Here is a 72,089-nt window from a genome sequence, read left to right on the forward strand (position 1 = left end):
CCCATCGTCATCAGCCTCCCAAGATCTCCTGACTGGTCCTTGCCAAGATGCACCACAACATAGTGGAACAAAATGCTCCGTCACCTTCTGCCTAGAAGACGTAGGAAGTGGAGAATGTGACTAGAGTGTGCCCAGCCTGCTCTCTTCAACAAAATGGGCGCAATGGTGTTCAATCCTGTATTAACATCCTATCACAGTAGAGCAAGTAAAGTAACGCCCTATCATAGTAGAACAAGTAAAGATCCCAGGAAAGGGATTGATGAAACTTTCAAAGGATACTAAGATAAGCTTTTAGACACTAGTAGCCTAGAGCCAGTGAGGGTGTGGATAATGAGCAGTGCTAGTAGGTCAGGATGACTTTGCTGACAATGTTAATGGTGCAAGAGTTGCAGGAATGCAGGAAATTGACAGAGCTGAAGACAGATCAGCCCTATAACTACTGGCCAGTAAAGAGGTGGGGCCACAAGCAAAAAGGCTGTTGGTTGGGAATTTGTCTTAGGGAAATTGGCAAATACACCTTCTATGGTGCAGTTGTACTTGGAAAAGTCACTATGAAAAATGGAAAAGGAGTACTTGTGGCACCTTAGAGACTAACCAATTTATTTGAGCATAAGCTTTCCTGAGCTACAGCTCACTTCATCGGATGCATACTGTGGAAAGTGTACAAGATCTTTTATACACACAAAGTATGAAAAAATACCTCCCCCCACCCCACTCTCCTGCTGGCAATAGCTTATCTAAAGTGATCACTCTCCTTACAAAGTGTATGATAATCAAGTTGGGCCATTTCCAGCACAAATCCAGGTTTTCTCACACCCCCTCCCCCCCCCGCCCACAAACCCACTCTCCTGCTGGTAATAGCTTATCTAAAGTGACCACTCTCCTTACAATGTGTATGATAATCAAGGTGGGCCATTTCCAGCACAAATCCAGGGTTTAACAAGAACGGGGGGGGGGGGGGGGGGTTAGGAAAAAACAAGGGGAAATAGGTTACCTTGCATAATGACTTAGCCACTCCCAGTCTCTATTCAAGCCTAAGTTAATTGTATGCAATTTGCAAATTAATTCCAATTCAACAGTTTCTCACTGGAGTCTGGATTTGAAGTTTTTTTGTTGAAGAATTGCAACTTTCATGTCTGTAATCACGTGACCAGACAGATTGAAGTGTTCTCCGACTGGTTTATGAATGTTATAATTCTTGACATCTGATTTGTGTCCATTTATTCTTTTACGTAGAGACTGTCCAGTCTGACCAATGTACATGGCAGAGGGGCATTGCTGGCACATGATGGCATATATCACATTGGTGGATGTGCAGGTGAATGAGCCTCTGATAGTGTGGCTGATGTTATTAGGCCCTGTGATGGTGTCCCCTGAATAGATATGTGGACACAGTTGGCAACGGGCTTTGTTGCAAGGATAGGTTCCTGGGTTAGTGGTTCTGTTGTGTGGTATGTGGTTGCTGGTGAGTATTTGTGCGTATAAAAGATCTTCTACACTTTCCACAGTATGCATCCAATGAAGTGAGCTGTAGCTCATGAAAGCTTATGCTCAAATAAATTGGTTAGTCTCTAAGGTGCCACAAGTCCTCCTTTTCTTTTTGCGAATACAGACTAACACGGCTGTTACTCTGAAACCTATGAAAAATGGCACGTTCTTATTTATCTGCTCTTGTTCCTTAGAATAATTTCTGCATGCACAATAGACTAAAATAAATCTTGTCTCCTTTCGGTTAGTCTCTAAGGTGCCACAAGTCCTCCTTTTCTTTTTGTGAATACAGACTAACACAGCTGCAACTCTGAAACCATTTTACTCCTGTTAGCCCTGCAGAAATAGCTGGTTTCCATTGAGACTCACGCATCAACTGCTTTTAACTAAGCTCCGAGTGCATTATCTTTTACTGCTGCTGCTGCACCACCCATGAAGAACCCAGCAGCCTGACTTTCAGATCCCAAACTGAGTTGGCAGGGGCTGGTAGGTGAAGAAAAAGCATCGTTTTACATATAAGCTGAGCGAATGTGAAGAGGAATGAGTGAAAAGCAACAGCCCAGGAACTTCAAGCTGCTCCTTTCCCAAATTGCGTGTGTAAGAGTGTACTAGCGCCTGCCTCCTAAGGCACCAGAGCAAGTCAGGGGGCTGACGTCCCTCCAGTTACGAAGGCGTGGAGGAGCCAGGACCGAGCCCTTTCCATCCACGCAGAGGGGCTTGCAGCGGCGGGGCGCTCTCTGCAGGGCAGCGCCCCCCACCCCGCGCTGAGCACGGTCCTTTGCCCGGCACCGAGCAGGCTCCCAGCCCGCAGGGAGCTCCCCTCGCTCAGCCGGCCGGGGGCGGGGGCGGTGGCGGTGCGATCTCCGGGCCGCCGCTCCCCACCGCGGCGGCTGGGCGGGAGGCGGCGGCGCGTTACACAGCCATTACATAATAAATGAGCCGGTGGAGGGGCGGGGGCAGGCGCCCGCGACAGGGGGAGGCAGCGAGCGAGGCAGGCAAGCAGGCAGGGCCGCCCCCCGGGCCGGAGCCTGCCAGGAAGGAGGCGCGGGCCGGCGGCATGGAGTAGGCGCCGGCGAGCGGAGCGGGCGGCATGGAGCCGAGCCCGAGCCCGGGGCCCTGCGCCGAGATGCTGCAGGTGGCCGAGGAGGCCTTTCGCGGCGGCAACTTCGAGCTGGCGGCCGAGATCTACGGCTCGCAGCTGGCCGAGCTGCCGCAGCCCGAGCGGGGCCTCTGCCTGCGCCGGGGGGACGCGCTGGCCCGCGCCGGCCGCATGGCCGAGGCCCTGGAGGCCTACAGCGCCGCCGCCCGGCTGGGCCGCCTGCGGCCCGAGGAGCTGCGGGAGCTGGCGGAGAGCCTGGCCCTCAGCCTCCGCGAGAAGGCGCTGCGCCTGCCGCCCTGGCCCGGCGGCGGCGGCGGCCCCGAGGGGGCGGGCGAGGCGCTGGGCGACCCCGCCTGCTGCCGCCCGCCCGAGCTGCTCGGCTGCCCCCTGTGCCGGCGGCTGCTCTGCGAGCCGGTGACCCTGCACTGCGGCCACACCCGCTGCCGGCGCTGCGCCGAGCCCGGCGACTGCTGCCACCGGCCCCGCCGCGCCGCCGACGGCCCCGCCAGCGCCCGGGTCAACGTGGTGCTGGGCAACCTGCTGGAGAAGTGGCTGGAGGGGGAGAGCCGGGCGCGGCGGCTCCGCGCCGAGGGGGACGAGCTGCGGGACAGGCAGGAGCTGCCGGCCGCGCTGGAGAAATACAACCAGGCCCTGGAGACCGGTGAGTGTCCGGCTGGGCCCTGCGGCCGAGCCCTGCCCCGCTCCCTGCCCTCGGCTAGGCTGCAGCAGCAGCCGCCGCCGCCCCCGGCCCGGCCTCCCCCAGCGTGTCCTTTGTCTCCGGGCGCTGCCTCCCGCACTGCCCTGTGCTGAGTCCACGTGGGTCAGTGTGTTCGGGCGCCGCGTGCTGCTGACTGGTTCTAAGTTTAGCCTCTAGTTCGTACTGCCGCTGTCCTAAACCATTTCCCTTGTAGTGCCCTCTGGCTCCCTTTCCACCGGCCGGGCACGAAGCCGTGGATTCTGGGAGATTAGTGAAGACCACCCGTGTACTCCAGGGAGAGGCGTGGTTGAGCCGCTTTAGCTAGCCTAGGTGCACTCTGTCAATAAAAGGGGGTGCAATGACCCCTTATAGACCCGCATGCACGCAAACCTGTTGGAACAGGTTCTTTATGTAGACACAAGGGGTATGTGTTAAGGGGCTAGAATGGTTCTTTGACTGTTAAATTATTTAGCACCTTTGTAGCACCACATGCTGCTGTTGTCACGGTATATTTTGGGGGGCACCTAGACAGCAGCCAAAGAAGGAGGTGGGTGCTTTCTGCTTTGCCAAATTCTGCCACACTGTAAATATATAGAGGAAACCAATCTGAAATCCTAGTCATAGTAAATGAGTTACACAATTTTGGATGCTACATCTGGCCTTGAGTTGTCCTGCCGGTTTCTATGGCTTTACCATCACATTTTTCTTTAAAAATAAAACAACAACAACAACAAAAACTTTCTCCTGTTGGCGTGTAAAAGATCCATGCAAACAGTATATATGGGGAAACTCAAGGTGCTGTCAAATGAAGTGAAATAAGAGACTAACTTCTTTTTAGTTAGTCTAGATACAGTCTAGTCTACTTTAATATTGTGATTATTCACCTCTTAAAATTGACTGTGTTCCTTAATAGCGTGTGTGTGTTGGGGGGGGGGATTCTCGCCCCTTTGTAGTAACTAATAGCGAAAGTGAAGCAATATAATTCATTGGGTATTTGTACTATTTGTTACATTTTTTTTACATGGGACAATAGAGACAGAGTAGTCAGGTTTGCAATTTGTGTCCAGTTAACCCTGGTTCTCATTGCTTGCTCAACACTGCAGTTGATTGACTTGTAAACATAGAGGGGGACTGTTTTGTTCTTTGGGGTAAATAGTGGAATAGCAAAACAGAGATGGAAATATATCCAGTACTGTCCTGTTATTGAAATGTAGTAGTAATGGAATATTTCTGCTGGCCTTGACTTGTGAAAACTTTATTTTGAAAACCTGTGTCGGAAAAATGCCCTATTTGATATAGCTTAAATAGTTTAATTTGCATAAGCAAAATTGAAACAGGGCACTCTTGAATCAAAATAAGTGTCCACACGCAGACTTGCACTGAAATATCAAAAAGTGTGAATTACCAGTTTAATTATTTTGGTGCAACTTTGTGTAGACAAGCCCCTAGAGTACTTCTTCATTCTCTCTCTGAAATGGTTTTGTGAGCCTTTATGCCTCAAAAGTTATAGTAAAATATACCCAATATCTTAAAAAAAAATTTTGTTCAAAGAAGGGGCTGGTATTTGGAATTTGCAGGGATATAAACACAAACCTGGCACTGTATTTGGAAATGCACTGCCAGGTAACACTGTCACTAGTATGACAAATTTCAAATGAAGGATTAATTCTGGCCTTGTAAAATTGTGCAAATAGCTTACTTACTGCAGACCACTCCTTGATGATTTGTGGAGAGTTGGCAGGTCACACTGTCCTAAGAGCACTTTTTTTATAGATGCATGTGCTTTTAAAAAACAAACCAAAAACTGCCTTTGAAAGAGCCAGTGTTTTACAGGAAGAGGAAAGGAAACAGGAGCCATCTTGATCTTTCTTGAGTGGTAACAGCTAATTTACACTCCATCATTTTATATGTATAGTTGGGATTATGCTTTCCAGTGTGCATTACTTTGCATTGATCAACATTAAATTTCATCTGCCATTTTGTTGCCCAGTCACCCAGTTTTGAGAGATCCTTTTGTAGCTCTTCGCAGTCTGCCTGGGTCTTAACTATCTTTAGTAATTTTGTAGTATCTGCAAATTTTGCCACCTCACTGTTTACTCCTATTTCCAGATCATTTATTAGTATGTTGAATAAAACTGGTCCCAGAACAGACCCCTAGGGGACTCCACTATTTTCCTCTCTGTCAGTTCTGAAAACTGACCGTTTATACCTACCGTTTGTTTCCTATCTTTTAACCAGTTACCAATCCATGAGCGCACCTTCCCTCTTATCCCGTGGCAGCTTACTTTGCATAAGAGCCTTTGGTGAGGGATCATGTCAAAGGCTTTCTGAAAATCTAAATATACTATATCCACTGGATCCCCTTGGTCCACATGCTTGTTGACCCCCTCAAAGAATTCTAGTAGATTGGTGAGGCATGATTTCCCTTTACTAAAACCATGTTGACTCTTCTTCAACAAATTATGTTCATCTATATGTCTGACAATATTGTTCTTTAATATAATTTCAACCAGTTTGCCCGGTACTGAAGTCAGGCTTACAGGCCTGTAATTGCTGGGACCACCTCTGGAGCCCTTTTTAAAAATTGGCATCATGTTAGCTATTCTCTAGTCATCTGGTACAAAAGCTGATTTAAATGACTACAGTTAGTAGTTCTGCAGGTTCACATTTGAGTTTCTTCAGAACTCTTGGGTGAATACCATATGATCCTGGTGATGTATTGCTGTTTAACTTAGCAATATGTTCCAAAACCACCTCTAATGATACCTCAATTTGGGACAGTTCCTCAGATCTGTTTCCTAAAAAGAATGATCCATCAATGGCTATTAATGGGATGGGCAGGAATGGTATCCCTGACCTCTGTTTGCCAGAAGCTGAGAATGAGCGACGGGATGGATCACTTGATGATTAACTGTTCTGTTCATACCCTCTGGGGCACCTGGCACTGGCCATTGTGGGAAGACGGGCTACTGAGCTAGATGGATCCTTGGTCTGACCCAGTAGGGCCATTCTTAGGTTCTTATCTTCTGTGGCTGGAGCTGCCAGTGGTAGAGAAATCCCTAGGGGAGAAGGGAATCAATTGGTAGGGTAGCATGTGGAGGTAGGAGAAAAGGACCGGGGGAATGGAGGACCAAGCAGTACAGTAGTAATGTGCAATGGAGAGAAGAGGCAAATAGGTGGGAGGTAGAGATAGAATGATCCCCCCCCCCCTTTTTTTTAAAAGGACAAAATACTGCTTCTTGTATCCTTGTGACAGACTAGATGTTTTTCCAGAACTGTACACAAGCAATGGCTGTTTCCGTCACTGCAGCGAGGTCCTCCTTTGTACAGGTCTCCCCAAGGAGTCTGCAAACAAGCAGGTGATCCCTGGTCTGCACTTCAGCACACTTGCATGTATTAGTGTTTAGAGTAGCCCCATTTCATCATGCTAGTTTTTGATCTACCAGTTGGTGTACGTGGGCGGTTCAGACCTCGCCACATTAAACAGACTTTAGCCCCTCCAGGAAGGCCCTCCTGGGTTCCAAATCTATTTCAGTGCATCCAACTGCATGCAGTCTTTCATTCCATAACCTCAGTAGTGCTTTGCCAGCTGTCGTATCGAAAGGCAAAACACTGGTCATAAAACTTTTGTGATTTAAGGCATTTGGTTACTCCTGAGTGACCATATAATATATGCCATCTGCTGTGATCTTTCTCTTTGGCTTGCTACCTTCCTCTTAGAATCATAGAATATCAGGGTTGGAAGGGACCTCAGGAGGTCATCTAGCCCAACCCCCTGCTCAAAGCAGGACCAATCCCCAATTTTTGCCCCAGATCCCTAAATGGCCCCCTCAAGGATTGAACTCGCAACCCTGGGTTTAGCAGGCCAATGCTCAAACCACTGAGCTATCCCACATAGTGCAACGCCAGCCAATAAGTACAGGCTATTCTTTGATCTTGGCTTTAGACATCCTGTTTTTACATGACAGCTGTCATTTAGGACAGGATTTAGTTTTTTAGCGTGGATTGATCGTTCCCACACTGGACATACATACTCTGCTATGGAGTAGCACACAGCAATAGCAGTGGTTTGCAAAGTAGCTGGATTATCTCCCCACTCTGAGGTGACCAACTTTCGAAGAATGTTGTTGCAGATGCTAACTTTCCCTTTCACCTTCTCTTCATGTGCTTTGAAGGAAAGCATTTGGTCCAAGGTCATCTCCAGGTAGATCGCGTTCAGGTGATTAGTCAGTGGTATTCCATTCTAGTTGGTGATTAGTTTCCACTTTGATTCTTGATGGCATAAGTGAAGAACCATCACCTGTATCTTGGTTTGAAGCGATTCTTGATGTAGTAAGTTGAGATGTTGCTCATAGTCTGTTCTAGACGGTTGCAAAGTCCTTCTCCTGTGATGCGATGCATAGATCATCTGCCTATGGGTACAGGAGTCTGGTAGAAAGCGGATATACTTGCCACTGGATGAACAGTTTTCTGTTCCCTGAGTTCCCAGAGCAGGGGCTGTACTAGAGCAATCAAGAACCTGCTAGAACCAATTAAGACAGGCAAGCTAATTAAGACACCTGGAGCCAATTAAGAACATTCTAGAATCAGTTATGGCATGCAGACTAATCAGGACACCTGGTTTAAAAAGGACCTCCCATCAGTTACGGGCGGATGTGCAAGGAGCAGGGAGTGAGAGGATGTGCTGCTGGAGGACTGAGGAGTACAAGCGTGATCAGGCTTCAGGAGGAAGATCCTGTGGTGAGGGTAAAGAAGGTGTTGGGAGGAGGCCATGGGGAAGTAGCCCAGGGAGTTGTAGCTGTCATGCAGCTGTTACAAGAGACTCTGCAGACAGTTGCAATCCACAGGGCCCTGGGCTGGAACCTGGAGTAGAGGGTGGGCCCGGGTTCCCCCCATACCCCTCAACTCCCTACTTGATATTGGAGGAGTTGACTTGGACTGTGGGTTCCACCAGAGGGGAAGGTCTCTGGCCTGTTCCCCGATCCACTAGGTGGATCAGCAGAGACTTCAGGGATTGTTCGTCTTCCTTTCCCTATGCTGGCCAGTGATGAGGCTAACTGAGTGAATGGCAGGTTTGAGCCACTACCAAAAGTGGCCAAACTGAGGGCTGCCGTGAATCTCTGAGGCAAGCAAATCCACCAATAAGCGCAGGACCCACCAAGGCAGAGGAGGAACTTTGTCACACTGGTGTCAGGAGTGGGATCAGGCGCACAGCGGAGCAGAAGTAGGGTGTTTTTAAAAAAAAAAAAAAAAAGAGGGAGAGGGGTGTGGGGTTTTTTTGTTGGTTTGTTCCCCCCAACCCCCCGCACCACAATGGAGGATGTAGTGTGGGCACTTATACAAGCCACAGCTGCCCAGCAGGAGGCTATCTGTGTTCAGGCAGCCGCCCAACAGGAGGCAGTACTGCTGCATCAAGAGACCAATCACCCGTTGATAGACCAGGCTGCTCAAGACCATGCTATGTTGCGGGAACTGGTAAACCAGGTGAAGGCCCTTACAGAGCTGAATAGCAGCCATGATGGGACGCAGATCATACGGGCCAGCAATTGTCTGCAGAATATGACGCGGGAGGATGACATAGAGGCATACCTCCTGGCCTTTGAGAGGACAGCCCTACGGGAGGCTTGGCCTCAAGAACACTGGTCTGGCATCCTCACTCCATTCCTGTGTCCAGAAGGCATATTATGATCTGTCTGAAGAGGCTGCAGCACACTACCCCTGGCTGAAAGCAGAGATCCTGGCCAGATCTGGGGTAACGATCGCAGTGTGGGCCCAGTGGTATTGTGAGTGGAGGTACCAGGAAAACAAAAGCCCATGGTCCCAATTATATGACCTCCTCCATCTTGCACAAAAGTGGTTACGAACCGAGTCTTGGAGTCCAGAAGAGATACTAGAGGTTCTGGTCATTGACCAGTACATGCAAGGACATCCGCCAGACCTTCGCGCCTGGGTAAGCCAGAACGACCCCTCCACCTACAACGAGGTTGTGCCCTGGTAGAGAGGCGTAGGAGGACAAGGGAACTGACCCAACCAGCTAAGCAAGAGGCGCCCTGAGTTAAACTAGTGGCACCAACCCCCAGAGCTCAGGCAGCTGAGCCCCCAAGAAGGCCCAGGTGGAAAAACAGAGGGGCTGAAGGCCCACCAGAGGCCATTAAAAGTCAGAGCACTGAGGGTGAAGAGGATCGTGATGTTAGACTGCCTAAACCAAGAGACTGGGGAATGCCTAGGGCCCCATACAGATGTTACGCCTGCGGGGAGTGAGGAAACATAGTTGCACAGTGTCCCAATGCCCAGGAGTCTATGCAACGTAGCCTAGGCAACTGGCAAAACTCCCTAATTTACATTGTGGGGGTTGCACTAACCCCACACAAATATACCAGGCCACTGAGGTTAAATGGAGTAGAGACCACAGCACTGATAGATTCAGGGAGCGCCATCACGCTCATCTCAGGAAAGCTCGTGAAACATAGTCAGTTATCTACAGGTGAAACGCACAGGGGTGACATGCATCCATGGGACGGTTAGCTATTACCCCACCATCCTGGTAAAAATTGAAATCCAGAGGAAGCAGCAGGTATAGTGCCTAAACTCCCTTACCCGGCACTCATAGGGAGCGACTTCCCAGGATTTGATGACTTACTCCCAGTAGGGGGACTGGAGAAAGGGGAGGACCCTGAAGCTAGTGAGGCATCCATGGTAAACTATCAACCCCCAATTTTCTCTGAAATTTCCCCAGATGTTTTCTCCACTCAAGGCAGGGCAGAAAAAGAAAAAAGGAAAGAAGGGCAGCTAAGGCCTTGGGAACCCGAATACTGACCCAAAGCCAGAGGGTCTCTCTCGTAGGTAGGTGGACCTGGGCAGCTGGAAAGGAGGCCGTCCAGGAGGGAGAAGCACCTGAGCCAGACCCCAACCTTAATGCCTCTGAACCAGCAGAAGCAATAGAGACTCGTCCTCTAGAACTTGGGCAGACCAGCCCCGTGAGGGAAAATTTCGAACGGGACCAAGCCGAAGATCCAAGGTACAACAACATTAGGAAGAAGGTGGGGTCCCTGTGGAAGGGAAAACCCAGGGACCCAACCCCTACTTAATCATAAAAAAGGACCTCCCATAAGTTAGGGGAGGGTGTGCAAGGAGCAGGGAGTAAGAAAGGAGGACTTAAGAGTACAAGCATGATCAGGCTTCAGGAGGAAGATCCTGTGGTGAGGGTAAAGAAGGTGTTGGGAGGAGGCCATGGGGAAGTAGTCCAGGGAGTTGTAGCTGTCGCGCTGTTACAAGAGACACTGCAGACCGTTGCAATCCACAGGGCCGTGGGCTGGAACCCAGAGTAGAGGGCAGGCCCAGGTTCCCCCCATACTCCTCAACTCCCTATTTGATACCGGAGGAGTTGACCTGGATTGTGGGTTCCACCAGAGAGGAAGGTCCCTGGCCTATCTCCCGACCCACTAGGTTGGTCAGCAGAGACTGCGGGGATTGTTCTCCTCCCTTTCCCCATGCTGGCCAGTGATGCAGTTAGCTGAGTGAACGGCAGCTTTGAGCCACTAGCAAAAGTGGCCAGACTGAGGCCACTGCCATGAATCTCTGAGGCAAGCAAATCTGCCAATAAGTGCAGGACCCACTAAGGCAGAGGGGGATCTTTGTCACAAAATATATAAGTATAAAAATAAAATGTTGAAGAGAGTTGATGCTAGCACACTGTCCTGTGGGAGACAATTTTGTTGTCTCAAGCGGCTCCACTTCTTACAAAGTTCTATGTAAAAATGTCTCTTCTCCGGAAGAGATCGGATGAGCTGCACTAGGTGGGGGTCGTGCATCATATCTTAGACTTTGGCAAGCAGGTTTTGTTGGCTGACTGTATCATATGCAACTGAAAGGTCTAAGAACACCACGTCTGTCATCATCCCTCTCTTGATTCCCTCTTCTGCATGCTGGGGGATGTTTAGTATTTGGCCAGTGCAGGTCTTACCGAAATTTGGAAGTATTAGATCTTGTTAAATATGAAGTGAGAGGCAATTATAAAGGTGGTATAGAAGTGGTATTGGCCTGAAATTCTTTGGGTCGGAGGCATTCTTTCCTGAATTCAATAGAGCTGTTACACAGGCTTGTCGCCATAATTTGGGTAATCTAAAGGTTGATGAGCAATTGTTAAAAAGGCATAATACCCATACATGGTTGCATGGCCAAAGTGCTTAATTTGCTCCATGCATATGTCGTCAAGTCCAGCTGCTTTTCCATTCTTCAAGTGACTTGTTCCGGCATTGAGTTCATTTATTGTGTACAGCTGGCTGAAATGATTTTCTTCCAGATTAGTTTGCAGTTAGTACAAATACTACAATTAGTACTGTAAGCTGCTTGTTCAGAGCTTTCCAGTTGAGCAGAAGCTGGTGTGCCACCTGATTAACTGTGATTTTTGTGGTGGTGCTCTACTTTCTTCGGGTTATTATTCAGCTTGTGAAAGGTCAATGATGCTTTCCTGTTACTGTGGGTCATGTCTATTCCTTCAGTCAATTCTTCCATTTCTGTTGCCTTTCTTCTAGAAGCTTGTTAGTCAGGGCTGTCCCTGCCGTGATAGTATCTTCTGAGAGGATCTCTTTGGAACATTTGTGGGTATTTTTTGTGTTCGGCTGCTAGTGTGGGAATAAATCCTGGTATGTGCTCAGTTCTGCATCCGTGACTTATTGCACTGAAGCCCATTACAATTGCTGTAGTTACTATAGAGGGCTCATGCAAATAGAAGAGGCAGTCTTTGATTCCTAATAGTATGAAAAGTGTTTTGAGAGAGACCGTTATGATTCACAGTGTGAAAGCTAGAGAATGAATGCTGGTAAATGCAATAAAAATTGGTAGTTCTTATTTTTAGTCTCACTATTGATTTTGTACCCAGTGCATCAGACTTCAAAATGAAACGCTTATCTGCCTGTGGTTGATGACTCAGTATGCAGCATGTCTAGAAAATCCTTTCAGACTGGTGGTGAAAAGGTCCATCATGTAAAATATATACTGGAACTCCTGCTTCACTCTTTCATAGTTGCATGGGAGAAACTTGTTTGTGGTCAGATTTGTGAGCCTTTGGCCATACGCAGTTACACTTTCAACAAGAATTAATTGCTAGAAATAACTTAATGTTTACATTATTGTCTTAGGAAAAGTTGACATGGCTGTAAATAAAGCAAAGAGCTCCATGTCTTGCACTGTTAAATATGAAACCAGGTTTTGATCCATAAAGAGGAGCTATGTATCTATTGTTGGTTATCTGAGTCTGCATACCATTCCATCCAAACAGGTGCATAATTTTATTTAGGCAAAAAGTATACGTGCAAGGCATTCTCTGTGGAACATCTTCCACAGGGAAATTAAACAAAAATTGTGGGTATCCTGCATTTTTCTTTCTGCTCCACCTTTACAATCACTTTGTAGGACAATCTTGAATTGTCTCTCAGAACAAAATAATTGATTTCAATCTCTCTAATGGGCAGTATGTGGACTCTGCTCACTTTGTTGTGGCAGCATAGTATAATTTCTTTTAAAATGAGTTAGTGAAATGAGGACCAAAAACTCAAAGGGAGTGGAGCTGGAGATGCAAAAATGAAATGTTTAGATGAGGTATAAGGGGGGGGAGGAGAAGGGATGGGACCAAACAATCTCGATTAGCAGGCAAAAGGAAGGTAAATTAAATCTGTTGCACCACACCAACTGACAGTATGCCAGTGAATGTATCTCCTACTGTACAAAAAAAAAAATAAAGTAAAACAGTGATACTTCATCACCAATGGAGAATCTGATCTATCTTGAGTAAGATTGCTTCCCCCTCCACTGTGTCTTTGATCTAGGGAGGACACTTGTCTATGGAAAACATGTTCCCTTTCTTCTCCTCTTTTCAAAGTGATGGACAAAGCATTAAGACAGGGGAGGTCACTATTTGTACTTCTTCCAGGTGATGCTGTTAGCGGCCAATATGGATCGGGCCAGAGAAGCTGGCTGTTAGTCTCCTTCCCCCTCTTAACTGTGGAGAAGTGACAGGCCGTTCTTCCCGCTTTAAAGTCTCATCTTAAAGCAAACATACAGCTCAACAAAATAATCTATGGTAATGTAGAGGAGGGAAGAACCAGACAGCTGGAGTGGAGCAGGACAAATAACAGACTTGATGTAGGGTAGTATCGGAAGTGGATTTTTGTGTAGAAAAACTTTGATCCTCTGTTGTGAAATCTTGCTTTGATCCACTAATTCCATCATTAATAAAATATTTAGACCACTCTTGGGACCTATTACCTACCAAAATTAATCAGGTGGTGTGTATATATATTGGGACTTAAATAAGGTTGCTATCCCTGTTAAAACAATCAGTATTGTAACTGATGTGTTCTGATTTGGAGGCAGTTGCCTCACTGCACGAGTGTAGCTGGATTACTTAATAGTTATCTTGGACTTTCCTAACTATTTTTTAAAAAGTGATGTATACCCAAACTGTTACAAGAGTTTTTAGTTGCATGTATTCTACTGTTGAACTATAGAACCATAGGCTGGAATGTTATGGATCTTCAGTGAGTTTCACAGCAGCAGATCTAAACTCCAGTGGCTGAAGTGGCAAATAACCCTGTTGATGATTGTCTGATATGTATTTCTCAGAATTCAAGCTGATTGAAGAGCCGATGTTCAATTTAACTTTGCCTCATACTGATCTGCTACTTCATTCTGACTTGTTTCATTTGAAGCAATAGTGAGACGATAGCATAAACAAAGAATAGAGGAATGGAATGGCAGATGTATTGAGTAACATGACCAGAAAACTGTCAAAAGTTAGCATGGACTACTACAAGTTAAGAAGAAAATGTGATCTGGGATATCCGCTTTTCCACTAGCTCCACTATTATGAGTCACAGGCAGAGAGTGAGGGAGACCAAGATACTGCAATGCCCAAGGCCCCTGCCATGGCATCCATACAAATCCATCCTCCTCTTCCCAGAGTCTGAGGTGAAAGTGCTCTGTTGATAGACTAGATTTAGGAATAATGCAGTATTTCTGTATATCTTCCAGAGACTTGGAAGTGTCCTCTGAACACAGGAAACTCTTCTCCTGTAATGAAATAAAAATTTATTTTGAAGCTGAGCTACTGTGTATTTTTAAGAAACTGTGCAATTACTGGATGAAGTAGGTGGCAGTTACTCAGCAAGGAAGTTGACTGAATAGGGGTGTGCAACTGAAAGGTACAAAACCCAGTTGTGATCTTAGATTGCATCCAACTTCCTTGCAGAGAATAAAAATTAGAAGAATTATATTAAAGAATCTTATTATAAAAAAAATAAGAATTAAATATGGCATATAAGCTTTCTTTGTATGCAGGTACATTAAAAAATTATTGGCAATATAGTCCAGCAGTTAAATGTTTTTGCTTGTTTTCCAGGTATATGTGTAGCCTTCTTAAATGTATATATGATGGCCAACAAACTAGAAATGTTTGAGTTGCATGTATGTATCTGAAATATGCTCTGTTTTAGAGATTATAACCTTATCTTGGTTATTTCTTGTTTCATATTGTCATTGTTCTTGTGGGGGCTGAGAGGTAATGTACTTTGTTCCACACCACACTGTTGGCTTTAAGTTTCGTTTGTAGCTAATGGAATCTGGGCTGTGATCAACTCTAGGGTGAGAGCAGACTAGTCACTGGCTGGGGAGAGGGCAGGGGAGGGAAACTGTAAAGGGAATTGGTGCCTTCCGCTGCCAGAAGTTCCTCTGAACCTTTTTTGATAGCAAACATTAAGCTATCAAGCCAAAAGAACAAATTATCATGCCTCTGAGCACCTCCTAAGTAAGGCTAATAGACTCTTCTCAAAGGTAACAAGACAGCAGTAGTTTGTGGCAGTAGTCATATGATCTCCTTCTCCATGCTCAACTGGGCAACTGCAGTTTTTTAATGGTCTCCCAGGATGGAGCTTGTGTACAATACTGCTGTTCAGACCTCCTCTCACTAGGATTGTCAGCATATTCATCCTGTTGCACATACAACTCTGAACAGATTGCCCGTCTTGTAAAATAACACTGCAAAATTCTGCTCACGGGTAAGTGTGGCAAAGCTCCTGTTGAAGTTAATGAGACCTTTTTGTTTACCTGGAGACAGCATATGGCCCTTAGACTTTGTACAATAATTGACATTCTGGAACCCAGACTGTACAATTGCTTTATATCTGAACATGAGCATGAACCTTACCTAACATGAGGCCAACAGAGCTAGATGCTATCTGCGTCTAAAGTGCAGTGACTTGAGGATGTAATAGCAACCATTTCTAGTAAGAGCTTTAACAATAAAGGACACTTAAATTTAATTAAGCAGCATTTTTCTCTCAAAAAGAAAACCAATTTTAAAATCCTGTTTGTGGACCCTGTTAAACACTGTCAGGGTAGTGTACGTGACATTTCTCTCACTTCCACAGTTGCAGGTGACAAAGCTGGCCAAAAGCGATTCTGTAAATTGTCTGGTGCTTTCCTACCTGCTAGCCCTTAATGCTACAAATTGTCTGTAATAGATGTTGTAGCTTATGAATTGTCACATTATGCAGCCACATCTGAGATACTGCTAATATGTTTTTCTTATTTCTTTCATCCTCTTGTTTTCCCCAGCCTTCTGACTCTTCATTGTACAGCACCATGTGGAAGCAGAAAACAATAAAAAAAAGTTTATATTGAATGGTCTCTAATTTTAAAAGGAGGCTTGCCAAAGAAAAAGGAAATGTAGTCCCTGTTCACATTTTCAATACCAGGGTGGATAAACAATTATTAAAAAAACAAATAAAACCTATCTAAAGATTAGTTTTTAATTAAGATACATTATAGCTCAAAGCTATCTCATCATGGAATAGGGATTATAATTCTGTAATATGAGACAATATATTAATGTAATGTTTCAGAAAAGTTTTGTAAATGAGTTCCAATAGTTCATGGATTAGGGACCCAATCTTATGAAGTTCTAGGGGCTTCTGTATAGATCAATCTTTCTGTCTCCCCAATAGGACTCAGTGCTCAGTCTAGGAGATACCATCAGAGATACTTAGTTTTTCAGTTCTCAGACTGGATTTGTGTCTCCAGAAGTAACATGCTTGTTAACAGCAAAAATGTTTTTAAATAAATCTAGAGAGGTGAGAAATAACAGACCTCAGCTCTGTTGTCCCTCTGCAACTTTGTGTACACCGAGTCAATCCCTTACCTCTCTCTAAAAGTGTAAAGTTTCAAGAAGTTCAATGAATAGAAGATTGTTGGGGCAGAATAGATCTGGACAAGGAGAAGAAGTCTGGAGATAAATGTGAGAAGCAAGGGACATATGCTTGTTTTGTTAAAATATTATGTTTGCTGCAGAAGAAAAAAATCGAGAATACTTAAGGTTGTTTTAGTTAAATAAAACAATTTAAGTGTCTGTCTGGTGGTGATCTCCTAATACAGCATGGCAAGAAAATCCTCCAAATATTAATGATTAACCTGTTGAATTGGAGATAGTTCACCTCTCAGTGACTCCATAAATACCTGCTTAGATTACTTTTGGTAAATGAAATAACCAAGCAATCATTCATTTTCTGATATAGCTGTAAAACTAATCTGAAAAGTTTTCAAAATAAATCCCTGTTTAAAAATGTATAGCATGTACCTTCTAAAAATGAAACCTACATCTAACTCTGAATTTTGAAGAATATGTATTAAGGTTATAACAACCAACAAGAATACACTTTTATGTAGAAATCGGTGATTAAATTGAGTCTTCCTGACTAGTGATTTAAATCAAATCCACCCGTTTAATACACTTGACCGGCTGACCTTTTAAATAAAGGGTATGTTTGTAAAAGATGCAGTGCACCTGTCCTTTCAGTGAGGTGAGCATTCACAGGAACCATTCCTGTTATCCCAAATTGGATGATTCTTCTAGGTGGTTGCACACACTATAGCTTGTGTAGACTGAGCTCCCTGCACATACCAGGAGCTCTTTGCATCCCTCCATTACCCCCACAAGCTCCCTGTGTGCCACCTTCCCATCCCTCTCTATTGCAGACACTCCCTGCAAATCGCATGCCTCTCCCTCAAGTCAGATTCTCTGTTCCTCTCCATTATACCCTTGGTCTCCTATGCCAGGGTCTCTGCCCTCATTCTCCCTCCTTTCCTCACAGCAGGGCTTTTGCTTTCTCCTCTCCCCAACCAGGTCCTTGCTTTCCCCTCACCATCTCTTCTCCCACCCCCAGCTATTGTCTTCCTCATCTCCACCATGTTGTCCCTTCATTCCCTCGTGCCTTCTTGCTCCACCCTTCCACTGCCCTCTGGGTCCCTGCTTCTCCCCTGATAAAACCCTCCTGGAAGGCTCCCATTTCTGTAAGAGTCCAGGCTACAGACAGTTGCCCCATGCAGCAAATTAAACTGCTGTTTCTGATATGATTAGGTAGCAGCAGTGGGCCCCCAGAGAGATTACTGGGCATGCAGCACTAGGAAGTCTAGACCCGGCTGCCCCCATTTTTCCACTAACTCAAGCTTTTCTAGTATTCCAATCTGCACCAAATTCACTAGGCTTGTGCCCGTTGATGCTGGCAACATTCCCTAAATTTTTTGAATTGATGAGGGAGCGTTCACAGAGCTTGGGGGCAGGAGGGGAAAGTCCGCTCGGACTACTCCAAGGATGGTGGCAGCGATGCTCTACTCTGACTCCAGGTGTGGAATTTGCAGGAGGGTGATGCGGTGCCCCTAGTTGTCTGGGAGCAGCAGGAGGGGTGGTCACTCTCAAGAGCCATCTGTTTGGTGGAATGGTATTGGTGAGAGCCCTGCATAAGAATTTTCTCAACTAAAGTAAAAAGAAAAGGCGTACTTCTGGCACCTTAAGAGACTAACAAATTTTTTAGAGCATAAGCTTTCGTGAGCTACAGCTCACTTCTTTGGATGCATTCAACTAAAGTGTGAAGCAGGGGACCTGCAACTTATAATCTACTTGAGGTCTTTGGCGTGGGCATGTTTCTTTATTCTGTGTTTGTACAGTGCCTACCACAATGGGGTCCTGGCCTATGATGAGAGCTCATATGTGCTATAGCAGGTTCTCAACCTCTTTATCATTTTGGGCCACAGGTTAAGAACCACAAATCCCCTTCCCAGAGAACCCTCCACAGAGTGGAGTCAGGAGTGGAGCACTTGAGAGTTCCCATTAACTTCAAAGTAAACTTTTACAGTAGAGTTCAGTTATTGGAGCTGGTCTGGACTCAACCAGGTTTTATAGCTCACTGTCAAAACCTGACCTAGAACAGAACCAGCAAGTTTCATATCAGAAACAATTAACTGGAAAGGCTGAGACTTGAAGTCATAAAAGTTGCAGGGTTTTTTACAAACAAGAAATTATGGTTCTATTTGTGAGATATTTAGGTGCTTTTTCTTTGAGTTCACATATCTTTCTTCTCAAATTTGAAGCAACTTTTATAGAGATGGAGTATGAACAGGGAACACATTCACAGCTAATGTAGTCCTGGATTTTACCATGAGAGTCCCAGGTTGGGAAACTGACTCTAGATGAGTATGACAAAGGTAAATTGTTCAGCAGAGCAGTCCTAGAATTGGGCAATCCTACTTCCACTGACAGTTATGTTAGCAGTATTGTATGCCATGTCCAAAGTTTCACATCATAATTGCACTCATCTTTCTTCCTTGGAGTCTGCTCCCCTCCCTGCTTCAGAAAAAGTGTACGTAAACTCTGAATATGAGGCACTACAGTTATCTGTTTTGAAGCTGTCCGCATCCCACCCTGCAGTAGAGGGCTGCAGGGGGTTAGAGAAAGGATCCATGTTGGCTAAAGCCAGAAAGCCGGTTCTAAAAAGTGAAGAAACAACTGAATTCCTGTTCAAAAGTGGGGGCTTCTACATAATTTACCAGAACTCATTACTAGTTAAGGGAAGACTATGACATAAGTGTTTTATAGCATCACACACAGATCAGGACCCCCTTGGGTTAGGGGCTGTACAAAGGCAGAAAAGATTATTCCTGTCATAAAGAGCTTCCAGTCTAAGTACTGACTTACATAATAGCAGATAATAATGGCTGCCCCTTCTGCCCACCTTTCTGAAAGGCCATGCATTTCAACAACCTTCTCTAGCCCAGAAGAACGAGGAGGGACTCTAATAAGTTGGACTTCCTGAGCTGTTCACAAGGGTTATGGTAGTCTTCTCCCTTTTGGAGGTAATAGGGGAAGGAGGTCAGGTTGCCCTCATTTCCCTATGATAGAGAAGAGGACATGGCTATTATTTATTTGACTAGCTCTGAAGCGCTTCCTGGTTTCTGTGCAGAAAGTGTCTGATTTGTCTTTGCTCCAGTTGGAAAATATTTCTGAAAATGGAATGGTCTTTAGCAAAAAAATAAAACTAACTTGATTGTTGGGGAAGAGGATGTTTTACAGCCATTTAAAGAATTAATCAAGGTAATGTTTAATTTGCAGAACACAATATAACCGTTGTCAATTACACATTTTTAGACCTTTTGTGAGATTTCTCACAGAAGAAAACACTCTTATGACTGTAAATTATGTGGGATTTGTTTTTTTGTTTTTTTTTTTAAAAAAACAAAACACAAATGAAGTGCGTGTCTCTCTCTAGCACATGTTTCAAATGAATGATACCCTTTCTGGAAAGGGTTTGAGCTAAAAAGGAAATCTCATGTCCCTCCTTAAGTGCCCTATATCAAATTTGCTTAAAACATGACTCGGAAACCTGATCCTTTTTAGCTGTTGCATTGCACAGAAAAATGAAAGTGGGAGTTATGCTTACCTAGAGATGATCTCATCCACTCATTCTTATGAGGTAGGGATTCTTTACATCTGGATTTTTTTTTTTTTTAATCTTGCAGACTTCTGTTGCTGTTTTAACAATTGAATCTGTTTGGTTGCAGAATAGCATTAATACTATTTCAGGTGTTGGTCTAAAATATACTAGGTACTTTACTGAAAATAACAGATGAGAATTTGCTCTAAAGCGTTTAGTTTAAGGACCTGATCCTGTGTTTGGGCATGTGCAAGCAGATCTGTATGGTTGCAGAGTCCCTCTGAAGCCCATAGTGTTACACCTGGTTGTAGGAGTCTGTATAGATTAGATTGCAGGATCAGGACCTAAATGAATCTTGGTCAGATACAGGAGTGGGTGGCAAAACAGATAACGTCCAAGGAAGATGAAGGCTGAGGAGGAATAAATACAGAATTGGTTGTGCAGTACACTAAATGTTTTTGATTTGTTTTTTTTAAACTAGGCACATGTGAGAGTAATATGTACAATTAAATGATGCATGATGTACTAATAATACAAGAACGTCATTGGTTAAGACCTTTTCATTTTTAGTATGTTAACTGCAATCTCTCTTGCTATAATGGGAAAAGGGACAAAGTAGAGTGGGAGTGCAAAGTTTTGAACTAATTCTAACTTTGTAATTATCTTATATTTTTGTTTAGTTTTGGTACAAAGTTCGTTTCAGGGGACACACTTATTTTTTCACTTCCGTGTTCAAATGTTTTGAGTTTTCACAGAAAACAAGACTCTAATGCTATAAAAATACAGATGAATTCAAATTATAAAAATGAAAATAGCATATTTCACCATTATCTGTGTGCATTACTTAATATTTTATTGGTATGGCTTTTTACAGATGCATAAAGTACTCTTAATACAAAAGAGAATAAAGCAGTACGGCATTATTTCTGGAGAACATGTTCAGTCAGCTGCAGAAAAAGGGAGAGGTTTTTAGAAGTATCTCCACACCCCCCCCACACCCCTGGGAGGAAAGGGGGAATAATCTTAGAACAAAGAAAGCAAAGCTTTAAAACGATAGCCTAAAGATATGTGTAATGATAACATTTTGATTTTTAAAGATTTGTATTGGACTAATCAAGTTAAGTGCTAGCTAGCTAATATAATTTTGACTTGACTGCTGTTACCTTTGTGGGGCACCCGCTTCCCCCCCCCACACACACACACACGTTCCCTGCCTCTTTTTAATTGATTTTTAAATCACTTATGTCTAGTCTTACAACTAGACTGAGAGCTCTTTTGGGGCAGGGATAGCTGCTATTTCTTTACAGTGCTCAGCATGATTAAGCCCCCAGTCTGGATTAAGGCCTCAGGATGTTACAAATAGGGGATCCATTAAGTAAACTTCAAATGGGGGAAGAGGTGGACAGAAATGGTATTAAAACATCCACTTCCTTTCGAGACATCACTGCTACCTTTCTCTGAGGAATGCAGCTCTACCACTGAAATTGCCTCGTAAACAACCACCTTCCTTATGCAAGAGATGCCAGGTGTTCTGTTTGTGGAAGTCAATGAATAAGTAGCTTCCCTTGAAAGATACTGCCAAGCCTGCTTGTATTGTACTCTTTTGAGATAAAGTATGATCTTGGAAACTTCTCTACTCTTCAGTCATGGCATGCTTTGTCCTTTTTTTGTTTAGCAACATTAAAATTCCCTTGCCCTGTTTCATGAGAGCAGGAAAACATGGTGGTTCTTGTTTGCCTCATTTGCTTTCATAGAATATCAGAGTTGGAAGGGACCTCAGGAGGTCATCTAGTCCAACCCCCTGCTCAAAGCAGGACCAATCCCCAGTATTGCCCCAGAGCCCTAAATGGCCCCCTTGAGCTCACAACCCTGGGTTTAGCAGGCCAATGCTCAAACCACTGAGCTATCCCTCCCCCATAAGCATCAGTGATTGTCAACATTTACATAACAGGGTTTGCTAACTTGCTCCCTCTATTGGCTACATAGCCAAAATAGTGTGATCATGTATTAGCAATAAAAGATGTTGTTTAGTAGCTTGTTGGGGGTTTTTTTCTTCTTAATTTTTCACTGACTTATAATTGGCCCAAGGCTATCTGATTCCCCAGTCTGTGTTAGTATCCATTGATACAAATGGAGGTATACTACTGAAGCGTCCCTAAACCAAAGTGTAACACTGACAGATCCACAGAACTCTGAAAATTATGCTGAGCACTCAAGTGTACAAAGCTCTGTACAAACACTGTTCTCCATAGAGAGATAGTTAATATTCTAATAGTACCTAGATGCATCCGATGAAGTGAGCTGTAGCTCATGAAAGTTTATGCTCCAATAAATTTGTTAGTCTCAAAGGTGCCACAAGTACTCCTTTTCTTTTTGAGGATACAGACTAACACGGCTGCTACTCTGAAACCTAGTAGTACCTAGAGGCCACAATGGGAATCAGGGTCCCATCATGGTAGGCACTGTACAAATGTACAAAGAAACCACCCTCCCTGTCCAGAAGTGTAAATTGAGAACTGAAAACATAGGGGGAAACTGGGTTTCCACACGCACAATTCCTAGAGTGAGCAATATACTTCCAATAGAAGTGCTGGGTGATTAGGAATTTGATAGGGGAGGGGGAAATCTAAGCAAATCTAAGTCTACCCCAGAATGCTTTTGAATCTCTCTGATGCTGGCTTTCTTTTTATTTAAAGGGGTGGGGGGAGAAACACTGTTCAAAGTTCATTCTAGAATCTTTGAGGGTAAGACTGCAGACATTATGTGTAAACTATGTAGCTGAGCTAACGCAGGACTACTTCCTTCCTCATTAGATTTATAGGTGTAATCTCAAAGTAAGGGGAGGAAACTAGTCAATCCCTCTTGATATGTCAGATTTTCTTCTGGGCAGAATTTAGAATCTCTTATACTGTTTCTTGGCTAATTATCTCAGTGATTAGCAAGATTTAGTGGTGATGGCAGTGCAGTTTTAAATATACATCATCTGCTACCTGGAAGCAGATTAATTTTCTATTAATTGACGTAGAAAAAGCACGCTGAGTGTCCAAATTATATTGATTAGGAGGTATTTTTAATGTAGGTTGTAAGTCTGAGTTGTATTGTTTTACTTACTTTTCTGTGAAGTTCTAGTTGGAATTCTAAACTGTGATGAGAATGGTGATGCAACATGCATTTATCTTTTGAGGAGAGATTTTTAAAATAAAAACCACTCCACTGGCTCATGGATAAAATGTTTTGTATATTGTTGCCTTTTGCCAACCAACTGCTAAGTATGCTGAACCAGGTATGTGTAATGTATCAGTTCTTCAAGTGTGTGTCTGTGTTCCAATTCTAGTGTGTGTGAGTCCCATGCACTAGAGATCACCATCTTTTGATCAGTAGTAATTCTTTCTGCCAAATCTGTTCATTTGTGCCATCAAGCCTGCATGAAGTGTCAAGCAGATCTGAGATAAAAAGGATCAGGACCCCAGACATTCTTATACAGTTCCAGGTTGTCTTTGACAGCTTGGAGTCCTCAGGCAAACAGTAGGCAATTATGGAGACTTTGAAATAGACCTGTTTCCTAAGCTGAAATTTTGAACATGTGGGTTAATTATGTTGTTTTGATTGGATGTGTAACTCCATTTAGCATTGGGAGGAGGGCTTGAAGAAACTGCTTCTAATATATCAGGGAGAAATGGTAGCTAAGCAGGATTGAGAATTTTAGAAACTTTAAATATTTTTCCTTTCCGAGCAACACATGGCTTGGCTGACACCTAATACATGTCAAGGTTCCTTCCCCACTCTGAACTCTAGGGTACAGATGTGGGGACCTGCATGAAAACCTCCTAAGCTTACTTTTACCAGCTTAGGTTAAAACTTTCTCAAGGTACAAATTAATTTTACCCTTTGCCCTTGGATTTCCACTGCCACCACCAAACTTTATCTGGGTTCCTGAAAAAACTGAGTTTGGACACGTCTTTCCCCCAAAAATCCTCCCAACCCTTGCACCCCACTTCCTGGGGAAGGTTTGGTAAAAATCCTCACCAGTTTGCATAGGTAACCACAGACCCAAACCCTTGGATCTTAGAACAATGAAAAAGTATCCAGTTTCCTTACAAGAAGATTTTTTAATAGAAGTAAAAAGAAAAGAATCACCTCTGTAAAATCAGGATGGTGAATACCTTACAGGGTAATCAGATTCAAAACATAAAGAATCCCTCTAGGCAAAACCTTAAGTTACAAAAAGAGACACACAGACAGGAATATTCATTCTATTCAGCACAGCTATTTTTTCAGCCATTTAAAGAAATCATAATCTAACACATACCTAGCTAGATTACTTACTAAGTTCTAAGACTCCATTCCTGTTCTGTCTCCAGCAAAAGTATCACACAGACAGACACAGACCCTTTGTTTTTCTCCCTCCTCCCAGCTTTTGAAAGTATCTTGTCTCCTCATTGGTCATTTTGGTCAGGTGCCAGCGAGGTTACCTTTAGCTTCTAAACCCTTTACAGGTGAGAGGATTTTTCCTCTGGGCAGGAAAGATTTTAAAGGGGTTTACCCTTCCCTTTATATTTATGACATACCTGGAAAAACTATTTACTGCAAGCATTCTTGGCAGAATAAGTTTAATCATCCTGAATGTACACAATGTGTGTACAGGTCCTATCTTTAGTATTTGCAGTCAGCTGTCTCTATGCCAGGGCACTCTGAGGAATTCTGCATGCTGTGTCAATGTTCTAACCCACGTACAGTGTAACACTTTTTGGTGTGAATGCTGGCACACGTGTACTCAAAACTTGCTTTTTACTCACTTTTTATGTGCGTAAAAATCATTCTGATGAATGCCTGCAAATTGAACTCAAAGGGGATGTGAGCAGAGCTGAAGCTAATTCATTAATAAACTCAGGTGGGCGCTCTCATGGAATACTTTAACTGAACAACTTGATACTATTGTTCAAGCGTGAACAGGATGCCATCAGACCCTTGGGGTAGAAATTTTAGTGATCTCGGAAACGGTGTAAAAGTCAGTTTAAAAATAAACCAGAGAAATATCAAATGTTTAAGTTTAAATATGGCCATTTGGCCAACTGTAGAAAGCGGGGCTGGATAGTTGAGAGCTTTGAAAGAAAGACTCTTATGTTTGCTTGTGTTAAAGTGTGAGTGTGGTGTGGTTTTTAGTTTTGTTTTTTTAAACTTAGATTGAATCATTTACTGTTCAGCATCTTGGAACCCATTAATTCCACATTTGTTGAGCCGAGTGTGTAACTTTGTGTCTAATTTTCCCTTATAAATGAGTGTAGGAGGAGGTTGCAATCACTTGGAGTTAAGGTACTTTATAGATATGTAATAATCCACCTGGATTCTCTAAATTTGAGTTTAAACTCTAGCTCTGAGGAGTGACTCTCTTGTTTTTGTTTCCCTCCTCCCTCCCCTACCCAGAACTGTTATTCTACAACACTAAATTAAAGTGGATAAAGTGAGTTCAGTAGCAGTGTATACCATAATGACACTAAACTGGGAGGAGAGGTAGATACACTGGAGGGTAGAGATAGGATACAGAGGGACCTAGACAAATTAGAGGATTGGGCCAAAAGAAATCTGATGAGGTTCAACAAGGACAAGTGCAGAGTCCTGCACTTCGGACGGAAGAATCCCATGCACCGCTACAGACTAGGGACCGAATGGCTAGGCAGCAGTTCTGCAGAAAAGGACCTAGGGGTTACAGTGGACGAGAAGCTGGATATGAGTCAACAGTGTGCCCTTGTTGCCAAGAAGGCCAATGGCGTTTTGGGATGTATAAGTAGGGGCATTGCCAGCAGATCAAGGGACGTGATCATTCCCCTCTATTCGACATTGGTGAGGCCTCATCTGGAGTACTGTGTCCAGTTTTGGGCCCCACACTTCAAGAAGGATGTGGATAAATTGGAGAGAGTCCAGCGAAGGGCAACAAAAATGATTAGGGGACTGGAACACATGAGTTATGAGGAGAGGCTGAGGGAACTGGGATTGTTTAGTCTGCAGAAGAGAAGAATGAGGGGGGATTTGATAGCTGCTTTCAACTACCTGAAAGGGGGTTCCAAAGAGGATGGATCTAGACTGTTCTCGGTGGTAGCAGATGACAGAACAAGGAGTAATGATCTCAAGTTGCAGTGGGGGAGGTTTAGGTTCGATATTAGGAAAAACTTTTTCGCTAGAAGGGTGGTGAAGCACTGGAATGCATTACCTAGGGAGGTGGTGGAATCTCCTTCCTTTGAAGCTTTTAAGGATGATTTAGTTGGGGATTGGTCCTACTTTGAGCAGGGGGTTGGACTAGATGACCTCCTGGGGTCCCTTCCAACCCTATTATTCTATGATAATATATCTTCCTGGTGACAGTTAGATCTGGATATGATCCAGCATGAATTACTTTAACCTGTCTATTATTCTTGAATTGTATAGTTAGTAAATTTAAACTCTCAATGCAGTATGCTGTGCGAGAATGATAACAGATTACAAATTTAAGTAGTTCAGTCTAAGATTTGTGCACAGGTGAGCTCATTTGGAGTTGTGCATACACAACTCCAATTGCTTAGTCTTGGGTCTTGCTGCTTGACTAATCTTTCTGGAGAAAATTGTTTTTCTTCAATCTATATTCTTGGTAAATTTTGCTTTAGTAGTTTTGGAAAGTCTTATTTCTGATCGACCTAACATTTATAGACCATTACTCATAAGATTGGCCATGCCTCCCATTTCAGAGTAACAGGAAGGTAGGAATCCTGAAGTAGCTTGTCATACTTGTCACGGTCTTCCTTGATCTAACTCTCGACTTTTGTACTACTTCTGGAGGAAAAAGACCAGCCCTTTCTCCTTTCATATATTTTCATGTCCTCGTGTTCTTGGCTGTTTGGGAATTTGCTGTTGAATTCAACCTTCCCTGAACTGCTGTGTTCCAGAATTACTGCTTTCCTTTAATTAAAAGGGGAAAAATGCTCTTGTGATTCTGCAGACAAGCTTATAACTGAACTGTGATGCAGTGTAGTCTACCTGAACCTATAGAGGGTTTGAAACAATAGCTCTGAATTCTTGACTGATACTGAAACTTAGAGATAATTTATGACATTAGCAGAAACATCAAGCCAACTTGCCTAACCCACAATCCCAAACTGCTTTCCACACCTCCCCAAACCCCAACTGCTTGTTCTATCACCAGAACCTCTAGCTTCACCGCTGACCGCTTCTGCCGCATGATTACACTGCTAATATGGAAATCCGCTGCATATGAGCACTGATTTAATATCAAAATACGACAGCAGCTGTTCCGATTGTATTTTTATACTTAATCCTCAGTTTCTAGTGTACTGGTATAGCGTGTGACAGAATTGTAGAAATTTGCTGTAGAACTTAAGTCCAGTTTGTCATGGAAGGAGGTGTACAGGCATTTTGAAAGTTCATATCTGGTATATTATGTGAGTTGTAAAAGTTTATCAACTGCACACCTATATGCTACTTTTGTTGTACAGGGCAATATCTCTATCAAGAACATGCCCTTTGTTTCTGCTAAACATAGATAATTTCTACGTAACTATGCATTAAGGATGCTCTCAAAGAAATGAAACATGAGCACTGAACAGTCTCCATGCTTGGGTTCAAGTGCACTGCAGAGTTATAGGAGCTACATAAGTTGTCTTCCCTGTTTCTTCACACCCCATTTTTCTACAAGGCATTTGAAGTTGGGCAGCCATGGACACGAACCTCCTTACAATCTGTGTGTTTAGATGATCACAGAAATTGAAATGTGCCTGGCTAATTACCTACAGTCTTAAATGGCTATGGAACTTTAAATGGGGAGCCAGGAAACATGTATAAAATAAAGATAAGATTAAAAAAAAGGGTAAGGAAGTGGGATAAGGGCTAAAACAAATACAAGCCATATTGTGAATGGGTATGAAATGGGTATGAAATGGAGTGGTTTTTAAAATTTGAGGTTGAGTAAGGAAAGTGCTGTGCAGAGCTTTAGTGTGAGGGTGAAGAGTTCAAACATTCTGTGGAAGATACAGGTATGTGCTAGCTCAGAGCTGTAGGACTAAGCATCTTAAACCCTATATACCCAAGTCTTTAGGGAACTTGGGGGCGGGGGAGGGGAAGCCATGATGTTGAAGTGGCTTACAATCTATAGTGCATCAGGTTCATGAATGAATTGCCACCAGAGTATACAAGGCTTAAGATGTCAGCGAGCTAAAAGACTTTTATCATAGACTCGTATCTACTTTACGTGGAGGTTACAGAGGATGGGAGGGACATAGCCTGGTGGTAAACAGGATCATAAAGTTTGGGGTGCCTTTACTCTATGCATTTTATACTTTTCAGTGAATGTGTGCAGTGTTTATTTAGATTTAAGTTTTTCCACATATTGCCCCAGAAGTGTGCTTGGCACTTCTGATGTTAGGTCTCTTTCCCCAGGGAACAGGTAATCAAAGCATACAACAGAATTGTGAAAAGTCAGAGGATGTTGTTTGCTACGTATTCATAATTCGGCTTGGCAGGATTCACTTTCAGTCAATAAATGTTGGTAAACGTGGATTTCAGCTGAGCCACTGAAATTGATTGGGGGGCGGCGGAATCAGTGGGAAGCCTGTGGGGTTCGGGTGGCACCAGCCCTGGGGCAGCACAGGGAGCCCTCTCCAGCTCTGCTGTCACAGGAGCAAGCAGGTTCATGACAGTGGGGTTGCAGAGGGTTCCGTCTGCTGCCGCAGGCTTGGTGACACCGGATCCCTGTAGGCACAAGATGCAGGGAAGACTTGCAGTCCTGGCCTGGCATCACAACCCCTTACCTTCCCCAGCCAGGACTGCGAGGAGGAGTCGTCCCAGGCCCTGGAGGAGGCCACCCCACTGCAGAATGGCTGTTGGCTAGGAACAGAGCCATTTGGCAGCGGGGTGGTGGCCTCCAGGGCCAGGACTCATCCTGGGTGGGGGGGAAGAGAAGGTCTCTGCTCCTCTGATGTCAATGGGCCCCACTGTTGGTGCTGGGAACCCCCCCACAGCCCCAACCTGACCCCCCCAGCACCTGTGAAAAATAGAAATAATTAAAAATAGGAGAAAATATCTTAAATAAGAATCAGTATTGATTGTCATAATTAGAAAAAAAAAATCAAATTCTGCCAGCCCTATTCATAAGCTCTCTTAAGAGTCTGGCCGTGAACTTTATATATGTGAGAATAATTGATTAGTGACACGCTGAGAAAGGAATATACATAGCTTACAGGAAGAAAAGAAGGAATTTTCTGTTTCTAATAGGTAAGCATACAAATAAAATGCTTCATTGCAATAGCATTTTTTGGGGATAACTCAAGTTCAGGCTAGGATATTATGTTTTGCACGTGATTATTCTTCACTTCGTGGAGTTCTTAACCTTCTCTTTTTTTGTTTTCCAGCTCCCTGCAAATGTTCGTTAATAGCACAACGAGCAGAACTGTGGATAACCATGAAAAACTATCAACAGGCTCTCCATGATGCAGAGGCACTCTGCCAAAACAAACCCCTCTGGCCCAAGGTACGGTACACTCAAGCTTCAAAGACAGAAATATGTATCAGGGTCTCTCTGTGTGGTGAGGACAGAACTTTTTCAGGTCGCTTTTGGAAGGCTATTTTGGCAACCAATAGGGCTAGAAACTTGAATGAAAGCTTAAATTCTACATAAAACAACGAGGTCTGTGGTGGAAACTTAAATCTGTGCTAGTGCATGGAATTGCTTTGGCATGTACGTCCATTGGTCCTTCATGCTAAGGTCCACTGATCTGTTAAAATGGGTACGTTGGCATGCTTGGGGACAGAACCAGACCTGTCAGTCACTGGCAGTAGGGGAATGCTCCGCCTCCTGAAATTCCCTCCAGTGGCTCAATCAGCCCTCCACGCTGCAGTGCTTTTCTGAGGAAAATGCTGGGTTTATTTCAAATTTTTTAAAACTAAAATTTGGTTCAACAATGTATCTAATTCTCAGACGTGACCCAGGGCTGCACTTTTTTGGGAGGAGGGAGAAGGCGGTTACACACTGTGGAAAGAAATACAAGTTATATGGTAAATTTGAAGCAGTCCATGAAGTACATCAGGGGAAAAACTAATGCCTCTTTGCAAGTGATAGGTAGAACAAGTGCAGCATCAGAAGCCACCCACTCTTGGCTCAGATCTATCTGCAGGTCTCCCAACTATCCCTTTCTGGAGTTGAACCCCCTGACTGGTGCCAGACTCTCTGTCCAGAAGTAAAATGATTACAATTAAAAGGATTATTGGTTTGCTCAAATGCAATCACTTGACATTATCCAGAGGGTCTGTGGAGCTGTGCAAGAATTTCAGGAACAGCTGTGTTCCATTCCTGGTCTCTACAACCCATGGAAAGGCCACAACAGGAATGGAAGCATCCATTTTGTTCTTTTAGATCAGAGCATTGCAACCCACTCCCCATCCTATTTCTAACTTCTGCTCCATTTGAAAGAATGCAGTATGTCTTGAGAAAATAAAAGCAGTGTTCATTGGTCTTGTGTTACAGTCAGTCACTTTGGAAATGTCAGTTTCACATACCTTTTGTTTGCATGCAGGGTCATTATGTGAAAGCACAAGTTCTTTCTGGATTGGGAAGGACTGAGGAAGCACTGAAGGAGTTTCTTTATTGTGTTGCCTTAAATCCTGAATGGAGCTTAATGAAGAAAGAAGCCCAAAAGGTACAGTAACTACATCATGGCACTCTTTTTTTTGTATGCAGGTCTGTTGTGCCCTTCAGCCAAGGAAAATCTTTGGATTCAGATACATTCCATGTTAATAAAAAACCCCACACATTTTGGCACAATATCAAATAAAACCTTAGTGCATCTGCCATGGGAGAGACTTCTGCCTTCTTGATCACCTTCTTGTCCTGCTTGTAGGTGAGTTTTACTAAACTGTGTGCCTTACCACTGTCCTGTGGAAGCAAGCTGCAGAAGTGAGGCTGAGTGAAGTGAGGTCTAACCTCATAGGCTGAGTGAAGTGAGGTCTAACCTCAACTTAATGGTGTCCGTCTAATAGAATAATTACTTCCAGAATTTCAGGAAACAGTCTAGGTTATCAGTGGGCACAGGCCTAATTTTTGTTGGTGCAAATCAGAACACCGGAAAAGCAGGATACACAGGAAAATCAGGGCTCCCAGAGTCACCCATGCCGCAGGCAGAGAAATCAGAAGCGGCAGCATAACTTGCTGTGTGGGGAGAGAGTCTGTAGCCTGGACTCTTATAAGAGAGTTTTATACAGTATATTATAGGGGGTAGCAGGAACCTGAGGGGGAGGGAGTTGAGTTGAGTGAGGAGGAAGGGCACAGACCCTGGCATGGGGAAATGGGGATAGTCATATGGAGGGACCTGTGTGGGACAGAGGGACACAGCCTCTGCCATGAAGGAGAGGTGGGGGTGTTTCAGGGAGTTCCTAAAAGAGAGGGCATTGTGTGGGTGGCAGAGCCAGGGAGAATGAGTGGATGCAACGGCCCTGGTGTGTTCAGTGAGTTCATCTGCAGATTGTGTGATCCCCCTCCCACCCACCATCCCAGCTCTTCAAGTGTCCTCTGCATTTCCCACTCGTGGGAATGCCCCAACTGGTGTCTCCTGAATGGCAGAACTCTAACTAGCGGATTGGAGCACTCATTTGCCTCTCCTGCTGTCCCTCAAACCTCTGTGAACATGGAATTGGGGTGCAGATATAAAAGGGGTGTGGCACTCCAGCCATCTCAGTTCTTTCCAACTGTGGCCTGCTGAATGGATCAGGAAGTGCTCCTGGATTTGCACCTTGCTAGCTAGTTAATAATTTTATAGTTAGAATTAGTTAATTTTAGCATTAGTTTATGTTGTAAATCTTTTGGTTTCAGGATTCTTTGCCAAACAAAAAAATAAAAAGCCCAGTTTTAAAAGATGTCATGCCCGGCAATGTATCTAGCATTCAGTGCACATGCCTGGCATGCTTAGGTGAGGCACATTCACCTTCAGAATGCTCGACTTGCTTGAATTTTACAAATGAGCTGAAAAGGAGAGACAGAACAGACTTAAGATAATTTATGGATAAGGAAGCCTAACCGTCCAGAACCAAGAGAGTACAAGATTTGAACAAGTCTCCTAGACTAGTGTCCACTCTAAGCAAGTCTGGGGGAAAGGACAAAACCTCCACCTCAGTACCTGGTACTAAAGGAGCCAATGAGTTAAAACTACTGTGGTGTTGGCCTCTGTTTCTAGAGCCAATCCATGACAAAAGAACACAGCTGTGTCATGGTGAGCATGAGCTCTGGGTTCTCACTGTTGTCAGTCTCTATGCAAAGAGCCAATCCTCGAGAGAGAGACCATTTGGCCAGAGGGTCTTCCAGGAACCGATCCTGGGTACAAGAGCTCGGGAACCAATGAGGGGGGTAGACTAGGATGATGCAATAACCTGTACTGACATGGCACCTCAACAACTAGTAGTTATGGCACAGATTCATCTATGAAATCCTGCTCTGGTTCCATTACCTGCTTAATTGAGTTATCAGACACTTTGTTGTAACAGATGCAATTAAATACTTGTCTGGGGAAGAGTTGAAGACCAGATCTCTCCTCTGCTCCCACCGTTTAAGACCCTCTTCTAGGCCTCTAAGAAAGGGTTGGTTGGTTTGTGTGTGTGCGCGTGCACTCCCCCATCCTCTCATGCTCTCCTTTATTCAGCCAAGGAGAGTGCTGTCTTCAGTTGCATCTGAAATGAGAAAGGGCTTGGCTAAGAGAAGATATGAATTGGATGGCCGATCTAGAGACAAGTTTTTCCCACCAGAACCGAATGTGGGCCTTTGGCCTGACTGGCAAATTCCTCCTGGGGTTCTGTGCTCTTACTGGCCATCTTCTTAACCTTATCAAGATGTTTCTATGTATAAAAATAGACCTTTGCCAGTTTGGTACCAAGGAAACCTTCTATTATCAGATCCGAAAAGAACAGATCCGAGGGTGGGTCTAAGTCCTGATAGGTGTCCTACAGAGGTAAGAGATTTGTTACCAGAAGAGGAAGAATTAGTGAAGATACAAGAATAGGATCCAGACTCTGAAAGGATACCTTCTCCAGAGGAGAATGTCAGACACTTTAGCATCATCACCATCAGAGGGCGAGGTGGTGCTCTGTGAATTGGTGGATTGCATGTGAGACATCAAAAAGTTTTAGTTTCTGTATGTTATCTCTAATTTCTATAATTCCTCCTCTTTCCCTTCAGGATTGATTTAAAGCTCTGTATTTAAGACACATTTTCATATTTCAGTAAGACCATATCACTGGAAATTTCTTCATTTCATGGTAGGAGAGGACCTACTATGTTTCAGTACATAGTCATCATCTTTGGCTCATCTAGAGGTCCAAGGCTGTTTATGAAATGCCTATCGGTAATGGCAGCATAACTGAGAAAATGGGATTTATGTATATCCTTACCTAGACAGCTGGATAGTTAGTGTCCATTGAGGGAAGAAATCCTGTTACATGTGGATCAAATGTTCGGCAAAAAGTAAATCTAGGATTATGCATAAATTGGGAAAAGCTATTCCTAAATCCAACAACCCAAAAGATGCCTTTCATAGGGGCCATATTAGACTCAAGTGTAACAAAGTCTTTCTTCCAGAAGAAAGGTTTATTAAAATAATGTTGTCTATACATCTTCTGCAGTCCCCACAATGGTCAATCCTATTCTCTTCCCCCAGTTACTGGGTCTCTTAGCATCAATCATGTCAGTTACCCATACTCTCGTCTTCAGATGAGACCTGCAGCACTGGCTAGGAAAAATTACAAACTTGTCTTACACAATGTTTATTGTACATCAGCGTTAACTTCTATGGTAGAATTACTAATGTGGTGGATGTGTTCTAAATGTAATGAAGGTTATACCTTTCAGTCTGTCTTGCCGTCAGTAATACCTACCTCTGATGCATCTATGGTGGATTGGGTGGTGCCCATTTAAACAAAAATCTACTGTTCAGAGTTCACTGGTCACCAATGGAAAAGAATCTACATATCAGTATCTTAAAACTGAGAGCAGTCAGGTTGGCTCTCAAGTCATTTCTGTCTCAGGTCAAACACAGGGTATGCCAGATCATGACAGACAATAGGACAGTGTTTGTATTATCTGAAGAAATGAAGGGAGGCTCATTCCCTACAATTGTGCATACAGGCAAGGTGTCTGGGATTGGTCTAGAATAAGATGATCACCCAATAACAATTCATGTATCGGGGGGAACAAAATACCCATGTAGATCACCTGAGCAGGTCAACTACTCAAATGCATAAGTAGAATCTAGATTTGATGCAAATTTGGTATGGCTGTTCTGTAGTCCTTATTCAATTAGGATTCCATGGTCCCCACCGTCCTTCATCAGAGTACTACCGTCTTGTGTGTGGGAATATGCTGAGGGCACCTGAAGAAGAAATGAAAGTTATTTACCTGTAACCAGCATAGTCACACTCCCTGCCTGTTTTTCCCCACTGCCTCGGAGTCCGCCTTACAAAGGGCTTGGCACATGGGGAAGGAACTGAGGCAGCTGGATTGCCATGTCCCTTTTTCACCCTCTCCCTGGAACATTCAGTGTTCACTGAGGGGTGGTTTGGGGAAGGCATGTGAGTGCTCCAAGAGCTACTGCTAGCTAGCGTTCTAACCGTGCAGGCTACATCTGTGACTATGCAGAGTACATCTTGAAGAACGCTGGTTACATGTAAGTAACCTTCATTTAGACTATACATATGTTTGTTTCTGTAACACCAGCTCAAAAAAATTTTTTTTCTCATTTACTAGATAATGTGTGAGATGTTTTTCCCAGCCTTCGAAAACGTGCATGACAGCCTCACTGCACCTTTCTCTAGTCGGACAAGGTTGAAACCTGCATTTTTAAGCAACTTAAATGCTGTTGAAGATGGTTCTGCTGCTGGGTGCTCTGAGGTAAAGAATAAAATATTCAAAATGTATTAACACCAAAAGTAATTTTGAAGCATCTTGTAATATCTGATCTACCTGACTTGAATTGTTGCATATGTTTCTATACAAGCTTAGTTATTACTAATGCATCTTTTCTCCTCTCAGATTTTAGGGAGGGAATCTGGCTTTAGTGCAATATTATAAAAAGGTGGAAGGAAGTGTGAATTGTATTTAGATCTCTCATTTCTGAGGGTATGTGTACACAATAAAGAAAAATCCGTGGCTGGCCCAGGCCAGCTGACTCAGGCTTGCGGGACATGGGCTGTGGGGCTGTTTCATTGCTGTGTAGACTTCCGAGCTCGGGTCCAAACCTGGAAATAGTCCTACAGTCCGAGCCTGAGTCGAATGGCACAGGCCAGCCGTGGGTTTTTCTTGTCTATGTAGACATACTCTGAGACTACCTAATATAATTAGATTGGGGTACCACTTTCTAAGAGAGCCAAATAGCGGTTTTTGTATGGTGTGATGTTTTAAATAACATTTTATTTTTGTTAGTCTGTGTGCGCTTTGAGAATGCACAATTACAATATGTCAGGAGAGGTGGTTAGAAAAGAATGAGAATTGTAATGAGAGAAATAGCCCTCTATTTCTGAAGCAATTGGAGCAAGTATCTCTTATTAGTATTGGCTCAGATCAGTTACCAGGTTGCCCCCATAACATTACTATCTTATCATTTCTATGGATAGAATTAGTGCAGAAAATGAGGAAACAGAATCTGCCTGACTTTCATGCAGTTTTTCTCTTTTCAGGATACTGTATTCAAATTAACAAAAGCCCTGTCCCAAGAGTCCGATGTTCTTCGAAGCACTAGTTCTTCTCTCTCTCACAATGTACTGGATTTGCATTTTGAAGACCATAAGTCATTGGGAACAATCCTCTCCAGCTTACCTGTTGCACGTTTAAAAAGAAAGCTATCCAGTGACTTGAGGGATTTACAAAGCTTGGATGTCCTAAATAAGATTCCTAAAAAAGGTCTGTCCTGTTGTGGGGTTTTTTGTTTGTTTGTTTGGGGAGGTGCCGGGAGGGTGTTGGGTTATGGCACTATATTTTAAAATAGATGAGAAAATAACAGTTCTTTGTTACTGTTTGTAGGTAAAACTCAGAGGGGGGAGGGGGGTACTCAGACCTGGTCTACACTAGGAATTTACTTCAGTATAGTTATGTCTCTTGGGGTGTGAAAAATCCACACCCTGAGAGACATAGCAATAATGACCTAGCCCCCAGCGTAGACTGTGCTAGGTTGATGGAAGAATTCAACCTAGCCACCGCCTCTCAGGCAGGTGGATTACCTATGCGGACAGAAGAATCCCTCCTGTCAATGTAGGTAGGGTCTACACTGAAGCGGTGCAGCTGTGTTGCTGTTGCATTTTAAGTGTAGACATACCCTCAGTGTCACAGCTAAATACAAGCTAGAATAGATGGTTTAGGGCAAGTCTTCACTTAAAACGCTGCATCGGCACAGCTCTCTCATCTGTGTAGTTAATCCACCTTCTCGAGAGGCCATAGCTATGTCGGCAGGAGAAGCGCTCCCGCTGATACAGCGTTGTCTACACAGGGCGTTAAGTCAGTATAACTTGGTCATTCAGGGCGATGGATTTTTCACACCCCTGAGCAACGTAGTTTTACCGATTATAGGTCTGTAGTCTAGACCAGACCTTAGTACAAGTAGCTAACACACATTCTAAGAGACCATTCAATTTGAAGTGGCCCATTAACACCCCTGCAGTCATAGGACAAAAATGGGGAGATAGTGGGTTACAAATTGTTGTAATAAACTAGAAATCCTGTCTCTTTATTAAGACCATAATTTTTAGTGCCTAGCAAAGTTATGAATTTAAGCTCCCAGGTTCATCTTTGGAGGGTGTTGTGCAGGTTTCTTTTGAGGATGAGTGCTGATAGGTCAGATATAGAGTGATTGCTTTGTGAAAAGTGTTCACCCAGAGGTGATATGGTGGGGATTTTTGAGTTGTTTTTTTCCTTTTGTCTTTTTTTTTTTTTTTTTTTTTTTTTTTGGTGAGAGTTCACTCAAGATCATAGTGGAGAGCTTGCTTCTGGTGATGAGCGTGGTGAGGTGGGGGAGTTCAGGAAAGATTTCTTTCAGGATGTGGTTCTCATTGGCTATGGGTTGCAATTGTTTGATACCCCATGTGGGTTCTAGTGTGGGGTGGTAAGTGACAAGTAGGCGTGTGTGGTCAGAGGGCTACATGGCTACAACACGACTTCAGACAACTCGTCATTCTTGTTTGTTGCTATGAGCAGAGTTGAAAGCCTTGTCTAAACATCAATAATATTGTTCCAGAGAAGTCTTGATTCATCTGAAAAGAAAAGGAGTACTTGTGGCACCTTGGAGACTAACCAATTTATTTGAGCATAAGCTTTCGTGAGCTACAGCTCACTTCATCGGATGCATACTGTGGAAAATACAGAAGATGTTTTTATATACACAAACCATGAAAAAATGGGTGTTTATCACTACAGAAGGTTTTCTCTCCCCCCACCCCACTGTCCTGCTGGTAATAGCTTATGTAAAGTGGGGTGGGGGGAGAGAAAACCTTCTGTAGTGATAAACACCCATTTTTTCATGGTTTGTGTGTATAAAAACATCTTCTGTATTTTCCACAGTATGCATCCGATGAAGTGAGCTGTAGCTCACGAAAGCTCATGCTCAAATAAATTGGTTAGTCTCTAAGGTGCCACAAGTACTCCTTTTCTTTTTGTGAATACAGACTAACACGGCTGTTACTCTGATTCGTCTAAGGAATACATACTTCTCTTCTCCAAATGCTGCCTTTCTGATGCTTCATCCATTAATAGCTTATCTATTGTACTGCTGGTGAAAGGAGTGCTGTAGTAGTTAGGCCTCTGAGGTATAGCTAAACTTCAGCGTCTCTTTACATGAAATAGAGGCACAGTAAGCCCAATGGAGGAAGCTAATTTGCATCAAAATCAGTCATATGTTAATATCTATTTTTCCCAGAAAACAAAGAATCCATTTAAAAGAGAAGTACCCCTATCCATTCTGCCATTTAATACATCTGCTTACATAGATATTTCAAACTTTTTTTAACAAAGATCTCGGGTTTAGCAGTGTGAAGGAATGCTAGAAGGCAGTAATGTACTGTATAATGAAATAATTAATTAATGTTTTTTTTTAAATCTCCACTGTATTACCATTCATTGTTTCACCAAATTTTGAGGGTTAGAAATCTGACTTCTGCCTTGAAATTTACACACAACGTACCACTGTCTGTTTTCCACCTCTCTGCTCAAAACCCATTTCTTCCAGATAATAGAAATGGTCCACCTCCCTGCTGTGATAGGAAAACTCCTACAGAGTGGCCTGTGAACTGCAAACCCACCCAATCACTGGGGTGGGAAATCTAACCTTCCCCTATCTTCACAGTAAGGGATTTAGAGCCATTTCACACTTTTAACTGTCAGTTTAAGGTTTACACAAGATGTGATGCCATGTTATTGTCTGCTGAATAGCCCGTTTAGGGTCCTGCTATTGGTCAGGGACCCCACACTCAAGATATAGGTTAAAGATTAAACATTTTCTATGAAAACCACTAATGTATCATCCACAAGACCTCAACGCCCTTCCCCTGTACTTGATACATGCCAGAAGGTTGTGTACAGGTTGTCCTATAACAAATTGTAGTGTTGTAATTTGCATGCAAGGGGACAAACTTAATTTTTCATGTGACATCTAGTTAGACTCCTCCACCAGAGGGTTAGGAGGCAGAGATGCCAATGGTATGAGAACTTTTGCTTAGTATTTCTAGACTTTCTGCTGCTTAGGCTTTTTGAACTACAGTGTTAAAATCCTCAGACAAAGATGCTGATCCTGCAGTGAGTTGTGCACAGATGAAGGAATCTGCCTGCAGAGATCTTATTGCAGGGTCAGACCTTGTAAGTGCCAGTAACCATTATGGAACTTATACTGCTACAGAGCTTCTAGGTCCAAACTGGTAGAAATCTTGTCTACAGGGAGACAAGACTTGTCCACGCGGTTTTGAGTTATTTGTAAGTTTCTCAAGACCCAAGAATTTAGGAGTCTGCAGATTTGGGGGACTTAGGCTGAACCTGTGAATTTAGTAAGGTCTCTTAGTCCAGCTGTTCTGGCTTCAGCACTTAAAGGCTCAGCCTGCTTGGTTTAGTCAGAGCTTAATGCTCTGGGCTGTGCTTTAAGTTTAAAATTCTTGAAAATCAGGAATTCGGCTATACAGAACTTGCCAACAAAGCAGGCTATGCTAGAAGTTCGTTAACGCTCTTCACTCTTTTATAAACAGTGCCTGCCCTTGAGAACGCTAAACATTACTGCAACAGCAAAGTTCTCCGATTCAAATGTGTTAGCAAATTAATCTCCAGCCTTCCCAAAAAAAACCTTTAAATGCAATAGTCCTGATTTCAGAGGGAGAAGGGGGTGTTAAAAAACAAACCTGGAGTTCTTAAATTTAGCTTGTTTTGGGGGTGGGGTGGTTTGGGTTGGGTTTTTGTGGCTTTTTTGTGGTGGGTTTTTTGTTTGTTTGAAACATGAAAAACTCTTGAAAAATTAAAATCTATTTCAAAGTCTGAAGGGTTTTTTGTCTTGTCTCAAACTTTGGCTCTCCAACAGAAAAAGCTTTTACCCTCTCAGAAAAGTTACCCTCTGGCAGGAGGTCCATGTGTAATATTTTAAGTGGAGAGGAGTTTTTTGGGGGGGGAGTTTGTGTTCATAGAGAACAGATATAAAAACTGGGTTCATCATAGGAAACTAGCATGGGGTCACTACTCTGATTCCATAATATGTGTACATACATAGTGCCTGCTTTACCTGAATGTTTGACATAGAGCTGTCCTTCTCGCTTAGATGGAGATACTGTACTTGAAAACTCAGACACCCCTGCATTACGTGAGATATCAGCAGTCCTTGTGGATGCATCTGACTTCGAGTGTTCCCTCTGCATGAGGTATGACTGCGTAGAGCTGAGAGTCTTCCTAAACTTTAGACCAAATATATTTGGTTTTGAGGAAAGGGTTGTACTGGAAGCTATTCTAACATGAACTAAAGGTTTTGTTTCATCTTTGCAAAAATGTAATAAATGTTAACATCAGTGGAGATGCTGAAATTATTTTTGCAACATGTCAATGTAATGGATTTACTTTAAAAATGAAATCCCTTTTACGTCCTAGGATAGAGACTAAATAATAAAAATGTCTCACAAGATTGACATGCAGGGCAGGAAATAGCTTTTCAAATGATAAGCTTAGTGACACATTGCTATCTGTATTGTTTGTGTGTGGGATGGAAATTCTAAAGAACCAATTTTATTTTGTCCCAACTGTCTGGTTTAGGTTATTCTATGAGCCTGTTACCACTCCCTGTGGACATACATTTTGTCTCAAATGCCTTGAGCGTTGCCTTGACCATAACCCATATTGCCCGCTCTGCAAAGAAAAGCTCTCTGAAGTAAGTTTGTATTTGTGAGGGGGTTTTTTAGAAGCTTTTATTAAGATCTTAGCATATTGTGCAAAATCTCTTTGCATACATACAGCTGAACACTATAGGGCCAACATAGTAGTCTTGTTGTGCTCTGCACAGACATAGTCTGAATACTAACACTAGTATTTATTAAGCTGTATTAATAATCTGGAGCAGGCCGGAGGGAAGGGAAGTACTGACCAAAATTGTTCGTACAGTATTACTTTCTCACATTGAAATGAGGCGTTTTAGTTTTTGCGTGAACAGTCTCTAACAAAGACTGTGAAAATGCTGAAGAGGCCGTACTGTCATTGCAGTCAGTATCTCTACTGATACTGGGTTGGTGAACAAAGCACGCTTCTGGCCATTCTGGTGTAGAGAATGTATGCTCAGCTGCGGGAAATCTGATTCCCAAATATTTAGACTCCTCAGGTGGCAATAACTTGGTAGCTTGAGTCAAAAGGTATTATCTCCTTTACACTAAGTAAAGAGGACTAGAGGTGGGCAAAAATGTTTTGTGTTTGTTTTTTTGATGCGGGCGGGGAGGGGGTGGGAACAGGAACAGAAACAGAAAACAGTTTGCAGAAAAATGCTGATTTGCATTGATCAAAACATTTCACAAACTCCTGTGTGTTTCAGTTAGTTGTTTCAGTCAAAATTGGGGAGGGCAGGAGGGTTAAGGGTCAAAAGAAATTCAGACATGTCAAATCAGCTTTGTTTCACCACTTCTGAAAGCTAAACATTTTGTTTTTGTTTGTTAGATTCACAAAACTGGAAGTGGTGGTGAACCACTTACACCCTTTAGCCCAGTTAAAGCACACACCCCTCCCCCTTCTCTCCTGCTGAAGCTGTAACACTTTGGATACATGATTAAATATTCATTGGAGCAGGGACTGGAACCTGAATGTTGCCTGCCCTCCCAGGTGAGGCCTTAACCACCAGGCAATAGTCATTCTCATTCGCTCACTCTCTCTCTGGTCCGCTGAATACTTAAACACTTTACACAGAGTGGAATAGCTTCAACAGGAGAGACTGAGAATACTCTCTAACCCTGGTGGTTGGGACACTCACCTGGGAGTGGTGGAGACCCCGGCTTCAAGTCCCTGTTCTAGAATGGGGATTTGAACCTGGGTTTTCCACATCCTGGGTCAGTGCTTTCTTTAACAGCTAGGTAATAAGGGACTATCACTATCCAAAATGTTTTTTCTTTAGATGACCTGATACAAGTTTTTCCCAACTCTTTTGATATGCTGAACCAAACCTGAAATATTCTGGAATTTTCGAGTCAAACTGAATTGTTTTCAACACTTTGGAACTACCAGCGAATTGCAAGTCAGTTATTCTCACAGCTCTGAAGAGTACCCTTTTTTTTTATTGTTATGTTGTAGATCCTATGATAAATTTGTCCTTCTGGAAGTTTATGGGCACTGAAGTGAATAGTGTGTCCACTCTTGTATCACAGAGATAATCTCAATTTTTTGAAAGAGTGAGAAAAGAAGGGGGGTTAGAACAACTTTACATCAGGAAGCTGCTGCATTAATTGTTTTGTCACTATTTGCGAACCATCTTGAGCTATCTTGCTCTTGGAATGGAGGCTGGACATAACTGATTAAATATTGGTACTTAAGCTTTAACTCTCTTCTCTATAGTTTTTGGCAAGCAGAACTTATAAAAAGACAGTCCTTACAGAAGAACTAATAGTTCGTTACTTGCCAGAAGAGTTATCAGAAAGAAAGAAAATTTATGAAGAAGAAATGAAGGAATTATCAAAGTAAGTTGTTTTTCTGTTGTATCTAAATGTTGTAAACTTTTATTTTGATGTAGATTACTGAAGAAAACTTTAATTTATTTATGAAAGTAGGTTTCAAAGGCTCACTTAATCTATTCCAGTGTTGGCATGTTTGTAGTCGATAGTAATCAAGGAAAAGTAGGCTTGGATGTGAGAGGTGCACAACATCAGAGGAAAATATTAATTTTATTTGGCAATAAATTTTAGTGGATTTATTTCTGTGAATAAAAAACCCATAATTTAAAACTAATTAAAACATCTTCCCCAACAGTAGGAAGTGGGGGATTGGGAGTAAAAGAAGCGTAAAATGTAAGCAGGTATGCTTCTACACATCCTTATAAGTAGATGTATTGGCTGCTTTATCCATGATTACTTGTACTTGCCATATAGCTGAATTTAAAAAATCACAACAGAAAAATGAAAGTGTGTTACAAAACTAGAGGCTGAAAGTTAACTCTGTCCTTGAGTCCCCATTTCCACTGAATTCCTACAAACACTCCACGTCACTTTGGAATATAAGGATTGCTTTCCAGCTATGTTTAAAGTATATGTAGTATGCAGTAATATATCTTTTTTAAAATTACAGATAAAAGCTGTAAAAGACTCAGTGATGTGCAAATTAGATGCTTTTTTCCATGCACATGCGTGAGAATGCGATTGCATTTTCCAAACTTTTTCTATTAAAACCGAAGAATGGAGGTATTAGTACCTAGAGTGCATTAATAGCAGGGAGAGCCCTTGGTGCTCTGGTGCCTGTGAAAGCAACAAATTTTTGTTGACCAAGACCTTATTTTACGAGAAACAAGTCTGAGAAACCGTTCTAGTCAAACCACAACTATGAGGTTTTGTGCTGAATAAATACAGTATGCGTGAGGAGACTGACTGACTGTTCTCATATTTGCATTTTTGCAGTTTGAATGAAGATGTTCCCATCTTCGTGTGTACCATGGCCTTCCCTACCATCCCTTGCCCACTTCATGTCTTTGAACCTCGGTATCGGCTAATGATAAGAAGATGCATGGAAACTGGTACCAAACAATTCGGCATGTGCTTAGCTGATGAACTAAAAGGGTATGGAATCTTGCTGAGAAAATCCCTGTCGTAAGACTTTTGGAAGCCAGTGGAAAACCATAGTACTCTTGGTCTTGCACAACCAGTTGGATCCTTTTTAGGTTTCATGCTAGCAGATACAAATGTTACTAAGTGTTTTGTTGCCAGGTTTTTATATAATCTGTAAACATCCCGTTTTTACTGAAGTTTCTGATATCTCAATGTTAGACCCAGAAAGTTGACTTATGCTCTAGTTATCCATCCAACCTCCTTTACGTATTCCTGGAAAGTGTTTCATTGTGGATATGCTTTGGAATAGTTATGTTACATTTAACTAGAAAATAGTAACATGTCAAAAGACTGGAGTGCATATGACATCTATTTCCTATTATGTTATGTATGAACGGTTTGGGGTCAGTTGTACCACAGAGAGCCTATTATGACAGTTTCTGATCCACGGTTTGGTTCCCAGTATAGGCTGTTGACTAAGTCAAGGTGAGGGTTGCTCTTCTGTCTGTCTGCTCTGTAAGGGTATGTCTACACAGGGATGATAAACCCATGGCTGGCCTGGGTCAGCTGACTCAGGCTGTGGGGAGTGGGCTCTGGGGCTGAAAAATCGCTCTGTAGATGTTCAGGACTGGGACCATCAGAGAGTGGGGTCCCAGAGCTCAGGCTCCAGCCCCAGCCTGAAGTCTACACAGCAATTTTTAGCCCATGAGCCTGAGTCAGCTGACCTAGACCAGCCACAGCCGTGCCATCGGTCTTTTATCCCTGTGTAGATTTACCCTGAAACATCTTCCTGTCTCCTAAGCTTTGGGTTCAGATCAGACTTTTATGAATACCCTGGGTTAATAAAGCTGGACCATACAGTAGGTGTTTGAAGTGGAAAATTAGGCTTTTTGAATGAGAATTACATGCTTGGTGGATGAGGATGCTGGATCTGAGCTTTCATTTGTAGGAACTGAAGAATCCTAAAGAGGTCATGGATGTCCTAATTCCCTTGATGGCATGGTGTAGCTGCAAACATGTACAGTGGAATCTTACAGTGAAGTGCTGATCCCTTTGAAAGAGGGAGGAAGTGGAGAATAACTGGATTCTCTGCTCTGCCCTTAGAGCATGCAGAACAGAGTTAGTTTCCAAAACCCTCCACCTTTTGGGGGCTTGGCTTTATTAGTAATTCGGAAATAACAGTGTAAACCTCAACTTAAGCTGCTTCTCAAGTGTAGCTGTTCTTAAGGTTTCTCTGTAAGACCACCTCTGGCTTAATTTTTTCTGGCACAGACACTCCCATCACCTTGATATTAGGAAGCTTACTGAAGCACTTACCTCCTGACTTGTGCAGTGCCTGGCACAACGTGGTCTTGATCTTGGTCAGTGTCCCTCGTACTACAAATAATGTATTCACACTGGAGCTACTGGACGCACCTTCCGTCATGACTCAGCAGTAATTACCCTGAATTTTAATGCAGGATTTTAGCTCCAGTTGCCTTCTTCTAAAAGGGTGCAGTGTGTAACCCAGTTACATGGAGTTTCTTTAGAACAGGAGAGGACTTTCCTGACAAAATACCTCTTCCTGGTTGCTCTTCCAGTTGCAGGTGGCCCTGGCAGTTGGTGGGTGGGGAGTCTCTGGTTGGTGTCTCTCTCGCAGCAGAGACCAGCTGTAGTAATATCAGCAGCTAAGGATTCCTCTCCCCTGTTCTCTCTCTGCTTTCCCCTGTAAGTTCCCTGTAAGGCAACTTCTTTCCCCTCTCCTCCTCCTCCTCCTCCACACCCAATCAGAAATAAGGAGAGAGGGAGAGGAGTAGTAATCCCCTCAGAGTGCATCACTTACTATCTACATGGTGGTTGATAACTTACTACTAATCATTTTAGAGTGCATTAGAACTTGCTTACAGTGGTGTGTTAATTAACTTCAACGTCTTGTGCCAAGGTTGTTTTTGCTGAAATGTCCCACCATTGTCTCCACTATTGGAGCTGAACCAGTGGTAGCAGCAATGGGAAAATTTATCAGAGGCCTAAATGGAGTAAAAGCAGTAAAAGACATTCACTTCACTTGCACAGCTTCAGCATATTCTCTAGGCCAGTGGTTCCCAAACTTGTTCCGCCACTTGTGCAGGGAAAGCCCCTGGCACGCCGCAGGTTGCATCCACAGGTTCAGCCAATCGCGGCTCCCAGTGGCTGTGGTTCACTGCTTCTGGCCAATGGGAGCCGCTGGAAGCAGCGGCCAGTACGTCCCTTGGCCCACGCCACTTTCAGCAGCTCCCATTGGCCTGGAGCAGCAAACCGCAGCCACTGGGAGCCGCGATCGGCCGAACCTACGGAAGCAGCAGGTAAACAAACCGTCCCAGCCCGCCAGGGGCTTTCCCTACACAAGCGGCGGAACAAGTTTGGGAACCACTGCTCTAGGTACTTCTCTGCCTTCCTCAGCAGTGTAACAGAGCTATCTCTTTATAAATAGTTGCAAAACCCTGCATAAGTTGCCACCAGCACTCAGGAACTGGTGTTGATGACCAGGAGCTTGAAATCTGCTCAGTTTATTTAAAAACCTGCCCCTCCCTCCTTCCCCACACACAATTCTAATTTTAAAAAGCTGTTGCTTTAATCATGAAGTGTGTGTGTGTGACTGTTACCAGAAACATCGTTGTGTTGGAAAATTATGCAGTTACTTTCGTTTTTCACCAATGTAACGCAGTGGTGAATCAGGTCCAGTAAGTTTATAAATGTCTGAACTTCTATAAATACCTGTTAGTGACTTCCTAGTTTTCTGTGCCCTTTTATTATTTCAGGTTTGCCGATTATGGCTGCATGCTAGAGATCAGGGATGTAAAGTTTTTTCCTGATGGGCGTTCAGTTGTTGATACGGTTGGTGTTCGTCGATTTAAGGTCTTGAACCATGGTCAACGAGATGGGTATAACACCGCGAACATTGAATATCTTGAAGATAAAAAGGTGATCTCTTGGGCATTCATGTTTCTTTGGGTTCGCTTAAATGTTCCGTCCTTGTCGCATCTCAAGTTGAAGTTATTTATTTACATGGTCATAGTGCACATTTTCTTTACTTTGGAAACCATGGAATAAATGATTTTGCCCTTCTGACTACCTCACTAGCGCTCTCTGCAGTTTAATCCTCTCTCTACCAGTGGTACTTCTGTTGTCATCAAATCTCAGGGTAGCTTTCAAACCTTTGATACTTGAAAAGATACAACCTACCATGTCATGTTTAGATTGGGGCTAAAGTAGCAGGTGAAAATGACACTGGTTCAAGACCCTTCTAAAGACACACGTCTAAGTTTTATTCAAGTGCTTAGGATTCCATGCTTTGCATTGATACACAGTATCTGTTCGTAGCTCCCAGAGGTGATCTCTGACCTCACCACACACTGAATAGAAAAGCTGTTTTGTTTTTGTTTTTAAAAAGGTATAACTCATTTTAAAGAAGAGAACTTGGTACTAATACTCAAATGCTTGTGTATGCATGGCATCTAAGGAAATCTACCAATTAAAATAACTTTCTTTTCTAAAATCTGGCGAACACCTCATTTAGTGAATTTGTGGTGGAATTTACTGGCCAAAACAAGAATGGCCTGCATAATGGTCTAGTGTTATGCTGGATATCTCAAATGAGTGCCAGAGTGAGGCGTAGCTCACGAAAGCTTATGCTCAAATAAATTGGTTAGTCTCTAAGGTGCCACAAGTCCTCCTTTTCTTTTTAGTAAAACTCTGATACCACTTCACAGTGCACTCACTGCAGAGTTCAGGCCAGTGGATAGCATTAGAAAAGTCCAGACAGGTCACATGGTTCTCAAACAGACTTTCACAGTTAACTGCAGTTAACTAGGAGGGTTCTCCCCATTTGTGCTGTGCAGGTCAATTGCCAACAAACACACAGAAAAAGAGACAATGGGGATAAAATGCCTCTTCAAGGTTAAAGTGGTCTAATATCCCATGTTATTGCTCAAGGTCCTCACTGTGTGTAGGTGAAGTATATCGTCAGATCAAACATTTGTGTATATTGGCAGAAACCTTTTTAATACCATCCCTGGTACTGGGAAGTCAGTCTCACTTATCTACTTGCTCTGTTTCTCCCTGTCATCTTTCCACTGCTCCCTTGACCTGAGTACCACTTCTACTGTATTTGAAAACAGCACTACTTTGTAGAATTCCCTTAATGCAGAAGCCCTGGCAGGAGGGCTCCTCGTCCTTATTAAGAGGAAATCCTAATCAACTGAAGACTCCAATAGCAATACTTCTGACTTGGTTGCTGAAAGGACCTAAAACTTCTGTAGGAGAGACCAAAAAATGGAACTGGCACGAGTTTGGGATGTATCAGACTTATGCACCACTTCGTTAGCTGGAGACATCCACATTAAGTGGCATAACCATCTCTTAGTAAGGAGTAGTCATTGCTGTTAAGCATAATTGGGTTGAAATTGGCTCTCTGTGAGGCATTTAAATAGTATAGAATATGGAATAAATCTGATTTTTGTATCCTCCTTTTTCTTGATAAGGTGGAGGGAGCAGAGTATGAAGAACTTGTCCGTCTTCATGATTCAGTTTATGATCAAGCTGTTGCCTGGTTTACTTCCCTTAAAGACAACATGAAAGCACAAATTCTCAATCATTTTGGATCAATGCCAGGAAAGGAATCGGAGCCACAGGTAAATATTTCCTAAACCTGCACTACCATCCTAGATCTATGGATCTCCTAGACAAATCTCTGATAGAAAGGTCTCTCGTGTCTCATACATATCAAGCTTATTAATGATTACCCAGTTCTGGTTCACTAGAATCAAGGTTGGAAAAACATTGCCAACTACTCCCTGTGGTTTTGACTCCTGAAGATGTCATTGCTACTTAATTGCACAAAGAGGAAACATTTGAAGTTGGTGTAGCGCTCAAGAAACCCCCACTATATAGATGGGCATTAGTTGTATGTACTCCTAAAATAGAGGGAAAGTGGGAGGGAAGATTGCTAACACTAACCTGTAATCTGTAAGCATGTATCCTTTTATTTCTCTTGCAGAGTAACCCCAGTGGTCCAGCCTGGTACTGGTGGCTATTGGCAGTGTTACCATTAGAAAACAGGGCTCAGCTGGCTATACTTGCTATGACTTCTTTTAAAGATCGTCTTATTGCCATCAGACGTGTATTAATATTTGTAACACGCAAGAGACCCAGATGACATGGACTTACTCGTGAACAGGCACTGACTGTATGTTAGTAGATATGTTTTTTTAAAAGCATCATGCAGAGATGAACAGTTCTTTCTGGTTGTCTGACGTTTGCTATTCTGGATGTTCACCAAACTTTGCACTCTACTCTGTAATTAATAAGCACTCTGTGCCTGTTGTCCTGGTGAAATCTGAGCCCTTATGAAGTTGTGCTACAATTACAATGTCATTGGTAGTTGTGGATAACTACTTTGAAGTACTATTCATAATCAAGAGTTGATGTTTCTAGCCTGTGAGAGACTGAGTTTAAAGTATTAGAACACCACAAATGGCCTATGTGCAGTTTGGATTTACACTTAGAAAGGAAAAGAGTTCTCTGCAATGGATCACAGACTGCAGATAGATTTATTAGAATTTTCCTGAGATGGTCAGCAGAAGGGAAACCAAACTATCCTGCAGATAAAGAATGCACAAAGTACATAGCTGACAGGATATTCTCTTAATGAGTTGGTAGAGTCTCTCTGCACTTTCATCTACTTGTTCAAGAAATATTGGTCTATAAAACAATTTTCAAGATTAAGGTTTTGGAGGTTGTCCAGGAGCGTAGTATTTACATGGTCAAAGCTGTGTGTCGGGAAGAGTAGTAGCTACTGAACAGCAATTTGGTAGCCGTAAGTAACCCCTTGTGTTGTGATTTGCATGTTGTAATGGAATGAATATATCAAATGTCAAAGGTGTGCATTTATTTTTAGAAAATCAAAGTAATCCCAGTTGGTCAGATGTCACTACACACAAATCAAACATATTCCCTAAAACATGAAAGGCTGTTGTGAAATAGCTATTTCACTCCAAATTCCGGGAAAGCATGCTGTGGTACTCGGCCGATGAGTGTTCTTAAAGTAAACTTGGCTAGGATAAGCATTGGGGAAGATTCCATTTCCCTTCTCACCTTCAAATGATGTGCCAAGCTGATGTTACATTGGAACAATATTTGTTAGAACTTTGGGTTTAAAAGTTAGTGTTATGTTTTATATCATAAGTGCTGCACGTGGTTGGAACCTTGGTCTGTGATGACATCATGAAAGGAGGTCTAAACTGAACACTAACAAGGCAAGTCTCAATGCAAGCTTAAGTCAAGTGTCCTCTTCATTTGTTTGTCTTGGTTTTTAATATATTGGTTTTGTTAATATCTTACTTTGATAGCTATTGAATATGTTGCTGGTTAGTCAAACTATTTTAGTGGCTATTTAGAAAATTAATTTAATTGTGTAGCTTCCTAAAAGAAGTAATTTTACCAACTTGAAAAGTTAGCCACAATCTGTGCTCTCAAAGTATAGCAAGATGCTTTTAGAGACACTTGTTCATGTGCAACACTCTGGCATGATGAAAATGGTGTCTTATCTAAATGTTTAAAGTGCCTAGTTTTTAGTTTGCTTTGAATTATTATTTTTTTGTGTGTCCATGAAGATATATATTAAAAATTTGCACATGAGTCCTGGAAGAAAACTGCATAAACAAATGAATTAACACATATTGACTGCTTTCTTGGATACTGTAATTACAACCTTTGTGGTCTGGGAAGCTAAAGTATCTAGTGCAGTGGTTTTCAAACTTTTTCTTTTTTCATTTATAAAACTTCAAATGGAGGTGCGTACCCCTTTGGAAATCTTAGACATAGTCTGTGGACCTGCAGGGGTCCACGTACCACAGGTTGAAAACCCGTGATCTAGTTAACTTTTCTTTCAGCAAATCGTTACCAGAAGTGGTTTCTGTAACTTGCTCTGAATGTACTGTAATTGCCTCTACCTTGAACGCGCCTTTTCTAGTTAAATAGTGATTTGTAATTTATCCTTTGAATTGTGAAGTGCATAACTTACAACCAATGATTTCGTAATCTCCACAGTAGCCTTGCTGGAAGTTCTGCTACTGTCATAAGAGTACTAAAAGTAAAAGCTATATGAGATTCTGAGAGGGTGGAGAAGGCATCAGAGCCCCAAAGCTGCAAACAAAACCGCTTGAAGTCTTTTGGAGCACTTCCCCCTCCATCCATGCATTAGTAACTCTCATACTTCATCCCAGTGTTTTTTCCAGTTAATCCATTTTAGACTACCAGCACTTTAGGTAGTTCAGCTTCAGTTTGGCAACCCAACTCATTTTCAGTTGGGAAAATAAATTCTCTTTTCAGAGTAGCAGCCGTGTTAGTCTGTATTCGCAAAAAGAAAAGGAGTACTTGTGGCACCTTAGACTAAAATAAATTGGTTAGTCTCTAAGGTGCCACAAGTACTCCTTTTCTTTTTGTGAATTCTCTTTGTGAACTTTCACATTGTTTGTTTTTTGTTCTGTATGCCACTCTTGCCATCATTGTCCTTGCTCTCTTTGTTTTACCCTTCCCCTCTTCCATGACTCTTTCCATGTCCATGCATTGAGTTTTAATGTTTTGGCGGCAAAGGGACATTGACAGAATCATACAGTCCTAGGCCTTGCACCTGCAGAATGTTACATATGTGCTTAACCTTACACAGATATATATCCTTTTAGAATTGAAATGTTAGTTGCTGTTTCCTTGATTCTAATTACTGACGACAATGTGAATTTCTCCTCTTTGCAAAAGCCAGTGATTTAAGATGTCTGTCCTTTAAGTACTTTTAAAAGTGACACTACAAAACAAAGTGTTCCCTTTAATACATCATAGGAAAGCAATAATGAAGATGTAAGAGTGTCTTTTTTTTTTTTTAATTAGCTTTTTTGCATTAAATTACATTACTGTCTAAGGATGCCAGGATAACTAATGAAATGTCCTCGCTTGGGTGAAAGCTGAGTGACAGAATTTTTGGTAAGTTTTTAAACTGTTTCTAGTACAATGGGGTCGTGGTCCATGACTGGGGCTCCTGGGTGTTACATTAATACAAATAATAAATATTAGTTTTTAAACACTTAAGTGACTGACATTTTGGATACATAATATGAAATAATCAGTATCTGTATGCAAATGTTAAACTAACAACCCAAACTCACTGTTTCTTCCAAAACATGAAATACTGGATCATACAGCAAAGCTAAAGAGAAATGCTATTCATAGGCACGTACAGAGTCTCTAGGGGTAGAGACTTTATTCCTACCAAGTTCTCCTGTCCTGGTTTGTACAGCAGCAAATAGTAAATAGATGGAGAAACTAGTTGCCTCTCCTCTGGATTAGAGGCAAATGTCCATATTGCAGCTATCTTACATCTTTACTTCGTTCTTGTCCCCATGGTACGGTATTGAAACCATGAGCTAAGCAGCTGGAAAAGACAGGTGTTTTGCTGCCCTTTAACACATTACATTTTTCGTACTTACTTCCTAGCCTGGGCAATGTGATAGGAAAGTCTCCACTTTGGTGAGATCCTTTATACGTCATAAAGAAACAAAAATGTCCAGATCGAATTTTTTTTTCCCTTATGGGTCACCTGTAAGACTTAAAAAAAAATATTTAACGTCACCTTTCAAGAAGCCTGTAAATTATTTGCCATCAAGGCCTTTGTTATCGACTGTATTTTAACATGTCCAGTCTGTGTTTCATTTCATCGATTGCTTTGGACTTCTAACATGCTGATGATCAGTTTCTTACTGCTCCCTTTCTCATGCTCCAGTCCATTTTGAAACTGAAATATAAAGCTACTGTTCAAAAACACTTGGTTCATATTACCTTTCACACTGGTGGAATTGGTATTTGGTAGCGCCTTACATTTACAGTTGTGAAATGATTGTATCAATAACAAAATCTCATCTGGGGCTTGTGACCAGATTAAAACAAGTATGTGTAATGTAGATAAACTTGAAACAATTTTTTACTGTTTTAAAGCTAGTTATGAAACTGTATGTACATATGTATAAATATAAATTAAACTGCGCCATTTTGTATTTAGTAAATTCAGGACAAGTCCATGTTCTAGCCACATTTGGTACTTGTTGCATAAGCAAAGCCAAACTTTTTTAAAAATAGCAATGTTCATTTCATGTATATTTGCAATATTCATGGGAAATGTACTTAATTTATGTGACATTTTGAATAAACAGATCACATTTAGCAGTGTCTGTCTCTTAACAAAAACCCATCATATGTGAAATGTTAAGGTTACTTGGACGTTTTCTTAATTAGAACTTAAATTTAAGTGTGCATGTGTATATCTATTGCTGTTGGTTTGGATTTAGGGCTGTAGGCCCTTGTAATTCGTTTCTGTTAGCACGTCTTGTAATTTTAAATGCCTTAATTTCTGTAAATCTGTTTTGGGGCAGACCACTCAGACAACATGTGTGTGTTTTCCCAAGAATGCTGCTTTAACATGATGTGGAGTAGGGGTTGGAATTTTTATTAATTGGGGTCAACAAACTCTACTGTTAAAGGCTAAAGCTCTTTATAAGAGGTCCTGGTGATTACAGATCACAAGTGAAAGAGGATGGTGGGAGAATGTATTACAGTTCCTGTATCAAAAGGTACACTCAGGTTTCCTTTTTCTCTTCCTCTTTGCAGTCTTTTCTGGCACTTAAGCACCTCTTTTCCCAGTTGATCCCTCATGAGATCTGCTTTACAGCTGTAGGAGTCTATCACACTCTTCAGTAGCTATGACTAAGGCTACGTTTTAGTCATGGGTATTTTTAGTAAAAGTCACAGGCAGTAAACAAAAACTCATGACCCGTGACCTGTGCATGACTTGTACTATATAGCCCTAACTAAAAGTTGGGTGGTCTGGGGAAGGGGCCGGCTCAGGGGTCCCACGGATTGTCGGGAAGGAGAGGTGGGGGACTCCTGCTTCTGTTGGGGAGGGTGGCTGGCAGGCTCCCTGCATGGCTACCTGGAAGAAGCAACATGTCCCTCTGCTCCTAGGCGGAGGCATGGCCAGGCTGCTCCGCGTGCTTCCCACACCCCAAGCGCTGGCTCCTCAGTTCCCAGTGGCCAGGAACCGTGGCCAATAGGAGCTGCGGGGGCGGCACTTGCAGGCAGAGGTAGTGTGCAGAGCTACCTGACCACGCATCCACCTAGGAGCTAAGGAACATGTTGCCGCTTCCAGGGAGCTCCCCTCCGCCCCAAGGCAAGCACTGCCTGGAGCCCTCAGCCCCTCCTTCACTCCAACCCCCTTTCTCAGCCCGGAGCCCCCTCCCACACTCACTCCTGCTGCTGCTTGGGGGGCATGGTGGCCCAAGACTGCCCCAGTAGTAGCTGGCCCAGGGGCTGCCCGAGCAGCTCAGGCCAGCCGCACCAGCTGCTGCAGAAATCACGGAGGTCCCGGAAAGTCACGGAATCCGTGACCTCCGTGACAGACTTGCATCCTTAACTATGCCCACTGTGAAGCTGTCTCTTTACTAAAGAGAGGCTAACCCAGAAGCTTTCTAAGATGCAGGACTATCTACTAAGTATCAGAGGGGTAGCCGCATTAGTCTGCATCCACAAAAATGAGGAGTCCGGTGGCAAGGGGTCTGAGCAGGTTCGTGGCAGAGCCGAGAATAAACTCGGGCCTTCTGCTGCCAGCCCACCCACCATTAACTGTGTTGCCAGTGTGTAGGGAGCTCACTGCAGAGAGCAAGGGGGAGCTCACTGCAGAGAGCAGGTAGTGAATGGGAACAGAAGGCAAGATCCTGTGCCATGAAGTCAATGGGTTTTGCTGTTTACTACAATGGGATTGAGCCAAAAGATAACTGATACAGAGCCTCAGGGAGAGGGCAAGAGTTGTGGCATCTGGGAGAGGATGAGGTTCAGATATGTAGCCAACTATGGAGAAGGAATTAGCAGTGAGAGATTTGTGAATGGGAAGAGGCTGCGCTGATGAGGTGGGAGGATAGTAAAGAACATGAGACCAGAAGGAAATGGGGAGTTAGAGATGGATACATAAAATAAAAAGTGGGAAGCAATGGAGTAGGTATAAGGAAGGAGACTACATAGTTACCGTCTCTTTTTCAGAAGTTCCAGCACTGGGAGCTTGGATTACTGATTTTTAAACCTAACCTGACTGGTTTATAATTAAATACATTTCCGAACTAGTTTTCCCCCCTCAAATATTGAACTGGTTTATTGGCTCTTAACATTCATAGCTACCCACACCTATTCTTTAGTTTGAAATAATCAGTAGATATACCTTACAAAAATGTATTCTCTGCTCAGACTGGCTTTTGTTTTTCTGACTAGGAGCTATGTTAAATTATATAAATGCAATTTTGAGGCTTAGAGGAGGATATTGATTGTAGAATATATCTGTAGCTCTTGCCATGGAGGGTAATGTCTGGCATGATAGTTGACCTAATAATGGAAATATGTATTCTGAAAATAATATTTTTTTTTTAATAAAATGGGCTGATTTCAGCCTGGTTTGTGCTCCCTTTATATAGGTTTTCTGTGAGTACTTGAGCAATTGAGCTTCAGTTGTGGTAGTACTCATGTAGAGTGAAAGTAAAGATCACTTATTCAAGTAATTCCATCTATATGTAAGTATATTAAAACAATGCTACTTTAACACACTAAAGAAGATTTCCAAAATCTCTCTACTGTCCCGGCACAGAGGCAAATAATTGAGCCAGACAAGGATCTGTGACTGCACCTTTCACAGCTAAGACCATACACAAAATTACTTAGTGTGAGTTTAATGGCAGTGGGGAAAAAGCTGTATACAACCAGTAAATCTCGCACCGTAGCAAGAGGTTTTTCTTGCAGTCTTTTCTCTGCTAAGGCTGTTGTGTGGCCTAGAAAGGAAAAGCTAGGAGTCTTCTCCAATTCTGTCAATCTTCCATGATACCTCCCTTGGACTGAAAACTGCAGTGGTGGCTTGTTGCCGTCACTCAGTCAGGAACAGCAATGATGATGTCTTACCAGTGGGCAATTGCGTCTGTCCAGCACAGCTTACACTTTTGAACAGAAGTGCTGAATACTCACTGCTGCTCACTATGAACCCATCGAGTAAAAAACAAGTGAGTAAACTAGAATAACAAATGAGAGAAGATTACAATCTATGCACAGTAAAAAGCGATTTGAGTAGATTAGTTGTGAATAACTTCTCTCAATGGCAGCACTTTTACATTCATGGAACAATTTTTTTGTACAGTATTAACAGCTTGGGTGTGGCTTTTTTATTAGACCTATTCTGTGTGCTGTGGATTGTGTTACCTCTAAATCAAAATTCACTCTCTGACAGCATGGTCTGGCATTTTGCTCTCTGAATGAGCTTGATAAAACTTGAATACATTGTAGAAGGGAAATAACTTCACATTTAAATGTGACTCATTCTTCATTTGTTCAGATGCATAGCAACATCTTCCTATTAGAGCTACGTTGGCTGAGCCCCCGATGAGAGGCTGGGGCCCAAGTTCCAATGCAGTGGAGATGTGTCCTGAGAGAGCTTTGGGTTTTGGAGGCAAACTGTGTCTTCATTCCAGAGAGGAGCAACGTATCACCACCGTAGAATGAGTTGCCGGAAACCAATAAAGGCAAGAGAATCTCAGACCACCTTCTCTCTAGGAGTTTTCCATGGGACTATGCAGCCTATTTCCAGGGGAAGAAATGCCATTTACTATTTACCTGATGCATCTGAGGTTTCTGAAAAGTCTAAATTAGCTAAAAGTGGCTAGCACGCACACAAAGTACCCAGCTTTTCATCTAAATTCTACTCCGGCTTTTTAGTATTTAGCATTAATCTACATTTGCAGATTAATGGTGCTTTAAGAACTGCCACAAGCAGGCAAGCCATTGGTTTATACCATGTCAGTGAACTGTAGGAGTGTCTCTTCATGCAATCCGTGAGGTGGAATAGTTCAAGGAACAGGCATATTGGGGAGTGCAATTTACAAAAAAAAAAAATTGCCAACTGGCTGCCAGAGCTTTTTTGTTTGTTTTTTAGTTACACTACCATTAAGGACACCTAAACATTTTTTTTAAAAGCTTAATATTAAAGTTCACATTAAGCATATACAAGACCAGGCAGTGAGGTGTATAGATGACACATGGGGTATATGTGAGGTCACATGCCCTCCAGATTTCTGCTTGGCCTGCTGGGGGGAGGGGAGGATCTCCATCGTGCTGCTACACCTGCCCCCTGGCAGCCAGGCCTGGGCAGAGAGCGGACGGGGAGGGACCAGCCACTTCTCTCACAGGCCCCTCCAGCTTGCTGTTCTGTGCAGCGTGGCGTCTGCTTGAAAGAGAACCCAACTGGGGAGGTGACGCTGGGAGGCCGCTCCCGGCCTGGGCCCGGTTGCCGGGGACAGGGGCCGAGCGAGCCGGAGTCCACTCTCCACATTTCTGGTTCACTGGGCCCCTGTCCCTGGCAGCCGGGCCCAAGCAGGGGGATGGCCTGCTGCCACTATCTCCCTGGCCGGGCTCTGTCTCTTGGGCAGCTCTTGCACTGCACAGAGCAGTGACCTGGAGCAGGCAGCTTCAGCTGGTGTGAGAAGCAGCTCTCTCCTGGTCCTGCCCACGGCCGCCTGCCAGGGACAGAGGCCCACTGTGTGGGGGACGCAGCAGGAGAAGGACAGAGCCCCTCCCCCTCACATGTAATTCTGATGGGGTGGAGAGAGTGTGGTGGCCCTGGGATGGGCGTGGGGTTCACTGGGCAGAAGAGATGTGGGGGGGTCACGTTTCCTCCTCCTCCCCATCCGCAGTGTCGGGAGACATGAGTCGTCTGTGATGAGGCGTGATTCTGAACAATATCCGTATGAATTGCCATAGAGGTCTGTCTAGTCTACTATCCTGTCTCTGACATTCTGCTTAGTGTTGGAAAGCCTGACTACTGGTGCCAAGGAGTTAAATATTTCTTAATTCTAGCATGAATCATTTGTCCCTGCTTTGGGAGTCAGTCTGCTTGCCCTCACGTATTAGATTGGAGTGGTTCCTGGAATAGGAGCTCCCTGCTCACGTCTGACATGCACAGCTCAGGGAGAAATGAAGAAACAGCTACTGCAAATAAAAACACATAGGGGCCCTTTGCTTGCAAAAAAGAAACAGGGACACAGGCTTACTCATTCAGGATTATTTCAGGACAGCTTGTTCCCTTGCACTTTTTTGAAGGGTGGAGGTGAAGTTCTAGGTACATTGTACCTATGAGTGTTAAAGGTCAGGTATGCTTAGGTACTATATTGACAAGCAATATAGAAAAGGAGAGAGGAGGAGGAGCAGGCAGTCCCTATACAAGTCAATGTGCAAGGTTTTACATTCGTCCTAGTTTGATCTCCCCGTGTGAACTGTGAGGTGTCTTTAAAAACAGAACCATATGGGGAATAGAGCAGAATAAGTGGTGGGAAATGATCTATTTCTAGTCCCTGCTAGGGAGGTGGCTGCAGTACAGACACTGCTCAGACCAAACCTGAGTTAATAGGCAGCAGGTTTTTTAATAGGCAGCAGGTTTAAAACAAAAGGAAGTATTTTTTCACACAACGCACAGTCAACCTGTGGAACTCCTTGCCAAAGGATGTTGTGAAGGCCAACTCTGTAATAGGGTTCAAAAAAGAACTAGATAAATTCATGGAGGATAGCTCCATCAATGGCTAATAGCCAGGATGGGCAGAGATGGTGTCCCTAGCCTCTGTTTGCCAGAAGATGGGAATGGGCGAGGGGGGATGGGTCACTTGATCATTACCTGTTCTGGTCATTCCCTCTGAGGCAGCTGGCATTGGCCACTGTTGGAAGACAGGATACTGGGCTAGATGGACATTTGGTCTGACTCATTATAGCTGTTCTTAGTTCCTTTACTCTTTTAGATCATAATGGAAAGGTGGTAGCTGAGAATTATCAGCTCTCAACCTCTGGAGGTAGGAAATGCATTTACACAAGTAGAGAACTATTTACTGTAGTGATCAATAGTAGCCTTTCCCTCAGTCACTACAGTGATGCATAAGCATTATGTGCCATTTTGTCCAAAGAAACTTTGGAAAGGTGTCTCAAACACACCCAATCCCCCTTCATCACAACCTCCCTAGTTCAAGCTTGGCTCCATGCCCATTCCCACTTACCCACTCCTTCACTCTCTTTCCCCATGGCTTCAAAATCTTTACTGCTGCCAGCTCCAGATTCTTGCCAATTACCTCCTTCTTGGAGTCAAATTCCCAACTGGTCCTACAGATACTGTACTGTTGGTGTGTGCCAGTGAGAAAGATGTTTGTGGACATGGGAGAGAGAACTAACAGAGACACTTAGTATTTATCTGACTTTTTTGGAGTCCATTCTGATACCACAGTCATGAGTGCACTAGAAAAACCTAGATAGAAAGCTTGTCATAACTACAGCTGATCACACTATTCTGTTTGATAACATTTTTCAGAGAAGAACAGTGTTTTATGGAAATGAGAATTTCCACAGAATTTTTCATGAAAATATTGTGGGTGGGTTTTTGGGGTTCTCCTTTATCCTTCTCTCCCACCTCCTCCTCCCCACCCCCTCTTCTCTTCTGTAGGTAAAAGATGGAAAAGGAGAGACGGGGGAGGGAAACAATTTTTTCCCCAAATGTTTTAGCAAAAACATTTTTCCTACCAGCTCAAAACCAAATTAACAGCTGTTCTGCTGGAATGGGGTCACTTTCACTCCTTTCAAGAGAAGGAAGGGGCAGAGATGAAAGAATTAAAATCTTTGGATTCACAGTGGTGTGAAGTGTTTTGAGGGGAATCAGTGAAGCTTCTGTATTGTCTCAATGACATGCATCTAATTTTATTCAAACTTAACCACCTTATACATGTAAGCAGTGTCTGAATGAGCTCTCCCCTGACATCTAGTGATGAGCTGCAGGAGAAGACCTCAGGAATAGACCATGTTTGCATAGACGTGCTACTCTGCCTAGGTGGATAGTATAGTGGAGTTGTTTTTCCGAAATGATCACTTTTGGCTGGTATTGGGTTACAAATCACTATCTAGAGGACATCGGCAATACCAGGAGAAATGAGCTGGAGTGTCGATGTGAAGCGCAGTCAGGAAAGTAACTGAAATACTTCCCTGATGGATTCGCAAAAAGAAAAGGAGTACTTGTGGCACCCTAGAGACTAACAAATTTATTTGAGCGTAAGCTTTCGTGAGCTACAGCTCACTTCATCGGATGCATTCAGTGGAATGAAGTGAGCTGTAGCTCATGAAAGCTTATGCTCAAATAAATTTGTTAGTCTCTAAGGTGCCACAAGTACTCCTTTTCTTTTTGTGAATACAGAGTAACACAGCTGCTACTCTGTTCCCTGATGGATTGTATTTTCTAATGGGCAACCTACCCTAATTTCTCAAATACTGAGGGGAAATCTACACTCATTCCTATATTTGCTTTCTGCTACCAACTCTGTGTAACTTTGCATGAGTGATGTACCTAAGTATCCAGATTCTAATATCTAAACTGTATCATTAAATTTATCTAAATTATTGCTGATTATGCATATGTATCTTATGACTTTTAAAACAAACTTTGTATTTGTAAATCATCTAAATACTATACCCAGATGTACAGACAACTCTCTTCTTAACCTGTGTATTATATAATCTTTTAACATTACCCCTGCATTCAATTTTATTAAAGCTAATGAAATGTTCTCCTTATTATATGAGTAAGCATAGTTCTGCTGCCCTTTAGTTTGCCCTTATTGAAGGGGTCACCCTAAACTGAACTGCACTCACTAAGCAGGAGTGGGGATACCAAATCCCAGTGAAGGAGAGAGAGACTGGGGAGAGATGTTCCTCCCGGATGGTGCGGACTCTGCCTAAGAAATCCTAAACACCATTTGACCCTCCCTCCACTGTTTAAAGACAGAGCTGATTAGACTCAAGTGAGAGTTCTTGTTTTGTTGAAGCTGAAATCACTGATAACCAAGTGCTGAGCCTTAGACATGGTGTGGGACAGTGTTGCAGTGAAAGATGCTGCACAACCTGTATTAACAGCGAGGTTCCCCACTACTTGCTGAAATTGCTGAGAGCTGGTTAAGTGGTGGAACCTCAGAACCTGAGGTCGCAGCAGAGACAGTGGGGGATGGTGGCAGCAGCCGCAGCCAATGGCGCCGGTGGTAGCAGAGTGAACACAGCATGTGTGAGCCAGTTGCGATGGTGCAGTAGTTGAGGTGTTGATCAACGCTCCCTTCGTCCCCCTCCACCCCCGCGTAGGAGGTGAATTCACATGAACACACCTCTGAACTCTGGGTCTTCACTGACCAAGAACAGCAACTGGGAGTGGGGTGCAGTGGAGGGAGAGGGGGAGTGGCGTGTTAGAGGAACATTTGTTGCTTTACACACCACAGACTGAAAGAGTGAGGCAAAGGTGGCTGCCTAGCATACTATGGGGTGGGTGTTTTGCTCACGGTCATATGCTTTTGATTTTTGGCTGTGGTGTTTTCCCCAATTAATTCTGGGGTCCTTCACCCTTTTTGTTAAATCTTTCCTTTGCTATACACAGACTCAGTGCTTGGAAAAGAGGAAGTATTGCCTCTTAGAGGTGTCCGGGGTGGTGGTTAATTTTCCCAAAGTACTGGTTGGGTATTGAGCTGGTTCTGTTTTGTGGTGTTAAGAAGAACCCCTAGATATTGAACTCTGCCCTTGTTTCTGCTGATTCCACCGGGCAGAAGGGTTATGTACAAAACCACCTTAGTAATTAGCTCCAGAGCCAAAACTCCGGTTTTGCTATCTTGTAGGTAATGTCAAAATTCTGTACATCAGTCATTCATTTGTATATAAACAGGAGTACTAACATTTATTCACTCTACTAAGCCTTTGTTTGGGTTACTGTGGGTCACCTATCACCTCTTGCTGAATGTTATTTAACACATCAATGTGCCTGTCTAACCAGAAGATCAGGACAATCTGTGTACAGCTGCTAATACTCCCCTTCCTTCACCTCAGCTTTTAACTAAAGTGCTGGCCAGGTTTCAATCATCTGAGAAAGCACTACACCAAGCCAAACCCAGGCCTAACTCTGGATTTAGATTTAAAAGGCTCCCAATCGTTATCAAAATGAACCACACAATTGCTTTGTAGACAAAAAAGTATATTTAATACAAACCAAGCATTTTAAATAGTGTTTAAAAGACCCAAATAACTTTGTGAGCAAAAGCCTGTAGGCAGAAAGGAAGCCAGTGTCTATCCTACGCTGGTTTATTTAGAGGATTCTCTTTACTGTCTGTAAATAACACCTACATCAATTTAGAGGGGCTTTTGTTTTGTTTTTTGTACACATTCTTCTCTGATCCTCAGGGATTTTAGTTCTGTGTCGCCTAAAGTGAATTCTTTAGAATTTGACTGAAAACTGCAGTGTGCCTCAACCCATATCCAAACACTTTGCAGTAAATAGAAGAGTGTGGTCTCTGAGTACTTCTAGCTAGCCACACTCAGTTAAACTTATTCCTGTGCCTTATTTTTTGGGTGGATAAGATACCTTGCCTGCGGAGAAAATATAATAGGTTTGAGTCATCAGCCTGTGAAACAATGTATTCCTCTCAACGTCTATCGGATTCTAACCATTGTGACTACTGGTTAGCTGAGCAGTGCTGGCAAGAGTGAGCTGTACTGCTCTGTCTTTGCTGCCAAAGGTTCGGAGGGAGGGGGGTATAGCAAGATAATAAATTTATAGTTATCTGAGTGCAAAATCATAATACAGATGGGGCACTATAATTTTTACCTTGAGGTGCCTACGTGAGGTCAACATGGCTGACCTCACCTAGTTTTCCTTGCAGTAAAACTACAGTATCTTGTCTCCATTTGGCTTTTATAGCAGCTTCGCTAATGCATGTTAAACACACCTTTTTTTTTTTTAGCAGTGAAGATAAAGATCAGGGCTAGATTGTCCACCAGGGGTCTTAGCACCAGGTCATCTAACCCTGCTCAGAGCAGCTCTAATCTACACCGTGTGTAAAATGATTCTCTGGATGCTGGTCTCTGCTAGCACTCCCAGCGTCAGCACTGCTGGTGCTTCGGCATGCGTTAACTATGAGGGGAGACTTTTCAAAGGGTTAACTGGTGTAAGTTTGGCTGCACTGTGCTCTTCATTTTTTTTCTAAATAAGGTTGTGTGAGTCACACAAGGGAAGGACATCTCACTGAGGACCAACTGCCTCAGCAGCCCCGAGGCCTGCAGGAGGCACGCTGGCCTGGGGGCAGATCCACAGTAGGCTGTTTAGGGAGGTGCAGCTTCCCCCTTTCCTATGATACCGCCACCAATGAGTGCATTATAACCTTTTCCTAGACATCTGACATGCCACATTTTATGCAAGATTTGTTTCAAATATATAACAGTGGTTGCAACAAGGATTTACATGGTCATATTTTAATCAGATAACATCACACTATCCCATTGGATAGGAAAGATAGGAAGTATGGTAAGAGACCACCCTGTCCTAACCAGGAGATCTTCAATGATCTGAAACTCAAAAAATAGTCATACAAAAAGTGGAAAGTAGGTAAAATTACAAAGGATGAATATAAACAAATACCACAAGTATGTAGGGACAAAATTAGGAAGGCCAAGGCACAAAATGAGATTAAATTAACTAGAAACATAAAGGGTAACAAGGAAACATTCTACAAATACATTAGAAGCAAGAGGAAGACCAAGGTAAGGGTAGGCCCAGTATTCAATGAGGAGGGGAAAAACAATAACAGAAAATGTGGAAACAGCAGAAGTGCTAAATGATTTTTTTGTTTCGGTTTTTACCAAAAAGGTTAGTAGTGATTTGGTGTCTAACTTCATGAATGCTAGTGAAAATGAGGTAGGATCAGAGGCTAAAAAAGGGAAAGAATAAGTTAAAAATTACTTAGACAAATTTTAGGTGTATTCAAGTTACCAGGGCCTGATAAAATACATCCTAGAATACTCAAGGAGCTGACTGAGGAGCTATCTGAGCCATTAACGATTATCTTAGAGAAGTCACGGAAGATGGGAGAGATTCCAGAGGACTGGAAAAGGGCAAATATAGTGCCAATCTATAAAAAAGGAAGTAAGGGCAACCTGGCGAATTGCAGACCCGTCAGCTTAACTTCAGTACCTGGAAAGATAGTGGAGCAAATAATTAAACAATCAATTTGCAAACACCTAGAAGATAATAAGGTAATAAGTAAAAGGCAGCATGGATTTGTCAAGAACAAATCATGTCAAACCAACCTAATTGCTTTCTTTGACTGGGTAACAAGCCTTGTGGATAGAGGGGAAGTGGTAGGTGTGGTATATCTTGACTTGAGTAAGGCTTTTGATACTGCCTCGCATGACTTTCTCCTAAACAAACTAGGGAAATACAACCTAGCTGGAGCTATAAGGTGGGTGCATAAATGGTTGGAAAACCATTCCTACAGAGTAGTTATCAGTGGTTCACAGTCATGCTGCAAGGGCATAATGAGTGGGGTCCTGAAGGAATCAGTCCTTGGTTTGGTTCTATTCAATATCTTCATCAATCGTTTAGATAATGGCATAGAGAGTACACTTATAAAGTTTGTGGACAATACCAAGCTGGGAGAGGTTGCAAGTAGCTTTGGAGGATAGGATTAAAATTCAAAATGATTTGGACAAACTGGAGAAATGGTCTAAAGTAAATAAGATGAAATTCAATAAGGACAAATGTGAAGTACTTCACTTTGGAAGGAACAATCAGTTTCACACATACAAAATCTGAAATGACTTCCTAGGAAGAGGTATGGCAAAAAGGAATCTGGGGCCGTAGTGGATCACAAGCTAAATAAGAGTGAACCATGTAACTCTGTTGCAAAAAAAGGCAAACGTTACTCTGGATATTAGCAGGAGTGTTTTAAGCAAGACACGAGAAGTAATTCTTCCTCTCTACTCTGCGCTGATTAGGCCTCAACTGGAGTATTGTGTCCAGTTCTGGGCGCCACATTTCAGGGAAGATGTGGACAAATTGGAGAAAGTCCAGAGAAGAGTAACAGAAATTATTAAAGGTCTAGAAAACATGACCTGTGAGGGAAGATTGAAAAAAATGGGTTTGTTTAGTCTGGAAAAGAGAAGACTGAGAGGGGACATAAAAGATTGTTACAAGGCGGAGGGAGAAAAATTGTTCTCCTTAACTTCTGAGGATAGGACAAGAAGCAATGGGCTTAAATTGCAGCAAGGATGGTTTAGGTTGGACATTAGGAAAAACTTCCTAACTGTCAGGGTGGTTAAGCACTGGAATAAATTGCCTAGGAAGGTTGTGGAATCTCCATCATTGGAGATTTTTAGAAGCAGATTAGACAAACACCTGTCAGGGATGATCTCAAAAATACATAGTCTTGCCATGATTGCAGGAGACTGGACTAGATGACCTCTCGAGGTCCCTACCAGTCCTATGATTCCATTCTATGACCCTGGGGAATCTCTTCTTCTGTTTCATTGCTCCTGCCCTCTGAGAGTCCAAACAGCAAAAGAGATGAGAAATTTTCTTGTTCACTATCTTTTTCCTTCTTCCAGAATTCAAGCCCTTTTGACAGGTTGACAGTTACAGGGTGAACATTTTTTCACCATTTTAAAGCAAAAACTTAGTACCTTATAACATGGGATACATATCTTATAAGTAGGATTAACACATGTAGTGTCTTACAAGCATTTCATAAAGTCTAAACACAGTGCGATAAGCCCAATACCCATCTTAACCCTACTACCACACAGGTGAGCTGGACTGGTTTCCTTTGTCAGTCCTGGGTTGAGGTCTAAAGCCTTGACAAGACCTGGTACTTGCTTTGCCAATGTCACAATCACCTTTTCTTTAAAAAAAAGTATTTAAATATCTGAAGGCCAGGGGCTTGAATGGCTCAGGGAAATTAGTAATGGCCTTACTATTATTAATAATTTTGTATTTCAGGAGTGCCAAGAAGACACAATCGGAGGCTGCGAAGCTAGAGATGCTACCTTTGACAATGCCTGAAACCCGCAGCTGCAAAAGAGGCTTTACCAGGACACTTGATGCCATAATGCCGTACTTTGATACCTGGGAGATTTGAAACCCCTGAAGGTTTTGAAATTATATTAAGTGTTGAATGTAAAAAGGTAATCACTGTGATGGAAAACCAAGCAAAATGAACAGTGTTTAGCCACGTGAAACAGTAATGTAATATGCTCTCTTACATGTAGTATAATGCTCCAATTCTACAATCTGCAGTACAGTGCTCACAAAAACAAGTACAAGCAAGCTGTTGGTTAATTATGCTGTTTCTCTTGATCAGAAACAGTTTATCTGCTGTTACTGAATATGCATTTATATATACGTGCTGTTCTCACTGCAAAGTTACTCAGCAGTGAAAAATCTATTACCAGTCAATTCAATTCCATGAAGTATTGGAGTAAGCCACAGCAAATAGTCAACATCACTGGGTTAATATATTGCATTAGTTGTTTCTCTTTGTTTTTTTAAATGAGGGTGGCATCACTCTGCTTCATTTTGTAAAGTTATTAGTCTTAATGGAAAAGCACAGAACTGAATATCAAAAAGAAGAGTACAGTGCCACAAGTTCCAGCTCCTTGTGTCTAATATGCACTAGTCCAAGCCCTACAGGTTGTTGAATTGTGGTACAGATCTCACATTGTTCACCTCCAGCTACTAACTAGAGTTGGTGGAATACTGCCAAAAGAGTGCTCATGAACACAGATTCAAATTCCAAATGACTGTTTAGTTCAGCCCAGGGTACGCTCCTTTTTATTTGCCATTAGGAATAGCCATAAGTATGGCTCCGGGTCTGTCATGGAGGTTGCGGAAGTCACAGATTCCATGACTTTTCACAACCTCCGTGACTTCTGCAGCAGCCAGTGTGGCTGACTCCAGGGCTGCCCAAGCAGCTGGCTCCAGGGCAGCTGCTCAGGTGGCCCTGGGACTAGCCAAACCGGCTACTGCTGGAGCCATTCTGAAGCCAGCTGCTCAGGTGGCCGCACAGCCAGTTGCACTGGTTGCTGCTGGAGCTGCCCCAGTGCAAGCCGCACCGGCTGCCACTCGGGCGGCCCCAAGCAGCTGGCCCCAGCGTCTGCCCAAGCAGCAGCCGATGCGACTGATCCCAGGGAGCACCCAAGCAGCGGTCCTGGGGTTGGCAGGAGCAGTCGCTGATTGGCGGCTCCCAGAAGCTGGTGCTGCTAGCCCTGCCCCGCCCCCAAGCAGCGGCCCTCTGCCCCTCCTCCCCCCCAGCGTGCCCCAGAGCAGGGCCCCCACTCTAAGATTTAGTCAGGGGTATTTATAGTACAAGTCATGGGTAGGTCACAGGCCATGAATTTTTGTTTATTGCCCATGACCTTTTATTAAAAATACCCATGACTAAATTGTAGCCTTAGTCATAAGCAGGTTGCTGTTCACACAACTATCTGTTTTTCTTATGGCTACTCCATATTTGTATATAAAAAAGGTGTGTGAGGGGGTGTTCTGGTTTTGTTTTGGGGGGCTTTTTTTAGGTTTTTTGTTGTTTTTAAATCAGGGACCACTAACATTATTCCATGACTTTGGTGACCAACTGCATACCACAAACACCACCTATTTAAAGTAGAGTTTGCAAACAACCTGAGGGTTTAATTATGTGGCTGTACTATTCAGTAAATATAATTATGACTAATATACTTGCAGAAACCAGAACAGGTCACAAACAGAAAAGAAGCTAGATTTCCTCAAATTGATTTGAAATTAATAATTTGGTTGCCTGTACTAATAAGAAACAGGTGGGTATTTTTTATCAGCTATAGATGGAGAACAATCATGGACTGTGATATGTCTACTTCTGATACAGAAAATAATTAACTTAAATTCTTAGTAGTAAAAGAAAATGTACAATAGTTTTGTTCTGAATGGACCTGTTCACATGTGGCAGCTTGGCTGTACATTAGTCAAAAGAAACAAAATACACACTACTGTGTCCATAGCTGTTCATGTGAAAGCACTTGGAAAGACCATCCCAGGCTAACAAGGAATTTAACACGTATTATATGGGTGATGCTTATTTTAGAGCTCTGTTGGAAAAAAGAAGCCTTAAGATGATAATTTGTTGCCCAAATGACAAGGTTTTCACTCTTTTATTTGAGAAAATAGCGTTCATGCTTCAGGTCGGAGAGAACCATGGCAAAACATTCTGGCCTTCTGACATTTACTCATGAAATAAATATTGATGTTAAAAGTCAGTGACCACAGCTTATTTTCTGTAACAAATCTGCTGAGCATTGCCATTTCTTCCAGTGTTCTCATAGTTCTGCTTAGAGTTTACACCCTAATATACCTTAATATGTGCATCTTTGCTGTCAAAAGGGACACTGATCATCACAAACAGGGATATGTCAAAAATAGTATTAGATTTAGGCTTTGTAAAATTCCGTTTTTGTCTAAGTTTGAGGATTCATATCAATTTTTATTTTTAAGTATTTTCTTTGATCTTTTACTTTATCACAGTTGCAGGAAATTAATTGGGGTTGGGGTTAGAGCCTAGCATGGCCAAGGGGTCCAAGACACCTGGGGGCAAGGTGAGGGGGAGGCTGTGATTCTAGCCCAGTGGAGCAGACACCCACCACGCCAGCCAGAGCCACAAACAAACCCACGACCCTGCAGTCTAGAGGAAGGCCACCCTCACTGCTGAATGACTCCTGCCCGGGGATGGCCCCTATGCTTTCAGCCGCTGAGTGGGGCTGTGGCAGCAGAGCTTGAGGGCTCTCTGCATGGATCCCTGCAGGCATGAGGTGAGGGGGAGGTTGCAGTCCTGGCAGGATGGATCAGAGACTCCTGGCCAGGGCCATGAGGAGGAGAACGACAAATCCCCATCTGCAGGGAAGTCCACCACATTGCTGAGCAGCTCCTGCCTGGGGACATCTCCTGCACTCCACATGTGGGAGGGAGGGAGTGGGGCCATGACAGTGGAGCTGCCGAGGGCTCCCTGCATGGCCATGTGCCCCATTACACCGGCTCCCTGCAGGCACTACGTTTGAGGTAGGCTGCACTTGCTGTCTCTTACAGATGGATTTTTTCCCATTGATTTCTGTGTCAGGTGAAATTGACGTTTACCCACACCTAGCAATTTAAACCAAATCCTGCCAAGCCTATCGATGATAATTTAAGGTTATCTGGAGTAATAAACATCTCCTGGTCTGAAGAAACGTTGAAGTCAAAGGCCCAGGAATTTCTTCGCTCAGCTACGCTTATTACTGACTGTGACGCTGTATGGAATATGGGAGACACTTTATGATCTTGGTAACACCAATATTGCAACATTGCAAGGAATCTGACCAGATATGCTGGGTAAAGTATCTGTGGAAATGTTATGATTTGCCAAGTGTGATCGTCTTGTTTATATGTTTGTATCACCTTTGTATTGTGAGTTATAGATATGTATGGTATATATGTATTTTCAAACTTGTGCTCAAATAAATTGGTTAGTCTCTAAGGTGCCACGAGTACTCCTTTTCTTTTTGCGAATACAGACTAACACGGCTGCTACTCTGAAACCTGTCAAACTTGTGCTGTGTTTCTGGGTGGCACCCCTGGACAGACTGGCATCAACACCGCCTATCCTGTTCAATGGCCCATCAAGGGTCATCAGCTGTACAATGAACCCATTGAAAAAGCCAGGGACACACTTTGAGAGTCAGCAAGACATGTTGGGGCATGCCCATGGATAGCGGACTTCAGGGCTTTTCCATGCTATGTGCTGTGAGCTTGTGTTTGGGACACAGGAAGTACAGGCCACATGGCAACGGATATGAAAATGCAGCTGCCTCTTCTCCATTTTGTCTTCATTCCTGCTGGTTACCTCTGGAGTAACTTTTCTACAAACTGAAGCGCTGAACAAAGGAATGAATGAACCACCCAAGTTGTGTGTGTAGGCTGGACCAAGGAGCACACCTATACCTGTGCTTGCACTAGATGTAAGTTCTTGAACAGAAATAACTGTGCAGCAAAGTCTGCATTACTTCAGGGTGCCATGAGGGTCTCTAAGGGCTGGATTCACAAGGGGGACGTAGGCACCTACCTGCCCTTTTAGGTGCTTAAATCCAGCATGTAGGCAAAACGGACTGCTCAACTGCTGCAGGACATGTGCAAAGCTGACTAAGTCTTGGCACCAGTGAGCTACCTGGTGCCTACTCGCTCCTAAGGCTGGGCGGGATTCACAAACTAGGTGTTCCTCCGAGCACATTGTCATGCTGCTGCCCCCACCTTAAACCCATTACCCCCATGGTTACAGCACTCACTTGGGAGGTGGGAGGCAGGTGCAAATCTCCACTTGGTCTGATTTGGATCAGATACTTAAACTCAGCTCTCCCACCTCCCAGGAGAGTACCCCAGCCACCGGCCTCTGGGGTATTCTGGGGTGGGGGCTCTCTTCTGTGGAAGCTGAGCCACCTTTTATAAATAAATGTCAGGCCAGAGAGCACATGCAAATGACTGACTCTATAGACTGGTGTTTGGGACATGCAAGAGAGCTGGGTTGAAGTCCCTGCTCCAAATCAGGCAGTGTGGAGTTCTGAACCTTTGTGTCCCGCATTCTAGGCAAGAGCTCTCATTTTTTCAGGTGCCTGCCAGATCAACCTGGAGCTCTACACCTCCTATGTGTACCTCAGCATGTCTTTCTATTTTGACCAGGATGATGTGGCTCTAAAGAACTTTGCCAAGTAATTCCTGCACTAGTCCCACGAGGAGCGTGAGCATGCTGAAAAACTCATGAAGCTGCAGAACCAGAGGATCAGTCGCATCTTTTTGCAGGACATCAAGAAACCAGATTGTGATGATTGGGAGAATGGGTTGACAGCAATGGAGTGTCCCTTGCACCTGGAAAAGAATGTGAACCAGTCACTCCTTGATCTGCACAAGCTGGCAACTGACAAGAATGATCCTCATTTGTGTGACTTCATTGAAAATTTCAGGTTGATCTGCCTCCAGGTTGATCTGTAGCAGGAGCCTGAGCACCTAACCTGGGGTTGTGAATTCCACCAGGTGGCAGGGCATTAAAACGTTAGGCACTGCAATGCCCAAGTCCCCCTTGTGAATCTAGCCCTAAGTGCCTTCCACTATTACATCTTTCTTTCCGCTTCTAACATCTCTGAATATCTAAATGAGGGACCTAAGCATAAACTTTAAGTGGCAAGCAGGTAGACCAGCTTAATTTATGAGTTTGCTGGTTCTCTTATGAACAGTGATGGGCGTTTTAGAAATGCCTAAGAAAGATACAGAGGTACAAACAGGCACAAAATAATTCAGGTTTCAGAGTAGCGGCCGTGTTAGTCTGTATCCGCAAAAAGAACAGGAGGACTTGTGGCACCTTAGAGACTAACCAATTTATTTGAGCATAAGCTTTTGTGAGCTACAGCTCACTTCATCACTTCAATGCATCCAATGAAGTGAGCTGTAGCTCACAAAAGCTTATGCTCAAATAAATTGGTTAGTCTCTAAGGTGCCACAAGTCCTCCTGTTCTTTTTGCAGATACAGACTAACACGGCTGCTACTCTGAAAGCTGTCATTATACAAGGAACTGAATGTAGCCGTATGGAGGAATGCATCTGATGATGTGAGCTGTAGCTCACGAAAGCTTATGCTCAAATAAATTTGTTAGTCTCTAAAATAATTCAGATCATTCTAAAACATTTAGAATCTGCCACAAGAGGTCACTATAACCATTAGCAATGGATAAATGTCTTATACCAGGGTTTCAAACGCCCATATCATATATAAGGATGATTCCTTCCTTGACAATATGTTGACAGAGTAGAAACTAAGGCCATACTCAATGACTTATTTCCCACATGCTATACACACACCATCTGCTTATAAGGTGACCATATGGATGTAGCATTTTTTCATTAAAATTCACCATATGAATCCTACCTATAAAAGGTAGGTACTTTTTCTCCCCAAGGAACGACCTTTACAAAGTCAGGCCTTGTCTACACTACAGAGTTTTGTTGACAAAAGTTATGTTGAGGATCAGAATGTGCTATAATAACATCGCTATTGCATGTTCACACTACACTCCCTTGGTCGGCAGAGCCCCTGCACACTTGATGCTCTAGCATCGACAGTAAGAGCAGTGCACTGTGGGTAGTTATCCCACTGTGCTACTCACCACCTTCTGCTACTAGGACTTGTGGGAAGATGGAGTGAATTGCAGTGCATCATAGGTGCGGGCTCAACGTCCCATGATGCAGTTCTTTCTGTCCCAACATTCTATGGGTTTCCGACTGCATTTCACAGCATTTTTCAATGGCTCTTTTTTACTGTGTGCCCACCTTCTCTGTTTGACAGGATAAATCCCACACTGCTCTCTACTGTTGTGGAAACTGCCATTAACACTTCATGGATGGTCATGCTGTATATCATGAGCTCCCAATCTGAGCAGGAATCAGAAGTGCCTGACCTGCTCTGTGCCATGGAGAGAAACAACACCAGATTACTTTGGGCATTCATGGAGCAGCTACACACGGTGGGCTTGGGAAACAAACCCTGAGTAGTGGAATCACATCATTATGCAGGTCTGGGATGACGAGCAGTGGCTACAGAACTTTCAAATGCAGAAAGCCGCCTTCCTGGAACTGTTTGCAGAATTCACCCCAGCCCTACGGTGCAAGGACACCAAAATGAGAGTTGCCTTCTGGTGGACAAGCGCATGGCGATTGCAGTGTGGAAGCTGGTGACTCCAGACTGCTTTCTGGAGCAGTTGGTCATGAATCAGTTTGAAGTTGGAAAGCTGACCTTTAGGGCAATGTTAATGCAAGTGTGTGGGC

At 43.1% G+C, this 72,089-nt stretch overlaps 1 protein-coding gene across 1 annotated transcript; it reads left to right on the forward strand.

The window, feature by feature from the left end:
- The first annotated feature begins 2,288 nt into the window (after window positions 1-2,288).
- On the forward strand, window positions 2,289-52,531 carry LONRF2 (LON peptidase N-terminal domain and ring finger 2). Its single transcript, XM_073352092.1, has 12 exons — window positions 2,289-3,248; window positions 29,440-29,558; window positions 30,601-30,723; window positions 34,812-34,955; window positions 35,741-35,963; window positions 39,844-39,943; window positions 40,329-40,443; window positions 42,105-42,226; window positions 43,157-43,315; window positions 46,081-46,243; window positions 47,803-47,952; window positions 48,318-52,531. The coding sequence occupies exons 1-12, from the start codon at window positions 2,579-2,581 to the stop codon at window positions 48,474-48,476; spliced, it is 2,247 nt and encodes a 748-aa protein (XP_073208193.1). The 5' UTR covers window positions 2,289-2,578; the 3' UTR covers window positions 48,477-52,531.
- Window positions 52,532-72,089: the final 19,558 nt, after the last annotated feature.

The sequence above is a fragment of the Lepidochelys kempii genome, chromosome 1 (genome assembly GCF_965140265.1).
Source record: "Lepidochelys kempii isolate rLepKem1 chromosome 1, rLepKem1.hap2, whole genome shotgun sequence".
NCBI classification, from domain to species: Eukaryota; Metazoa; Chordata; order Testudines; family Cheloniidae; genus Lepidochelys; species Lepidochelys kempii.

Bases quoted from the DNA above. Each gene is read 5' to 3' on its own strand.
- LONRF2 (XM_073352092.1), top strand. From the start codon at position 2,579: ATGGAGCCGAGCCCGAGCCCGGGGCCCTGCGCCGAGATGCTGCAGGTG. The intron at 34,956-35,740 runs GTAAAGAATAAA...TTCTCTTTTCAG, and splicing joins CTGCTGCTGGGTGCTCTGAG to GATACTGTATTCAAATTAAC. The intron at 43,316-46,080 runs GTATGGAATCTT...TTATTATTTCAG, and splicing joins TTAGCTGATGAACTAAAAGG to GTTTGCCGATTATGGCTGCA.